The sequence below is a fragment of the Podarcis erhardii genome, assembly GCF_964252035.2.
Source record: "Podarcis erhardii genome assembly, chromosome: 3".
Classification (NCBI taxonomy): Eukaryota; Metazoa; Chordata; class Lepidosauria; order Squamata; family Lacertidae; genus Podarcis; species Podarcis erhardii.
The window spans coordinates 14,291,843-14,350,821 of record NC_138507.1 but is presented as its reverse complement, the minus strand read 5'-3'; the positions used below and the strand labels follow the sequence as shown (position 1 = coordinate 14,350,821).

At 44.4% G+C, this 58,979-nt stretch overlaps 1 protein-coding gene and 1 long non-coding RNA gene across 6 annotated transcripts; one reads left to right on the top strand and one right to left on the bottom strand.

The window, feature by feature from the left end:
- Positions 1-13,264: 13,264 nt before the first annotated feature.
- On the top strand, positions 13,265-46,622 carry LOC309339329 (uncharacterized protein). Of its 5 annotated transcripts, none has more exons than XM_081857549.1 (4): positions 13,265-13,927; positions 14,056-14,183; positions 19,838-19,904; positions 46,487-46,622. In XM_081857549.1, the coding sequence occupies exons 2-4, from the start codon at positions 14,115-14,117 to the stop codon at positions 46,573-46,575; spliced, it is 225 nt and encodes a 74-aa protein (XP_081713675.1). In that variant the 5' UTR covers positions 13,265-13,927; positions 14,056-14,114; the 3' UTR covers positions 46,576-46,622. The 5 variants fall into 5 exon arrangements, 3 of the variants coding, with proteins under 3 accessions (XP_081713675.1, XP_081713674.1, XP_081713673.1); XM_081857548.1 differs by lacking the exon at positions 46,487-46,622 and adding an exon at positions 25,703-26,380 and having other exon boundaries at positions 13,265-13,806; XM_081857547.1 differs by lacking the exon at positions 46,487-46,622 and adding an exon at positions 25,703-26,380.
- On the bottom strand, positions 29,784-41,312 carry LOC309338593. The gene is made up of 3 exons (XR_014154989.1): positions 41,119-41,312; positions 32,453-32,530; positions 29,784-29,980 (listed from the first exon to the last, which is right to left on the bottom strand). It is a non-coding gene; the product is annotated as an uncharacterized lncRNA (long non-coding RNA).
- Positions 46,623-58,979: the final 12,357 nt, after the last annotated feature.

Sequence of the window (58,979 nt, the reverse complement as noted above, 5' to 3'; positions counted from 1 at the left end):
GCTTCGAGAACACTGTCCAACCATCTCGTCCTCTGTTGTCCCCTTCTCCTTGTGCCTTCAATCTTTCCCAACATCAGGGTCTTTTCCAGGGAGTCTTCTCTTCTCATGAGGTGGCCAAAGTATTGGAGCCTCAGCTTCAGGATCTGTCCTTCCAGTGAGCACTCAGGGCTGATTTCCTTCAGAATGGATAGGTTTCATCTTCTTGCAGTCCATGGGACTCTCAAGAGTCTCTTCCGGCACCATAATTCAAAAGCATCAATTCTTCGGTGATCAGCCTTCTTTATGGTCCAGCTCTACCAATCCCAATAGGCACCAGACACCGCTGATGAAAACATCTGCCAAGGGTTTTTAAATGATAACAACACAGGAGGGGGGAGAACACACAATGTAAGGTGCTAGTCGTGGGGGGTCCTCAGCTTGCAAAAACAATTTGGCACTAGCCAGGCTCTTTGGATGTCCAACCTAAATTAAAACAGAGACTTTGCAAGGCTCTAGCTGGCAGAAAGTCTCAAAGGCAGTGGCGTAGCGTGGGTTGTCAGTGCCCGGGGCCATGTGGAAGGGGTGAGTGGGTGTGAGGGAAATGGCCTCAGTGTGCCTAATGGCGCCTGCATCACTCACCCAGGAGATATCAGACGCAGAGATAACAAAAGAAGAGTCATTCCGTTGTCTGGAGAGGTCACTTCCTGGTTTGCACAGAGAAACCGTTTTCAACGGAGCCCAGCGATTGAAGGGTGCAGCAGTTTTGAGGCAGCCCCAGGTGTTGAAATTTTTAACCCCTAAAATTTTGCGCCTGGGGCAACCGCCCCAGTGCCCCCCCTGCACACACTATGCCACTGTGTAAAGGAGGCATTAATGGAGGTCTCTGATCACAATGCTGATGAAATAGTGTAGCAAGTCAGCCATGGGCGGAGTTTACATTTGCCTATAGGCATATTGTCACAAAGTAATCATTGAGAACAGTCCTCTGACATTTACCATTGCACTTGCTATCTAAAAGCCCCATAGCACTTGTAAAAGTTAACTTTGGGCTGTCAATTCAGCTCAGAAGGATCAATAAAATATGATTGCCAATATTTATATATATGGCAAGGAAGAGACATATCAGAACATTGTCTATGTACTGATAGATATCATTGTGGGGATCAAATGTCTCTTTCAATTAAAACACAATGATAAGGGAAAAATGAGAAATGGGAGACCAAATATATTTTCCAATATTAGCTCTTGCAGCTGAAATAGAATCCAACCTGTTGGCTAAAATTTGGCTCTATCCCAGTTAAAATACCTCCCGCTAATCAGTTCAGCATGTTAGATGTAGCAGCACTAATGCATATGTCTATGGGGCAAGCAAAAGTCCTTATGAGTGTGCTGTGTGGTATAATGTCTCGCATATTTCATGTGGAAAGCTCAGTAGTAATGCCAGAGAGGCCTGCCCTTTCAGCCTTTTTAAAGCTAAAAATCAATGCTCAAAGTTTGATTTGAACAAACATCTCAAATTCACAAATGATATTTGCTCTGAACGCTGGTGCAGTCTTTGAAATGAGCATCTGGAGATTGCGAAGATGTTTGCCATTCTGTTTCAGAACCCAGAGTTTGGCAACATGTAACTCAACGTGCACTTTGGAATGTGTGAACTTGGGGTTATGCATCTGGTTCATTTTATGGCAGGATATTTCATGAAGATGGAGACAATAAGATGGTCAGTTATCAAGTCTGAAACCCAGTAGAAGAGCCTTGAGTTCATGGCCGACAATCACTTTCCTTGCTATCTTTTACCAGCTTTCTCTTATCTATAGGTAGAAAATCCCATGTGACCTGGCTGAATGCCAAATTTCGAACTGGTGCTTTGTTTTGTTTTTAACATATTTTTATTAAAGATTTCTTGGTTTACAAAAGTACAGTCATACCTCGGGTTAGAGACCCTTCAGGTTGAGCATTTTCGGGTTACGGACGTGCCGAAACCTGGAAGTACCGGAACGGGTTACTTCTGGGTTTCGGTGCTCGCGCATGCGCATTGCACAGAATCACTAAATCGCACTTTCTGCATGCGCAGAAGCGCCGAATCGCAACCCGCATGTGTGCGGACGCAGCGTTGCAGGTTGCGAATGCTGCAGGATGCGAACGTGCCTCCTGCACGGATCATGTTCGCAACCCGAACGTCCACTGTATGTGCAATATTTTTTTTAAAGTTACATTTTCTACAGATCAGTTTCATTTGTTGAGACATTAGTGATACATTAGAAAGAAAAGGGGGAAAGAGATGGAGGGGGCATGGTAAGTGGGGCTGAGGTCGAGTGGCAATACAAATCAACAGAGATGGAACAGTACCAACTTCACTCTCTCGGACAAAATAAAGGTAAAGGGCAAAGGGACCCTTGACCATTAGGTCCAGTCATGACCGACTCTGGGGTTGCGGCGCTCATCTCGCTTTATTGGCTGAGGGAGCCGGCGTACAGCTTCCGGGTCATGTGGCCAGCATGACTAAGCCGCTTCTGGCGAACCAGAGCAGCGCACGGAAACGCTGTTTACCTTCCCACCGGAGTGGTACCTATTTATCTACTTGCACTTTGATGTGCTTTCGAACTGCTAGGTAGCAGGGACAGAGCAACAGGAGCTCACCCCGTCATGGGGATTTGAACCACCAACCTTCCGATGATCAAAATGATCACCCTCTCAAAACTAACCTACCTATTCCAAACCCTCCCAATCTGGATTCCCCCCAGCCCAACTTTGCAAATGGCAGAAAAAACCCACACTCATTTATCTTCTCACACGAAAAGCCAAGAAGAAGCCCCAGATACCTGCATCTCCCTTCCTCAGAGGGAGGATGGGGAATCCCCAACTCAGAAACATGCTACATCACCAACATAAAGCATATACACCACATAATCCCATATATACTACAAGAAGATGAGACCAAACAATGGCTACACCTGGGGAGGGACACAACTGACAGCTGTATTGTTTAAAGTTCCTCAAATCCACAACCACCCCCTTGTTGAAAGAGGGAGCCAGCATGTTTAGGGTTGTCCAGGCAGTGGGGCCATTGGGGCAGGATGGGGGTGACAATTTTCTGTTGGAGATCCCTTCTTCCCCCCTCCTAGCACAAAAATACAGTTCCCAAGTTTCCCTGAAGAAAGAGAATGACAGTTAAACCAGTTCAGGTATGTCATACACTTTAGAGGGGATTCAAACACACATTTAAGTGGATGTATCTGGCGCTGTGGGTTAAACCACAGAGCCTAGGGCTTGCCAATCAGAAGGTCGGCGGTTCGAATCTCCACTGCTCGGTCCCTGCTCCTGCCAACCTAGCAGTTCGAAAGCACGTCAAAGTGCAAGTAGATAAATAGGTACCGCTCCAGCGGGAAGTTAAACAGCGTTTCCGTGCGCTGCTCTGGTTCGCCAGAAGCGGCTTAGTCATGCTGGCCACATGACCCGGAAGCTGTATGCCGGCTCCCTTGGCCAATAAAGCAAGATGAGCGCCGCAACCCCAGAGTCAGCCACGACTGGACCTAATGGTCAGGGGTCCCTTTACCTTTACCTTTATCTGCCTAAACAAACAACTGCACAGATTTTCTCAGCACTCTTTATCTCAAATTTACTGCATGTTGAGGATTAATTTCTCTGAATCCCCTCACTAGAAATGAATGTTTCTGCCACCCCAAAGAAGTTTAGATTTTCAAGGAGTGGGGAAATGCTATTTGTATTCCACCCAGTAATGGAGAAATACCAAGTTTTTTGGCAGTACTTTCAGCCCAGGATTTCATATAGGGGCAGAAATAGCCTTAAATGCACGCCAGCTAAGTATGGTTTTGTATTTCTTCGCACATTAGTGTGCATTCCACAGTTCTGGATGCAAAGCTGCACAGCAGGGTATGTAAACAAATGTCTCCCTGGGGAGAATTCACTGGGGCCAGAGTTTTTCTTCTCCAAGCCCAGAATCAAGATGTTTCTCCAAGGACATGTGAACTACGTCGCCGAAAGAAATTAAAGCATACTTCTCCGACTGCCAGTGAATGAAAGCAGCAAGCAACATTATTCCTCCACTGAGCATATTTAAAAATCTAATATCCATTTGTTGTGGTTGTTTTAAACATGCTTTAACAATGCTTATTGAGACCTCTCCTGCTATCATAGGCACCATCTCCAGGGGGCTCTGGGGCCTGGGCATCCATAAAATGTTCATTGTGGGTGCCTGGTTGGGCAACTCAACATGTTGCATGCTGAGGCGGGGGCTCCTGTATTTGGAGGTTCTTAACGTTTAGTGTTATATTATGCTTTTACACATGTTGAAAGCTGCCCAGAATGGTTGGGGCAACCCAGTCAGATGGGCAGGGTGTAAATAAGAAAATTATTTATTTATTCTTATTAGAAAGAGTATTTTTCTCTCTTGTTCTGCTAGCAGCTGAAGTGCTGAGGATTTCTGTGTGTGCTCAGCCATATCAAGTTGGGATTTGCTTTTAACAGCAAGCCAGTCTGTTCCACTTCACGGAGCAGTATTTCTTTGCTGAGAAAAGGTCTGTGTTCTTTGTCATCAGTCACCTGTCTCTGGGAGCTGTCACCTCCATCTCCCAACTTAGCAACCGTCCCGAGATAACAACCCGACTTTCTCTTTTCCCTTTCTTCTTAATCACAACACTTGCTCAAGTAGAAGATTCTCTCCTCCCACCCTCCTTCCTATGCAAGGAAATTGTTCCAAACTTCGCTGGCTGGGGATGCTTGAGGGATTTAATTGTTGTAAATTCCAGGACTAATGCGTGGCTGATAACTTAGCAATCTACTTGCTTTTCACAATTCTTGGACTTTTTAGCTTAAAAAAACACCCTTATCATAATTAGGTCTCGACCATGTTTAGATTAAGTTTCTAAAGTTGATACAGATAACAAACGAATAGTTAAATAACAATATTAAAGATGAGAGTTACAAATTGCAATATAAATAGGAATATAAGAAATACAGGAAATGATGAACACTGGTGGAGGGAAGCCACATAGGTGTAATATTTATGTTTGTATTTGTGTAGTGTATTTGTATTGTCGGTATTTGAATGGTTGTATCTGTAAAGTTGTGTGAGCATAGTAAATAATAATAATAATAATAATATATTTTTTAAAAAACAAAACAAAACACAAAATTAGGTGTTGGCCTAAACAGCTGCCCCCACCCCCATTCACCACCCCATTCACCGTTGATGAAATGCCAGGGGGGAATGTTTCCGTTATGTTTTTGGTCTTTGTGGAAAGCTTCTACCTCTACCCCACAATGCCAGGGGTCCCAGGTTCTTCAGCCTCACTTGTCTACCCTACAAGTACCATGATTGCCTATTTTTAATTCGCTGCTACCAATTCCTTCAGCTTCACAGCCACCTAGTAAAGTGGTTAGGCTTGGACGTGAGATGGGATCCAGAAAAAGGCTTAATTTAAACTGGCCTGTTAAGGGGGACTCTATATCAGGGGCGCCGACTTATAAAAAATATTGGGGGGGGGGGCGGGGGCCCATACCGACTTATAAAAAATATTGGGGGGGCCCAAGACCTCCAAACCGCTGCTGCTGGGGGAACGAAAGGGGTGAGCCCCGGGCTGCCCCGACCTTAAGTGAACCTGTGAGGGCCCGCCCTTTGCGGCAGCCGATTGGCTGCCGCCGTGGGTGGTGAATATTAATGAGCTAGGGGAATCCCCGCTTCTCGCGGGGCTGACGCCAGCCCCACGAGATTGTTGATGGGTCGAGAGCCCGCAACCCCACCCCCTCTCTAGATCGGGAGTGGCTTTGTTTTAACTCATTACTGAATGTATTTTAAAAGGTAACTATCGTCAAACAAGGAAAATAAAAAAATACCAACATAATTTTGTGATTTTACAAAGCATAATATAACTAATAATTTTCTTAAATTATTGGGGGGGCAGAGCCCCCCCAAACGAATTTTTGAGGGGGCTCGGGCCCCCTCAGGCCCCATGGCGTCGGCGCCTATGCTCTATATACAAACAAAAATCTGATACCTATATTGGGGACTTCCACTGGTGTATCCACATTGCACCGATTTCATTGCAACTCAGCTGCCGGGGGGTCAGGGCAGCACCTCTACCCCAACCCATCATGCCATCTGCTGCTGTTAGGACCCTGGAGGGCTGCTGGCAGTCAGGCTAAATGGTGAACTAGATGGACAAATTCTCTATGGCAGCTTGTCATCTTCTTCTTCTTTGGTGATCACTCATGGCTGGGTAAGATTGTCTTCCATGAACATGGTTTTAACAGTGAATCCGTAAGTGTGGAGGCCAATTCTGCATTCACACGTCCTTCCAGTGGGGACATAAGTTTCCTGGTGGAAACTTCCTCTTAGCACATTTCTCCCTTTCATCCTGAGTTCAAGCGTCTTCAAAAGTCCATGACACCTTTGGTAAAGGCTGTTCTCCAGTTGGAGCGCTCGCTGGCCAGTGTTTCCCAGTTGTCGGTGTTTATACTACATTTTTTAGATTTGCCTGGAGAACATTTTTAAACCTCTTTTGTTGACCACCAGCATTACGCTTTCCATTTTTAAGTTCGGAATAGAGTAGTTGCTTTGGAAGACGGTAATCAGGCATCCGAACAACATGACCAGTCCAACAAAGTTGTTGTTGAAGAATCATAGCAGCAAATGCCACATGGAAAAGCCAAAACTTCACAGCAAGCCCCTTCTCTGCTCATTTTTTTTAAAAAGCATACGTACGTGTCAGGGGCTCAGGAGCTGAGGCACAGGGAAGATGGGAGATGGAGAGCGAGGGGGAGGAATCCGAAGGGAGCGTAGGAGGGGACAGTGGTCTGAGGGATTCCATGAGCCTCTCCAGTGAATCGGAAGATTCACAGAGGGGAGCGCCAGTGGCCAGGGGCAGGGGGGTCCCAAGGGGAACGCCCCAGGAGCAAGGGGGCAGCAGGGACTCCCAGAGCAGTAGTTGGAAATCAGGACCAGCTTCCTCACCAGAGCAGAGTGGGGGGAAGAGTCCCAGGCATCGGGGCCAGTGCTTTCCCCACCAGGGAGAGGAGACAAGGCAGAGCCTACCACGCCTTCCTCGGAGAGTCGGACAACGGAAGGGAGGTCAGATCCGGTCAGTGTCACGGAAGAGGGAAGCAGTGATAGAAGTAGTGTAACGGTTAGGAGAAAGGTCACTGGGTTGGCACGAGAAGCAAGTTCAAATGTACAGGAGCGCGGGACAGCAGAGAGTGAGGATTGGGAACCGGGTCCTAAAGCACACCGGAGGCAGGGGGAGGAGCTAAGCGACTCAGCGTCGGAAGAGTCCAGAAAGAGCAATGCCCCAGAGGGCAGGAGGACCCAGAGGAGAAGAGAGCAGCGCAGGAGGTGGAGCAGGGCTAGTATCTTAAACTGGTGTGGAAGGGGCGGAGACTCAGACGGGACTTCGCCGATCTAGAGTTTAGACGTAGGGCTGCACGCTCTGGCTTTGAAATGGAAATTAAACTTCAATAAAGACTTTTGTACATAACATCAGCCTGGCGTTGGTCCTCTGTGAGCTGGGACCTAGAGGCAGCTCTGACAGTACGTCTCAACCAAATGGGCTTAGAAACCCCTTTCAGACCTTCTTCTCATTTCAAAAGGCTGCAGGTGGAATGGGCAAGGAAAGGAGTGCTGGAGATAGAACTGGCACACACAGATACACCCTCCCGATTCGCACTGCATTTCAGCTCCATTCAGGTTTGAGTGTTCTTCAATTCACATCACAGCATTGATCCCTAACTGAGTGGGGTCCCTTGCATGGTTAATTCGGGAAGAAAAATAAAGAATATGCCACTGGTGGGTAGTTGTGTAGAAAAATAAGAATTTAATATATTTTTAGCAATGGGATCTTTTTCAGAAGAAATGTATGGATGCACTGAAAATGCCATATTTGACACACACCCCAGAGGCAAACAAAATGCATCCCTAAGATCTGCATCCATCAAAATTTATTTACACTGATGAATTTATCTTAATGCTGCCAGCATTTTCAGCTGTACACAGTTATTTTCCATAAATTCAATAAACGTTTTCCAATCTTCTCGAAACATATGTTCTTCTTGTTCTCTTATTCTATACAGTCGTACCTCGAGTTACAAATGCCTCAGGTCACAAATGCTTCAGGTTACAAACTACTCTAACCAGGAAGAGGTACCTTGAGTTGAGAACTTTGCCCCAGGATGAGAATGGAAATTGTGTGCCGGCGGTGCAGCAGCAGCAAGAGGCCCCATTAGCAAAAGCACGCCTCTAGTTAAGAACAGTTTCAGGTTAAGAACGGACCTCTGGAACAAATTAAGTTCGTAACTAGAGGTACCACTGTATGTTAAGCCTGCAAGTTGTGCATATTCTGTCAACTTAAGTTGTCATTCTTCTTTGGTTGAGACCTCACTCATTTTCCATTTTGGGGCAGATATGCCTTGAAAGAGGAACCTGTAGCATCTTGTTTTCTGTTCAGTAGCTGCTGACCACTTTCTGTATCTGTGGATATGTGATTCCTATTCTATGGTCCCGTTCAGGAACCATAATGAAGTCAGGGCTAGGCTTCACAGCTTTTATTCACTCCATTCAATGAGACTATATAGCTTCCCTAATTACTAGCTTGTAAATTGCTCCATATCTGTGTGGCTTTTCCCAGGCTTTAGATATCCTATTTAAGGCTGATTCCCTCCCTAGAAGAACCTCTACTGGGAAATGAAGGGGAATGACTGCAGCTGTGAGGTGCCTCCCCATGTCTGACCCTGGGTCAACAGTGGTCTGCTCAGGCAGCAAGAATGACCCAAGGGGTTCTGGAATCCCCCCTCCCTCCCTTGCCTTCTGTAGGATTTTCACAGTTCCACATTTCTATACTGGCACCGTTCTATATCCACCCCCTCAGTGTATCTTGAGAACAATGTACAAATGTGATTCCAATTAGGTCAATAACAAATTCATGAAGTTTCAGCCCTTTGCCATCTGTCGAGAGAGAGAGAGAGAGTTGTTCTGTGGATGGTTGAAGGGGGTGTTGGGTTTTTTGGGAGGGGTGGCCATTATTATGAAGATTCCGCTTGACGAATCATCTGCATAAATAACAGCGATTAAAGGGGCTTTATTGGAATGAAGCAAAAGGCCAAATTAATAGTGGGACTGACTTAATTCCAAATGCATGACAGCCTCACATAATCAATCCATTGTCACCTGCATATTTTAACACAGTTCAACAATTTCCACCCCCCTAGCAAAGATGATATTGGGAAAGATTGAGGGCACAAGGAGAAGGGGACGACAGAGGACGAGGTGGTTGGACAGTGTTCTTGAAGCTACGAACATGAGTTTGACCAAACTGTGGAAAGCAGTGGAAGACAGGAGGGCTTGGAGTGCCCTGGTTCATGGGGTCACGAAGAGTCAGACACAACTAAACGACTAAACAACAACAACAAGCAAAGACTGGGGAAATGCTTCCATGCACAGAAATCCCACAAAAATTCCTAAGCATGTATAAGCATCAGTAAGTCCAGCTGAGTTCAGAAGGACTTACTCCCAAATACAGGGAAGCCAGATATTGTTGGACTACATCTCCCTGCAACATCAGCCATCATGGTTAGTAGTCAGGGATGATGGGAATTGTAGACCAGAAACATCAAGCGAGCACTACATTGGCTACCCCTGCCCTGGTAAATATGCTTTGGATTTAAAGCGCAGTATATAATTTAATAGACTTATGAGAATGTGTTTGGGGAAATGAGATCCTTCTGCCCTTAACAGTGTTGAATAATACGCACAGGTTCAAAAACAAGTAATTAGCACCCAAATCTCACTATACACACTACAGATTCAAATAGTCAAACAGCCAGAACTGTGAGTAGTACTGTAAACAAATAAGCAGCCTTAAGTAAGCCTTACTTTTTGTGTTTTTCCAGTCCACAGCAGCCGTTTCACCATAAAACATGGTGCTAGGTAGTGGTAGAGACCAGATAAATAGGAGAACACTTTTTCATTCCTTGTTTGCCTTTACAAGATTTCATAGGGTTATTTTCTGGGGGTGTTTTGGGGGAGGAGGGTCAAAATCCCACTGGCAGGAACACATTAGAAATTTCCTCATAGATCATTGACTCATTATGTGAACACTCATCTAACAAACAATTTCCTGAAAACACACTGTGTTCCGATAGCAAGACTTGCCTATATAAGTATATTATTATTATTATTATTATTATTATTATTATTATTATTATTATTATTACCTTGGTTTCCCCAGCCACTCTGGGCAGCTCCCAACAGAATATTAAAAACACGATAAAACATCAAACACTAAAAACTTCCCTGAACAGGGCTGCCTTCAGATGTCTTCTAAAAGTCAGGTTGTTTTTTATTTCCTTGACATCTGAAGGGAGGGAACCACCAGAAGGCTCTCGGTGCTGGACCTCAGTGTCTGGGCTGAACAATGGGGGTGGAGATGCTTGCTCTTTGTACATGCTCTTGAAGAGTAGCTCTGTTGATTAGTTTGCTGGGTACACTGTGCTACAATACCTTAGAGCAAATGTCGGCTTCCAGATGTTACTCCCATGAGCCTTAGTGAGAATGATAAGTAGATGGGGATGCTGAGATTTGTGGTCCAACAACATCTGGTGAGGCCACACTGGCTTCCCTTGCCTAACAGACGTACTGGGTCTAAGACAATAGTTTAGCCCTGAGAAAATACACAGAGAAGATGAAGAACACTGGAGGACAGGAAAACCAAAAGTAACTAAATACACCCTGAATAGTACAACTAACTTGATTTCGATTGTGAATGGAATGTCCAGCTATTTACTCTAAAGACAGGAAAATCCTAGTTAGGTTTTCTTTGTCAGGGTTTCCCAAACTTTCATCTCCAGCTGTTTTGGACTACAATTCTCAGCATCCCTAGCTAGAAGGACCAATGGTCAGGGATGATGGGAACTGTAGTTGAAAAACAGCTGGAGGCCCAAGATTGGGAAACACTGTTCTAAATGTTTCATATGATGAGGGACAGCATGGGTAAGCATGCTAGCTTCATTGCCCTCCACAATTTGGAAGGATAACTAAATCTCATGGGAACTGCAGGGTTAGAAAAGGATACACATTACAGATGTTTTCCCTCCAACTCACAGAGACCCATGGAGATAGCCAAGGGGAGACAAAACTAGTACAGTGATATCTCGGTTTACAGTCATACCTCTGGTTAAAGACACTTCAAGTTGAGCATTTTGAGGTTGCTTCCTGCGGTGACCCGGAAGTAACAGAATGGGTTACTTCCGGGTTTCGCCACTCGCACATGCACAGACACTCAAAATGACATCACGTGCATGTGCAGAAGTGGCGAATTATGACCCGCACACGCGCAGACACAGGTTGCATTCTGCTCAGGTTGCGAATGGGGCTCCGGAATGTATCCTGTTCGCAACCAGAGGTACCACTGTACAAACTTAATCCGTTCCGGAAGTCCGTTCTTAAACCAAAACTTTTCTTAAACCAAGGCATGCTTTCCCTAATGAGGCCTCCCACCGCAGGTGCCCTTCCACCATTCGGCTTCCATTCTTAGACCAAGGTAAAGTTCGCAAACCGGGACACTACTTTTGGTTTTGCGGAGTTCGTAAACTGAATAGTTCGTAAACAGGGCTGTTCTTAAACCGAGGTAGCAGTGTATGCTCTCCATCCCTCAGATTTGTTGTTGCTGTTTAGATGTTTAGTCATGTCTGACTCTTTGTGACCCCGTGGACCAGAGCATGCCAGGCACTCCTGTCTTCCACTGCCTCTCACAATTTGGTCAAACTCATGCTGGTAGCTTCAAGAACACTGAAGAAGAGAAGAAGAGTTTGGATTTGATATCCCGCTTTATCACTACCCGAAGGAGTCTCAAAGCGGCTAACATTCTCCTTTCCCTTCCTCCCCCACAACAAACACTCTGTGAGGTGAGTGAGGCTGAGAGACTTCAGAGAAGTGTGACTGGCCCAAGGTCACCCAGCAGCTGCATGTGGAGGAGCGGGGAATCGAACCCAGTTCACCAGATTACGAGTCCACCACTCTTAACCACTACACCACACTGGCTCTCAAGCATCTCATCCTCTGTCATCCCCTTCTCCTTGTGCCCTCCATCTTTCCCAACATCAGAGTCTTTTCCAGGGAGACTTCTCTTCTCATGAGGTGGCCAAAGTATTGGAGCCTCAGCTTCAGGATCTGTCCTTCCAGTGAGCATTCAGGGCTGATTTCCTTCAGAATGGATAGGTTTGATCTTCTTTCAGTCCATGAGACTCTCAAGAGTCTCCTCCAGCACCATAATTCAAAGGCATCAATTCTTCGGCGATCAGCCTTCTTTATGGTCCAGCTCTCACTTTCATACATCACTACTGGGAAAACCATAGCTTGAACTATACGGACCTTTGTTGGCAAGGTGATGTCTCTGCTTTTTAAGATGCTGTCTACAACACCTGAATAGAGCTACAGACATGCTAAAATGTTGTTTACAGTGTTCTCTTAAATACATTATAAATTTTTCCCATTCCTTCTCGAATTTCTTCTCTTCCTGGTCTCTGATTTTCCCAGTCAATTTTGCCATTTCAGCATAGTCCATCATCTTCATCAGCTACTCCTCTCTGGTTGGAACTTTGTCTTCTTTCCATCTCTGGGCCAGTAGTATCCTCGCTGCTGTCGTCGCATACATGAAAAGTCTTTTCTGCTCTCTCGGAATCTCTGTACCTAAAATGACTAATAGAAATGTCTCTGGATTTTTCACAAATGTTATTTTAAACATTTTCTTCAAGCAGTGGCTGCTTTTCTGTCCAGTGAATGGAACTCGGCTTGTTGAGAGAGCATTGAACCAGAAAAAGTGAGCAGTGAGTGATCAGAAATGAAGAGTCGGCAAAAGCTTGATGAAATAAATTTCTTTTCAGCAAGTATTTAAAGCCCACCACAGTTGGCAGTTCCCAAATTGCACAGGTGGTGTAGAGGATGGAGGCAATTCAAGGGAATGATGGGGTTTGGGGTTTGGCATGTTCCCCCAATGCATCTGAACAATTGGATATTTTTAATTATTATTTTAATTATTATTTATACTTTTCAGATTTATACAGGTCACTGGTTTTACAATCATTTTGACATTTCAAAACTTGACTTTCTTTCCCCCTCTTTCTGCGGTTCCTTAAATTTATTTTTAATATCTTCTGCATATCCAAATTAACCTATTTGCTCATTTATTCTTCTGCTTTAAACATATACTCTTATGAAACTGCAGGGTATTACAATAATCCTGCCAATGTTATTATCTGTTTACAATTTACCTGTTAATATCCAATATACCATTTCCATTCTTTTATAAAAAGTTTGTCATCTTTATTTCTTATTCTTCCGGTAAGTTTCGCCATTTCTGCATATTCCATAAGTTTTTTTATCCATCCTTCCTTTCCTGGGACTTTCACTTCTTTCCATTTTGGGGCAAGCAACATTCTTGCTGCCGTAGTCACATACATGAATAAATTTCTATACAGCTTGGGTAGTTCTGTCCCTATAATTCCCAAATAATGCCCCTATAATGCCCTGTATTATTATTCATCATTCACATTGTTATCAGCACCAGAATGAGATCATAATGGCCAATCTCTCTCCTTCAGGTGGACAACATCAGCACGAGGACATAATGACCAGTCTCTCTCCTTCATTGGCCACTATCAACATGAGGTCACAATGGCCAGTCTCTCTCTCTCTCCTTCAGGGAGGCAGCATCCTTATGAGGTCACAATGGCCAGGAGAGGGTCAGAAAAAACCAGATCACAGCAGGCTGTGTGTGCAGATGGTAGAGGCAAGTGTTGCCTGGCACCCCAGATTCAATGGTGAGCCTTCAAAGTGCAATAACCATCTCTCTCCTTCATTGGCCACTATCAACATGAGGTCACAAAGGCAAGTCTCTCTCTCTCTCTTTCAGAGAGGCAGCACAATTTCTACACAGTTTAGGTACTTCTGTCCCTATAATTCCCCTTTTGGAGAGCTTCTGGGGTTTTTGTGTGTGTGTTTTTACCAACGTTATTTTAAACATCCTTTTTCATTTCATTATATATCATTTCCCATCTGAACAATCATAGCCTTGGAGTTGGCATAGTAAATCTCTTCACTTTGCGGCCAGTGTCCCGGTTGCAGCAAAATGGCAACGACACAGGATGCAGGAATTGCTTCACCACCCAATTCTCCCCACTGCGACTACCCTGATAAGGTAGGATTTCTCTGTAAGTCATTTTTTTATTTTTTAATAGATTTTATTAAAGTTTTATAGGTTACAGAAAGAAAAATAGAAAAAGTTAAACAAACAAAGCACACAAAAAAACCCCAAATCCAACCTTTACATAACTTTCTTTCCTTTGCTTATTTCCTTGACCTTCTCACACCTCCCTTTTTTGTATTCTAGTTCAATTAAATATTTCAGCAAATCCTTTCCATCTTTGTTTTTATTCTAAAAATTTATCTTGATATACTATAATTTTACATTCTCCTCTTTCACTAATTACCAATCCATTTTTACTTAATCCTTTATAACATTTCTGCTAAAACCACACAGCTTCATTCCAACATCCTTCTAACATTCCTTAATTTTACAATGTTTCTGTAGATAAACTTTAATTTTTTTCCAATCTTCTTCCACCGACTCTTCTCCCTGGTCTCGGATTCTGCCGGTCATTTCCGCCAGTTCCATGTAGTCCATCACCTTCATCTGCCATTCTTCCCGGGGGGGTAAATCTTGTATCTTCCAATACTTTGCAATAAGTATTCTTGCTGCTGTTGTGTGTAAGTCATTTTTTAATTCATTACTTATTTTGCATGCGAGGGCCTAATGTGGCAGAGCTCACTTTTCCCCTTCTTAATTGGCTCTTCAGAATCAGTCCCCCAGGGCTGAGGGAACTTTTCCACCTTCTCTTCTGAGACCAAATGCAGGTGATGGGCAGGATCAGAGACAAATGTGGGCAGAGCAATAAATGTGAAATTTACCCTAGCGTAGTAGGCTACTTGTTAGGCATCTCCTCAAACACACCCTCTATCTCCAATACAGGCAAGTGAGAAGCATTGTTAGAGGTCAACGACACATTGGAGCTAGGCCTATTCTGGGATCAAATCAGAAGCGGGATGGCTTTCATAATTCCAGGACCGTCCCTGGAATATTGGGTTTGCATTTGGATCCTGCGTGTGAAACTCCCATCCCTGCTATAATTCATCATCCTTAATTTCTGACTGTTTGGCTTACATGTCGACCGTCCTGGAGCCATGCAAACAAATTATCTGCTCCATCTTTAGTCAAAGTGGCCAAATTCAATTTAGCAAAGATGAAGGGGTCACTCTCAGTGGACAACAATTCATATTTTTGAGAGTTAGCCAAAGGAAATAAATAAAGTTCAACTTTAGCTATCTGAAAGGCCTCGGAGACATGCAAAGCATTTGACTAATCAGAAGCTAGGAATGCTGTTTATGGAGGGATGCAGTGACACGAAGCTACCGTGGTAATATGACAGAGTCTCTCTCTTCCTCTGTCCACAGCAAAGGGTGTTGTCCTCTATTCCTCCGGTGAATTCCCCATGTCCACCTCGATCGGGGTGGGGCAGACATCCAGTTGCCTGACATTTTTATGTGACCTTACTTGATTCCCACTTCCTGAAACAATATTTGAATCGAAATGTAGCAGTGCTACAAAATTCGCTCTTCTCTGATTTTTACAATGCCCTTCTCTCTCTCTCTCTCTCTCTCTCTCTCTCTCTCTCTCTCTCTCTCTTAATAATCTTTATTAATTTAAATTACACACGTATACAAAGAATTTACAACCTCATACTACAAAAAGAAAATTAAAGAAAAAAGAATTAAGAAAAAAGAAAAGAAGAAAATACAGAAAAAAGAAAGAAGAAAAAGTAGATTTACGTGCATAAAAAAACTTAATCTTCCTAATTAATACTTAAATAAACACTCAAATAAAACAGACTTCTGACAAAATGAGTCTTCCCTTTTGCGGGCGCGGGTGCTGAAGCGCAAACACAATCCGGCCCACAGAGCGATCTCCGCAGGAGTAAACCGGCACAGGAGAGTTAAACCTTGCCAACCCCTGATATTGAGAGATACTGCTTGCAAAAATGTGTATATCAGAAGAAATGAAAATGCATAATAAAATGCTGGCAAATTGTTGTATTGGCATTATTATTATTATTATTATTATTATTATTATTATTAAAAAAGAAAAGCAATACAGAAATGCCGAGAACTTAAGACTGGAAAAAAATGAGAAATTGAGAGAAATCAGACTGGATAGTTGTTGTTGTTGTTGTTGTTGTTGTTGTTGTTGTTGTTGTTGTTGTTAGAATTTATATACCGCCCTAAACCCGGAGGTCTCAGCGCAGTTCACAGAACAAAATCAAAATATAAAACCCAAATATATATAATCGAAATAGAAACAACAACCCAATAACCTGCCCACCCCCGCAAAAACCCCACATTTTAAAAGGGCATAGGATGTTTAATCAATCCCTACAACCAGGCAGTGGAGCCAAATATGTGACAATTGCTGTGAGGGAGGGAAAAACTGAGGTGTACGTGGGTTCCCATGAGGCAAGACACAGTGATTACAGCAAGAACCTTTATGGAACTAACAGAACTGGACAACAGAGGCAAAGCAACTGCTTATATACATTTCTGAAGGCCTGGGCCACTCCCACTCCCTACGTGATTGGCTGTCTAAACTTCCAAGCTGCGAGTCATTACTCAGATTTTAAGAGCCAATGGCAGAGGCCCAAATCCTGAAATTGGATATCGGAACACAGGAGCTCAGAATCCTTGGTCTAGACTCAAGCTCAGGCAAACACAGACCACTGAATACTAACAAAAACCTTGAGACCAGCCAATTGATTTGGAGATGAAGTTCCTTCCTGGACTCAAATATGGCGACCAAAAAGATTGCATAGCAAGGTCATTAGCAAAACAATAAACCACACACACACAAAAAATAAACCACAGAAGTGAGGATGGGAGGGTGGGAGACCAAAAAGCTGACTGCAGTGTCAGGTGAGGAACTGAGGCCTCCTATGATTGACCAATTATTGTGGGTGGGTAAACCTGAATTTCCCCATGGCCAAAGGGAGGGAACATCTACCATTGGCCGTTGGGAGGGATCAAAATGGTCTGACACTGATAGTGAGTTGTGTGGTGCCACAACTGCCACCCACAACTCTTCACACAATGAGTGTAACACAAAGCCAGATTCTCATGGTCCATTGTACAAGCAAGCTTCGTTCCAGTTTGTCCCACTGTTTCAGCCTTTCAGGGTTTCGGTCAATGTTGCGTCTGGAGAACGAATGTCACCCCCGTGCATTGCGCAATCTTTAAGCGCTGATGTATACATAATTTTTTTTATTTTATGTATGCGACAACAGCCACATGGATGTTGCTAGCCCAGAGATGGAAAGAAGAGTCCCTACCAGAGAGGAATGGCAAACTAAGCTGATGGACTACGCCTGGTGTAGGCAAACTAAGGCCGGGGGCTGGATGCGGCCGAATTGCCTTCACAATCCGGCCCGCAGACGGTCCGGGAATCAGTGTGTTTTTACATGAGTAGAATGTGCCTTTTATTTAAAATGCATCTCTGGGTTATTTGTGGGGCCTGCCTGGTGTTTTTACATGAGTAAAATGTGTGCTTTTATTTAAAATGCATCTCTGGATTATTTGTGGGGCATAGGAATTCGTTCATTTCCCCCCCAAAAATATAGTCCGGCCCACCACATGGTCTGAGGGACGGTGGACCGGACCACAGCTGGAAAAGGTTGCTAACCCCTGGACTACGCCGAAATAGCAAAACTGACCGGAAAGCTCAGGAACCAAGAAGACTAAAACTTTAAGAAAGAATGGGGGGGAAATATGATTTATTTAGGAGACCACTGTAAGCAGATGAAAACATTAACAGGATTCTAATAACACTTGTAATGTAACATACACTATAGACAATATAGAAAGATATAAAATATAAATTATGAAATAATATGCAGTTGAAAATGTTGACAATAGGACCCAGGGAGGGGGTGGTGGGAAGTCTCGAGATTCAGAGAATCTCTATATATGGATATGTATTTGGTATTGTTACAACTTTACATTTGGAAAATCAAATAAAAACGATTTCAAAAAACAAACCAACGCTGATGCAGCTGCTTAGCAGAGGGAAAACGACACGCAAGCAAAGCGGTACTCATAAATAACCTGCCATCTTTGAAAAATTAAACGGAAGCCTCCCAGTTGACCTTTGGCCTCTGGTCTTTCGTAAAGGTGGCTGGGCAGGATGGCCAATGGAGACAAATCCACAAGCGCAAAAATCAATGCCGCTACTTAAAAATCCTTATGAAATACATCGGGACAGAGATGCAATATATAATTAATTGATTAGCCCCAAGAGATCGTTCAACAGAGCCCAGCACACATGAGCAACATCAAATTTAAGTGATGAAAGATGTAGCATACAGTAGTGTGGGAGGGACTTTTTACTGGGTGGGTTGGACACCCAGTAACACTCTGCCTTCTTGTTGATAACCATCCTACAAGCCAACTGTTAGATTTTCATTTTTAAAAAAAATGAAATAAAAAAATGCTACTTATGTAGGCCAGCAATTTCCACTTTAGACCAGGCCAATGAGCAGCCAAAGAACAGAAATAAGAAGACTCCTATGGGATCCACTATTCCACAGCTGGAGCCAAGTGTGGAGAATGATTCATGGTTTTGAGCCTTGACTTCTCACTGGATTGGCTACGGAACAATTAACCATAAAACGAAATCGTGCTTTTTCTTCCAGAACACTTTGAGGCAAAAGAACATCTTCAACAGCTTGCCCTCAGAGCGTACCACACAACTTGTGCAATAAACAGCAACGTTGGTTTAAAAGGGGTGGCGCTGTGGGTAAAACCTCAGCACCTAGGACTTGCTGATCACATAGTTGCCTGTTCGAATCCCCGCGGCGGGGTGAGCTCCCGTCGTTCGGTCCCAGCTCCTGCCCACCTATCAGTTCGAAAGCACCCTTAAGTGCAAGTAGATAAATATGTACCGCTTTATAGCGGGAAGGTAAACGGCATTTCCGTGTGCTGCTCTGGTGCCAGTTCGCCAGAGCAGCTTTGTCACGCTGGCCACGTGACCCGGAAGTGTCTGCGGACAGCGCTGGCTCCCGGCCTCTAGAGTGAGATGAGCGCACAGCCCTAGAGTCTGTCAAGACTGGCCCGTACAGGCAGGGGTACCTTTACCTTTACCTTTGCCGCACTGAGACAGGTTTATTTTTTATATAAATTTATTTATTTGGTTTTTCAAATTAAAGATTTATAATCACATATCCAACATACATCATAAAAACAAGAGTCCAAAGAATCTTCTGGACTTCCCCCCTCCCCTTTGTGGGTCCTATTGTTAGTCATTCCCTCCTGCATCTTTCATAATAATCCAAATCTTTTACATCTCCATAATGTCCAAAATTCAACATTAAACTACAAGTGTTATTCCAATCCTACTAACGATTTTAGCTATTTGCAATGGTTTTTAAGATAGATTATAACTTTTCCCCATTCCTTTTTAAATGCTGGTCTTCCTGATTTCTGATTCTTCCAGTCATTTTTGGATTGCAGCATAATCCATCAATTTAATCTGCCATTCTTCTCTGGAAGGGACTTTATCTTCTTTCCATCTCTGGGCCAATAATATCTGCACACCCATGGTCGCATACATACGGTAAATAGCATTTTCTGCTTCCTTGGGATTTTGGCACCTAGAATTCCTAAAAGAAAGGCTTTGGGGTTTTTTATAAGAAAAGGTTATTTTAAACATTTTTTTCACTTCATTATATATCATTTCCCAAAATTCTTTTACAGTTGTACCTTGGAAGCCGAATGCCTTGGTGCCCGAAAAAATCGGCTCCCAAACCATCGAAACCCAGAAGTGAGTGTTCCAGTTTTCAAACGATTTTTGGAAGCCAGATGTCTAGCTCGGAAGCCTCGCTTTGGTTTTTGAACGGTTCCGGGAGTTGAACAGACTCCCAGAACGCATTCTATTCAAAAACCAAGGTACCACTGTACTACCTTGCATGTCCACCACATATGATAAAAGGTGTCTTCTTTTTCCTTACATTTCCAACATATTTGTGTACCTGTTTTATACATTTTTGCTAATTTAAAGGTAAAGGTACCCCTGACAGTTAAATCCAGTCATGGACGACTCTGGGGTTGCGGCACTCATCTCGCTTTACAGGCCGAGGGAGCCAGCATTTGTTCGCTTCCACAGACAGTTTTTCCAGGTCATGTGACCAGCATGACTAAGCCGCTTCTGGCGAACCAGAGAAATGCATGAAAACGCTGTTTACCTTCCAGCTGGAGCGGTACCTATTTATCTACTTGCACTCTGTGCTTTCGAACTGCTAGGTTGGCAGGAGCTGGGACCGAACAACAGGAGCTCACCCTGTCGTGTGGCCTCGAACCACCGACCTTCCAATCAGCAAGTCCAAGTGGCGCAGTACTTTAAACCACAGCGCCACCCATGTCCCTTATTTTTGCTAATTTACTGGGAGTTAAATATCAACAGTACATCATTTTCATATAGTTGCACTGAGACAGGTTTAGAACTGCAAGATGAAAGGGTTTTTCTGTTTTTGTTTTTGTTTTGGGTGGTGGTGGGGGATATCATCAGAAGAAATAGTTACAAGGTTTGATGCATGAAATGATGTTTGTGAAAATATGCTTCATTAAATGTTCTGAATGCATAGCCCTTCGAAATGTCATAGTTGGGTAGCTGAAAAAAGGAGGGCATGTCGAGGTCACCCCCAAATAAATCCCAATTAAGACAGAATTTTTGTTTAGGTTTTTGGCATAATTTTGGCCACAACTTTATTAAAATACATAAATGTGATAAGGAATTGGTTCCGACTATCTGTCCCCGCCTCAGGACAGAAGTGACTTCCGGATTCCTTTAACGGAATTCCCTTGCAGCAGCAGCATTGGAGGGGCAGGCACCACCAATTCTCACCCCTCCACCAACCAATTTTTTAACCAATGCCTAACCGCAACCTTACAAGTTGTGACGATTTGCTACGCAGTAGGCAAAAAACAAATGGCACCAGCCAATCATCCAAATGGACAAAATTCCAACCAGGCCCCTGCAGACGACCCCATGACAGGCATAGCAAGGTCAACGCAATAGCCCCAAATTAGGGAGGGTGGGTGGGTGATCCGATGCACGCAGCAAAAGAACAGAGTCAGTGCTGCGTGGCCTGATTTTATAACCTTTGGTCCGTCCCACTAATTGGCAACATCAAGATTTTCCCAGTAACCCAACAGCCCAATCACTGCAGATGGTCATCCAAACTATCCCACCCAGCAACAGAGGGGTGGCCTGTCAGACCCCACCGCAACACGTGCTCTCCATGAAGGAGAACACGCTTTGTATTTTTTTTTTCCAATAGATTCTTATTGAGATTTTAAAGGTTACAAAAAGGAAAAATAAAGAACATATTTAAACAGAGGAAAAAATAAAAATACAGAACAATACAAAAACAAAGGAAAAAAACTGAAAAAAGATGCAGATAATTAAAGAAAAAAACAACACAAATCAATCCTTTACATAACTTTCTTTCCTTTGCTTATTTCCTTGACCTCCTCACACCTCCCTTTTCTGTATTCTAATTCAATTAGATATTTCAGCAAATCCTTTCCATCTTTATTTCTATCCTGATGATTTATCTTAATATACTATAATTTTACATTCAGTTCTTTCACCAGTTAACAATCCATTTTTACTTAATCCTTTATATCATTTCTGCTAAAACCACATTACTTCATTCCAACATCCTTCTAACATTCCTTAATTTTACAGTGTTTCTGCAGATAAACTTTAAATTTCTTCCAGTCTTCTTCCACCAACTCTTCTCCTTGGTGAGAACACGCTTTGTAATATATAGAATAATAATGAACATCTCAGGACTCCGACCCCCTTCCCTTACTCTTGAAAGGCTTTCCAAGAATATCCATACGGTCAAGGTTTATGCTCTGTTTCCAAAATAAGGGATCATGTGCCTTTGTCTCAACATTCTAAAACAAATGTTTAAATCTAAATGGATTCTATTTGGGCACAGCTGGAGTTTATATGGATCAGCTTACGGAATCAGGTCCTGCGTTTCTTGACACACTGCTACATTTCAGTCAATATTTAGTCAAACCTGATCCCAATTTACTACAAGAAAAAAATAAATCAGCCAGGAAGTTTTAAGGAGAACATACTTGTGTCTGAAACGTCTACCCATGCCTTCGCTCTCATAGGGTCAATGCAGGACTTTCCCATTATTATCATTATTAGCCTTTGAATGGTGAATTTGTAGTGCTTATGTGGCTTCCTTGGTTCACTGGGCAGTTAAAGCTAGAGGTGAGTCATTTAAGGCACATTTGATGCATTGCCAAAAGGACGTTGGAGGAGATTTGATGCTCTCAGGGCTGGCCCAAGACATTTTGGTACCTGAGGCTGCTGCCTGAGGCAGTTGCCTCACCTTGCCTTATGGGTGAGCTGGACTTGGATGCTATCCATTTTATTACATATTGTTCTGACGTATGTTCATATAGCTGTGGCCTATCGAACCAAATCAGCTGGGGGAAAAGTTACACAATGTCAATATGAGGTGTCAGATGGATTATTGCCATTCCTATCCTACGATCCAGTATGACAGCAGCCGTGCTCTGGAACAATTAAGATCAATCAGGCACCTTTGCTGAACTGTTTTCGATGCCTCATGAAAACCTCTTTTGCTCCAGCAAGCCTACCCAAACATGTAATTTTATTATACTTGTTTTTAAGTTCTGTTGATTTTATCTACAGTCGTGATCATTCTGTTATGTCTACTGGTTTTTTACAAAGAGTTTGCTCATTTTGTTGGTATGTTTTCGATAAACATTTTACACCGTTAACTTCGTAGGGTTTTTAAATTTATTTATTTTACTAAGGAGTTTATACGTTTTGCTAAATAAATAAACCTTCATAATATGCATGCTCCAGAGGCTTCAGCTCGTGTCGGTCCTACTCTGTCTCTCTCGCCACACAGTGAACAAGGGCACTGCTAGGACCGGCAACAAACAGGACACAGACTCCACTAGAAATTGGTTCTAAACAGTGTTTTCTGTGTTTGGCATCCTGTTAAAGTGCTGAGTTGTGAGAGAAGTTGTCATATACTCTTATGCTAGCTGGTGATGGGTAAAGGTAAAGGATTTCTGGACAGCTAAGTCCAGTCAAAGGTGACTATGAGGTTGCGGCGCTCATCTCGCTTTCATGCCAAGGGAGCCAGCATTTGTCCACAGACAGCTTTCCAGGACATGGGGCCAGCATGACTAAACCGCTTCTGGTGCAACTGGACACTGTCACGGAAGCCAGAGCGCACAGAAATGTCGTTTACCTTCCCACCACAGCGGTACCTATTTCTCTACTTGCACTGACGTGCTTTTGAACTGCTAGGTTGGCAGGTGCAGGGACAGAGCAACAGGAGCTCACCCTGTCATGGGGATTCCAACCGCCAACCTTCTGATCAGCAAGCCCAAGTGGCTCAGAGGTCTAGACCACAGTGCTACCCAAGTCCCTACTGGTGATGGGTAGGGATGCAAGAAAGCACCAATATTTTTCTTAGAATCATAGAATTGGTTGGAAGGAACCGCGATGATCATATAGTTTAAGCTCCCCACAATGCAGGAATCTCAACTCGAGCTTCCATGACAATGGCCATCCAACCTCTGCTTTGTCGTATGCAGTGCTGTTTCCCTTCCACTGCAGCTCACTTTCCAACAAAGACTACAATATTCGTCTTGCTATCTGCAGAGGCGGAATTTTAATGTAAGTTGATTACTTTATCATTACGTGATTCCATACCATTCATTTCAATGCAAAGGAAACAAGATGCAGATAGGGAGGGGAGCCATCATTTATGTATCGTTGGTGGACTGGAAACAATAGGGAACAACTACAGCAGGAGTCTAGGCTCAGCTAATATTTATTTTATTTGATGCTTCACCTTTGTATCCCACCTTTCGTCCAAGGAGCTCAAGATGGTTTACATGGTTCTTCCCATTTTTACTTCTTCACGTCTACCCTGTGAGGTAGGTGTGATGGTTCTAGGGGTTGCTCGTGCGTAAGCCAGTGCAAACACCTGGCTGTATTGCCTGAGTGAACCTTTTCTGTCTGGACAGCCACTCACCCGTGGCTGTCTCAATCGCTGGCAGAATCCGTCAGTGGGCGTTTCTTAAATTTCTTCCAGCAAAGAAGCTCTTTGACGCCTAGTCTCCTCCTACTCTCTCTGCGCGAAAACCTGCGCAAGGAGGGCGTGGGCAGCGGAGGACCTCTACTCTCCCCGCTGGTCCCCGGCAAGGAGTCATGGGACCGCCTCGCCGCTTCCCCCATCTGCCCCCCTTCTCCACTGGTGCTACGCTGATTCTCTTCCCCAGAAGAGGGGCTGCCTCTCCCAATCATGGGACGCTCTCTGGAATCCCTCTGGATTTTGCTCTCTCCCTCCGGCACTGATGGCAGTTCCCTGACAGTAGGTTAGCCTGAGAACAAGGGACTGGCCCAAGATCATACAGTGAGCTTTACAGATGAGTGAGGATTGATCTCTAACCTCCAACAACAGGACTGTACAAGGGTCCCCAATTATAAAATCATAGAAAACGGGACATACGTAGCCGCTCCAGCAGCATATCTCTATTTCCTCACATCCAGAAATGAAAGAAGGGCTTTTACTCTTGCTAGAAGCTCAGCCTTGCCCTCACCAGTTCTGGAAGGCTCCTATAGAAGGGTCCCGTATGCACAGAGACTTTGCGCCTGCCCATTAGGGGAAATAGGAAGCCTTGAACATATATTTTTTAGATGTCCTTATTATGTTGAGATTCGTAGGGACACCATCGATCCTTTGCTGAAGAGGCTCGCCAATCTTTCAGACAAGTCTAAATTTGCCAGTGTGGTGTAGTGGTTAAGAGCAATAGACTCGTAATCTGGGGAACCGGGTTCGCGTCTCCGCTCCTCCACATGCAGCTGCTGGGTGACCTTGGGCCAGTCACACTTCTTGAAGTCTCTCAGCCCCACTCACCTCACAGAGCGTTTGTTGTGGGGGAGGAAGGGAAAGGAGAATGTTAGCCGCTTTGAGACTCCTTCGGGTATTGATAATGCGGGATATCAAATCCAAACTCTTCTTCTTCTTCTTAATTCTTTTCTCTTAGGCAACGATCATAAGACGACCTGTGCCCAGATTTGTAGGCACAGATCATCCTCTAGAATAAAACAGCTTACTAGGGAAATGCTAAAGTTGCCCTTTGGGGCACCTCAGGTTCAATCTCAGCTGTACGGGTGTATGTATATATCTCAATTTTAACGCATGAGCTATTGCTGCAATCTGCTCCGATTGTATATTTTATCTTTATGAATGCTGTTTTTATTGTGTTATGTTATATGAGCTGGTCTTTGACCATAATAAATTATCTGTCTATCTAAATTATCTATCTCTAGCCTCCAAGGTCCTAATCCTGCACTCAAGCCCCATTGGGGTCAGCCCTTGATTTTGCTACCCAACCTCCTTCAATTTCTAGCCTTGCCACCATTCCTATCTTCGCCAAGAAATAGTATGATAGAAGATGCACTTAAGGGTGGTTGTGGCTGGTGCTGTCTCAAAGTTCCTTGAAGCTTTGGTAATGTTTGCTTCATGCTACACTCCTTCATTGCAGGACAAACGAAAATGGAAAGCCCCATTTTAGTTCTAGATAAATTATGTCAAATGTTTGCACTTTGGCAAGGAATGTGCAGGCACCTCTTCGCATCATGCTTCGCTGTGTCGGGCTATCAGGAGCTGGCAAGCACAGCCTCTGCTCCTCAGCTATGTAGGAATGCAGGATTGTCAGATTTCAATCAAGAGCGAAAGCCAGCCAGGACCTTCAGCTAAAGTAAACCTTGAGCACTTAATATTTAATACAAAAACATCCTGTCCTCTTAGACTGATTCACCTTCAACAAAGTACAACTTTGTCTTCGGAACAAGGAGATTACAAGAAAGAGGGCTTAAACTTTAATGGAATATATAAAACAGTAAATGATTAAGTTCCAGGTGGTGAGCGCATTCTGATACCATGTGAGAATCTCACCCTGGCCATTGGATTGACACTGACTGACGTCACGTGTCACGTTTGCATGCTTTCAAGCTGACAGTGCTTCTCAGAACTGGAACAGAACCAAAGTAGATGCTATCCTACGTATGCAGGGACTGGATGGGCCAAACTATGTAGAAGCCATTTTGTCAAGCAAGCCGTGTATTTATTGTTGTTGTGTTGTTTTGAAAAATCAGCAGGATACTTACTGCTGCAGTCCCACCTAGGGGTAAGTCCCACTGAATGCAGAGGGGCTTTCTTCTAAGTACAGTGGTACCTCAGGTTAAGAACTTAATTCGTTCCGGAGGTCCGTTCTTAACCTGAAACTGTTCTTAACCTGAAGCACCACTTTAGCTAATGGGGCCTCTTGCTGCCACCATGCCACTGCTGCACAATTTATGTTCTCATCCTGAAGCAAAGTTCTTAACCCAAGGTACTATTTCTGGGTTAGCAGAGTCTGTAACCTGAAGCGTCTGTAACCTGAAGCGTCTGTAACCCAAGGTATCACTGTAGATGTTTATGGGACATAGGGGAAAGCTTCGGAGAAAACTTGCAGTGAGTCTTGGCCCAATACATCTTGAAAATTACCGTAGAAGACGCTAAATGTCCAGTGAGCCAGCTTCTGAGCAGATGTCTAGATTTGAATCACCAAACCTAAATCTACTTTTCAGCATTGAACATGGCAGTTAGGAAGCACCTTAAAAAATTTTATTTGCTGCAGACATACGATTAGAAATGTGTTTTAAACAAAGATGCATTTTTGAGTGTAGCTACCTTTGGCAATTTGTTGGGTGGGTGGGGACAAAATGAAGCCCCACCCACCCTAAAGATCAGAGGGGTGGATGTTTGGAGGGGTACTGTACCTTAGCTTTCCTAAATTTACAGGTGGCTGAAGGTTTTTGGGAGTTTCCTCTGGCTTTTAATAATCATTAAAAATGAAAATGAAAAAGCACCGCAACACCCACAGGCTCCCTCCATTCCTGGCTGGCCACATTTTGCATCCCATCACATTGCTCTGAAAGCATTCCAGGAAGTAGAGCTGTCAGAAAGTTGCAGAGGGACAACTTGCAGTGAGTGGTACAGAGTTTCCTTTTCAAGTTTTCTTTATTTTCTTTTTTTAAAGTAAGAAATCATGAGACAAACCATCAGCCACCTGGTAAGATTAACCCATCAGCCATGGCACGTAGAACTCACAAAGTGCTGCCTACACACACATACATGCATGAATATATACAGTGCTTTTTCTGGGGGTACGCAGGGGTATGCATACCCCAAAACATTTTGTGAATCTTTCTACTTTTGTCTATTTACTGCATTTATTTTTCCATTTGAACTATAAAATGGTGGTTTTCTTGAGTCAAAATGAGAGTACCCCTCAACATTTTTAAGAAAAAATAAAAAGCACTGCATATATGTGAAATTCCTCCCTCTGTCCCCAAGAAAACAGACAATTGGTGCCTGTTTTCATGGTGGGGGCAGTGGGTGTTTAGGAAACTGGGAGCAGCGGCGTCACAAGGGGGCAGGGGGCAGTGCACCCCAGGTGCCATGTCTGGGGGGTGAGAAGAAGACACCCCGTGGGGTGCTCGCCCCGCTGCCCCGGGCGTGGTGGCGTGAGCAGCCATTGTGCCGCCATAGCCGCATGTGGAGGAACCTCCATTCACGGCTGCAGCCGCGAGCAGAGGATCCCGCCACCATCTGTATGGCGTTTGGGCAGCGGTGCCGCCAAACCGCTATGTACAATGCATGCACGGTGTTGCATGCATGTGCTGTATGTAGCAACGCCACACATACGCTGTACGTAGCAGTTTGCCACCGGCTCTGCCCAAGCACCGTAAAGACGGCGGTGGGATCCCTCCATCGCTGCTACAGCTGCAAGCAGAGGAGACCACTACCGCGAGCAGAGGACCCCACCACCATCTGTACGACGCACCATCTGTAGTGGCACAACATGTGCGCAGCCGGCGGTTTCCCCCGCCCCGGGTGTCAGTTAGCCTTCATTCGCCCCTGACTGGGAGTGAGATTCCAGTCCGGTTTGGCCTAAAATCATAGAATCTTAGAACTGTAGAGTTGGAAGGAAGCCCGATGGTTGTTTAGCCCAACCCACTGCAATGCGGGATTTGGGGGGGGGGGACATGGGACTCGAACCCTGAGATTAAGAGTCTCATGCTCTGCCGACTAACCTGCCTACTGAGGACTTGCACCCCTCACCATGAGTAAGGATATGGCTGCTTAGCTGTAGATACTACTTCTGAAAACACCTCAGTGCTAGGTTTACTTAAAGTTCGTTGCACAAATACATTCATGTAGGTAACACCTTGCAGGCATTTATGTTTTCAGAGAAACCTACACTGATCATGGGGGGTGGGGCAGCCATATCAAATTCTGGCACTGGTCTGTAATAACTTTGGTGAATATACCTGAGGCTGTTTGTCTCAGTCAAAAACAATACGACTTGGAAATTGCTGCTTCAACCCCTTTGATGCAAGCATTCCTGTTCCTGTTGCAATTACTTAATTGTTTAAAGCCTCTGTAAAGATTACATGGGGGCGCGGTGTCTTTGCAGATAATGCCAGGGGCTTGTCTTTCAAGCTCTGCTAGAAGCATGGAGATTGTAAGAAAAAGTACTGGTTACTGTTTTGTATCATTTTTCTTCGTGGTGTTCCATTGCATGTGTCTCTTTGCAAGTGAAAGGTACTTTAAGGATATGCTTAAGGATATACGCCTTGTGGAGAGCTGCGCGAAGTCTGGGCGCACTGAGCAAAGTGCGCCCAGGCTTCAGCATGCAGGCAACTCTCCACAAGCCGTGGGAGCCCAGTGCGGGCTCCCACGGCTTGCGGAGATCTGCGTGAAGCCTGGAGAGTGAGAGGGGTCGGTGCGCACCGACCCCGCTCACTCTCCAGGCTTCAGCAAAAGCCTGCATTCGCCCCATAGGACGCACACACATTTCCCCTTCATTTTTGGAGCGGAAAAAGTGCGTCCTATGGGGCGAAAAATACGGTAATAAAGTGATGATGATGTTGTTGATGATGATGTAGTAGGTGCAGCGGCAGAACCAATCCAATACTCCCACCAGCCCCTGCCACATGCAACATATATTGACCAAGACCTCTGCTCCATATAGACCAGTGTTGTTCAAGCTTGAACAATAGATTTGCCTTCTCTCTGAGATGTTTCTCATCACCTTATATAGACGGCTTTTTAAACTGAAGATATCTTTTGACATGCTCAGCATGTGCCCGACTGCATGTGCCACAGCCTCACACAGCATTGCATGCCTTCAGCACTGGACTCTTCCCTTTGCCTAGGCCAGTGTTCCTCAACCTTGGGCTTCCTGACTTTGTACTATAACTCCCATCATTCCTGACCATTATCTAAACCAAACAGAGATTATGGAAATTCAAGTTAGCCACATCTGGGAACTCAAGGTTGAGCAATATTGGCCTACGGGCACCCTATATAGTCTTATAAATTTAGCCTCAGCATATTCCAGTACTTAATATTTCTATAGGCTAAGTGAATAGGATGAGGAGATCATGCCCCCCCAACGAGGCCTTCTGCTGTGAATGTTTACAGCCTGTAATGAAAACCACAAGTTTCTCTTTTTACCCAAATCAGCACACATTCCTGTGACCCATAGGCAAATACAGGAGACGAAACAGGGAGTATATGATTAATCATCGCATATTTCTGGAAGTTTAACAAGCTTCCAAAAGTACCATATTAGCCAGCCAAGTTTTCCTTTTCTTTTAAAAATCAACCTTCTTTTCTGCTTCTCCTTCTCCTTTTCACGATATCGGATGACAAGATTACATTGGTTTTCCCTGCATCTCTGCCGGTTTTTAGGCTCGCTGCAACTTCTGATCTTTTAAGGAAAGAGCCATACAGAAATATTGTCTCTGAATTAATAATCTGCCCATTATTTATGTTGCACACTTCAGGACAGGAGGAAGGCTTATTTTCTTTTAATGTTCAAATAATCCTCTCGGAGAACCCAGCGCAGAGGTGATGAGAAGGAGGAGGAATAAAGACTCAGCAGACTCCGGAGCCAAGAGTTTGCTTGCTTACAGACAGATGGCAAATATAGCCAACATTGTGAAACTGCAGCTGTGTGCCTCCAAACCCTCAGATCTATGTGTGTGATCATTGCAGATTTTCTAATCATCTAATGGAGCACAGTCTCCTGGAGATTTTGGGCAACTTTGCTTTGCCAAACTCTTTTTGTTTTCCTTTCGAGGAACCGCATTCGTCTTACCCAGAATACAGTTCAAGGAAAAGAGCTTTCTTTCGAAAGCTACCATATGAAGCTTGTACAAAAAGACCAAGGAGGCTTTACTCTTTTTATTATGATTATGAGATCCAATTAAAGAATGATCTGTTGATCAGAAATACTGAATGACAAACACACATGCAGCCAGTTCACCAACAGAACTGCAAACTGTAAGATCCTGGAATCGAAGGACTGGTTGGAGCCATTGTGTATATTCCTAATTCACCCATAGGTTGTGTTTTGAGTGATGCAGACAGGAATAGCTCATGGAAGTTATCCTGTCTTTTCCAAGGATCTGGTCTTACATCAGCAATAGAGAACCTCCTATTTCAGAAGTTGCTGGGCTCCAGCTCCTAACAGCCCCAGCCCGGTATTCGAAACTCACATTGTTCTAGGTGCATTTTGTGACAGCGAATTTCATTGGTGCAAGCAGCTTCTGAGCTCTGGGCGCAGTACTGCACCTAAGATTTCAGATTAAATCTGCAGTGCGGAAGGAAAGGAGGGCCTTTTTCTGCCTCCCACTTCTAGTTACTCTCTGAAGATTGGAGAAGAGACCCTCTTAAGAATATTAGGGGGGCGGGCAGGGGAAGGACTAGACCACGTGAAAAATGACCACAATATTTTAGCTGCAGTTCATGCATTTTCAGCTTTGTATTCTTGTTGTGTGTGTAGGTCCCCAGGCCACCCCTCAAATGACTTCACACATAACACGTAATTTAGTTTTGGTTTTTGGGCACTATTTTGGCCACAACTTTATTAAAATACAAAATCGGTGAGTGGTTGTTTAGACATTGGTTATGACTATCTGTCCCCCCGCCTGGGACAGAACTGACATCCCGAGGTCCGATCGGTAGCCAGTAGAAGGGAAAGTCTAACTTGGGGATCATTTGAGCTAAGCGTCGGACCCACGCCGCTCACCCCAGCAGCTCCCCGGAAGCTTGCCGGCCCGGTCCTATGACAAGGATTCCCATGACAGGGATTGGGCGGCCCTGGTCCCATGACAGGGATTGGATGAAATCATGGCAAGCCCCAGGATTCCTTTAACAGAATTCCCTTCAGCACAACGGAAGGGGCAGGCACGGCCTAACCTGACCCCTCCACCACCAGCATATTATAACCAATGCCTAACCACAACCTTACAAGTTGTGACGAATTGCTGAGTAGTAGGCAAAAACCAAATGGCACAGCCAATCACCAAATGGCAAAATTCCTACTAGGCCCCTGCTCCAAGACAGACGACCCCATGACAGGCAAAGCAAGGTCAACCGGAAAAGAGGGTGGGCAGGCGGGCGGGTTATCCGATGCACTCTGCAAAGAGAAAGAGAAACCAGAGTGCACTGATATTTAAAGACTATGGTCCCACCAAATTTGCAACATACAATTTGCCCCAGCAACCCGGTTATCCAATCGCAATGCCAGGCAACAACTATTAACCTGCCTGGCAACCAGAGGCCTGGCCCGGCGGCCCACACCGCAACACGTGCTCTCATTTATTGGAGAACACGCTTTATGAAAAAAGCATGCCTAGACATTCTGTTGTTGCACCCATAACTTAGGTTTAAGGTACCATTTAGCTCCTAGCTTTCATATCTCAGTTTCTAACACTGCCCCAGCCAGCAAACCAGTGATTGCTGTGGAACATCTGGGAGGGACCGAACCAGGTTACTGACCCCTGTCTTAACATGGTTCTCTTCTGCCTGCTTTTTAAAGACCTGATGAAAGAGATCGCCTTGTGTTCACATCCTCTTGGTCCAGCAGAGAAGCAACACATTGACAATCACCACATATACTGAACCTAGTGTGGAAGCCCTGTGGCAACATCCATCAGAATGACATTGTGCATCCGTCAGATACTGGTACAAGGGAACAAAATTAACAATGCTCATCTCTATCTGCTGAAAGAAATATTCATTAAATCTGCATTCTTGTAGTTCTACGTGGTGGATGCCAATTAATGCTGCCCTCCTGAGCACAAAATCAGCTGCAAGGAAACATGAGGACCAGAAACCTAATTCACTTTGAAATAGAAGTTGAGGTTCTCAGGATAGCAAATGCTGTGCAAAATACCCGCTTGGGAGCTTGCCCAGGGAGCCATGACCTCGCTGAATGGAGGTGATGGACATAACACAAAAATACAGTGGGATCCTGCAAAACAAATGCATGCAAACAAAGTATTTCTTGTGTCAAATGCACTTGCCTGCATAGAAAACTGGGCTTGGGGAAGAAATGTAATGCTTCTTTAACATGCCGTTTTGCTTCCCAAAGTCTGTTGGCATCTCGAATTGCAGGCAAATCCTTCCTTCTTGGATCTGTTGTTTATGCAAATAAGAATACCAAAACAATCTGATTCTTTTTGCTTGTCTCCCCCCCCCCCTCCAGATTATGCTCATGTACAAACAAACACAGTATTGCTTACACCAAGGAAACACAGAGCAATTCTGATCTCACAAAGGACTGACCAACTTCAGCAAATTAAATGCCCAGGGCCTCTGAAGCTTCATCTGGTCCTAATTTTCCATCGACTGTAAAATGACACGCCGATGTAGGGTCCCCCCCCCCCCTTTCAATTTCATTGTAACTTGTTTTCATCTAGTTTATATTTCAGGACGCCCTGCTTTTCCAGCCTGATTTGTCTCTAAAAATAAAAATAAATGACATGATTCTCCCTCCCGCCTTTTCCTCCACCCCTCACAGTAGCCGACCGAATGGCACCACCACAGCTCTGGAGCTCATGCGCTGCAGACTGGCAGGGACACCTCTGGCTTACAAGCCAGAAGTGCGTCCACACACCTTTTAAAGGCAGCTTCATATTCTTCCACACAGCTTAAGAAGATGAGTTACGCTAAGAGACTGGGTGGCTTAAGCTTATTTGCTGTACCATGAGAAGGAATCAAGTTCTATCAAGTGAGGTGGGGAGTATTCCCTTCTGCTCCGCAACTGAAATTACGGTGGTTAGCACTGCCTTTGTTTTGAAGAGGGGCAAATTGGCCTGTGTCAACTTGGCTGCATTCAGACAAGCACCTAGATGCAGCTTGGAGCTATGTGTATACATGCATAGGTTTGTTCCTAGGCCAGCGTTCCTCAACCTTGGGCCTCCAGACTTTGCACTGTAATTCCCATCGTTCCTGAACATTATCTAAACCAACCAGAGATTATGGAAATGCAAGTTGAGCCACATCTGGGCACTCAAGGTTGAGCATTATTGACTTAGGTCCTAGGCAACCCCATATGGCTTGGTCTTATAAATTTAGCCTCAGCATATTCCAGTACTTAATATTTCTATAGGCTAAGTGAATTGGGAGGGGACGTGGCTGGCGCTGTGGGTTAAGCCACAGAGCCTAGGACTTGCCGATCAGAAGGCTGGCGGTTCGAATCCCCATGACGGGGTGAGCTCCCATTGCTTGGTCCCTGCTCCTGCCAACCTAGCAGTTCGAAAGCACGTCAAAGTGCAAGTAGATAAATAGGTACCGCTCCGGCTGGAAGGTAAATGGTGTTTCCGTGTGCTGCTCTGGTTCGCCAGAAGCAGCTTAGTCATGCTGGTCACATGACCTGGAAGCTGTCTGCGGACAAACACCAGCTCCCTCGGCCAATAAAGCGAGATGAGCACCGCAACCCTAGAGTCGGTCACGACTCGACCTAATGGTCAGGGGTCCCTTTCCCTTTACGTTTAAGTGAATAGGAGGAGGAGATCATCCCCCAACAAGGCCTTCTGCTGTGAATGTTTACAGCCTATAATGAAAACCACAAGTTTCTCTTTTTACCCAAATCAGCCCACATGTATTCCTAGGCAGATGAGGAACAAATTAACAACCAGCCCGCCTCCTAGAAGTATTTCCACAGGGGGTCACCCTGAGGTGAGGAGCACCTATGGCATCTTCTTCTTTGGTGATTACTCGTAGCCAAGTAAGATTGTCTTCCATAAACACAGTTTTAACAGTGAGTCCGTAAGTTACTGCGGAAGCCAATTCTGGATCCTCACATCCTTCTACAGTGGGGACATAGGTTTCCGGGCAGGAGTTGATCACGGTGAAGCTTTGCCAAGCGTGCCTTCCTCTTAGCATGTTTCTCCCTTTCGTCCTGAGTTTGAGCTTCTTCAAAGCCCAGGACACCTTTGGTAAAGGCTGTTCTCCAATTGGAGCACTCGCAAGCCAGTGTTTCCCATATGACACACCTATGACATACCTCAAATAGGATCACCCCCACAGGAGTGCCACCTTGAGGAGTACTATGGCCCTAGGCAAAAAACCCAGACAAAGCCAATTGGTCGTCCCCGGCCCTGAATATGGGGACCAACATAGTGCATAGCAACATCACAAGCATAAGAGAAGCATGTTTTTAAGGCCCTCAGATTATTTTCTGGTTCTCCCTGAAACAGCTTCATAAAGCCTACCCAACAATCTCACATCCAAAGCACAATTCTCCTGTGTATCTGACTTTGCAGAAGAGCATCTGCTCTTTGAAGGACAGTCCAGTTCAAGTTCAGTTTGAAGATAAAAGAAGGGGGAGCAGGAGGAGCCTTGAAGTTGTTCATGAACAAGCATCTGGCTTGCAGACTTGATAGTCTCATAGACCACCTGGTCTTCCTTGCTATGGTGAGAAATATCGCATTGCTATTTATATGAAAGTGATTGCATCAAATTTTGCATCAATACATACATACGTTGCTACTGGGGACCCCATGGTGAAGAGTGGGCATGAAATCTAAGAAATCGTAATAGTAATAAAAATGATAATATTAACAATGTTGTTTGTTAGCATCCGTCTCAGGAGACGAGGGAGGACTGCATCTTTGGGGGTGAAGCCAAACCATTGGGGAGTTGCAATGGCTGCTGGGGCTGTAGAGGTCAATATGGGATAGACATGTTTTGTTGCAGATTGGGCAGATGAAGTTGTCCCAATATGTTACAGCAGACCCACGACAGTTTTTCTTCTCTCTGCGCTCATCCCAGCGATCATTCCTCCTCTGGTCACTGCTGGGATACATGACCTGACTGCCTTTTTCAAAGCACTGTAGTCACAAGAGGCAGTCCCCTCCCATGGGCACCGTGCCTGCCCCACCAACTTCCTCAACCAGAGGAGCCAGTGTGGTGCAGTGGTTAAGAGCCAGTGTGGTGCAGTGCCAGTGTGGTGCAGTGGTTAAGAGCGGTAGTCTTGTAATCTGGTGAACCGGGTTCGCGTCTCCGCTCCTCCACATGCAGCTGCTGGGTGACCTTGGGCCAGTCACACTTCTTTGAAGTCTCTCAGCCCCACTCACCTCACAGAGTGTTTGTTGTGGGGGAGGAAGGGAAAGGAGAATGTTAGCCGCTTTGAGACTCCTTAAAGGGAGTGAAAGGCGGGATATCAAATCCAAACTTCTTCTTCTTCTTCTTCTCAACCACTGGGGAAGCAGCCAAAGAGACAGAGAGAGACCAGCATCAAAGCTCTGTAGAACACCTTCCTCTCACCAAGTTTGATGAGAGGAAGGTATTCTGGAAGCCCTGGCAGAGTTGCCCCACCTTCTGGGGTGAGGCTTTGCAAAGGCTTTTCCCTGATCCCTTGCAGAGCCTCTCACACACAACCATCGCAGGCAGGGGGTCAGCAGGACATTTTGTCTCAGGCACAGAACATCTCAAGCTGCCCCTGTCCACTTATGGCCCCTCAAGTCTGGAAGGATTCCTCAGAAAAGAATTCTGCTTCTCTTGCCTGTCATATTTGCCTGCTTGCCATCCACTTCCCTGCCGCTTCCAAGAACATCCTTCCAAAACATGTTCTGTATTCTGAGGGGTAAAGAACATCAGTCAGGGAAAATTAAGGGAATTGTGGAGAGCCCAGCAAAGCTTCCAAGTAATTGTCACTGTTTATTAGCAGTAACAGTTGTATTAATAGCAGTAGCAAAGTAGAAGTATTTCCAGCCTTTTCCTTCTTCTTTTTTTTTAAAAAAAATATATTTTAAGTAATTTCTATATGTTAACAAAATAATAGGAAGCTATAATCTTTCTAATAAAATTAATGTAATGAAATGGGAGGCACTCCAAGCTCATTCTGACGTTCCGCTCTACGGGACAGTAGTTCGTAGAGGCTGGTTGTAATCCTGAAGCAGGGCAATTTTGGCAGGCACTTGAACAGTAAACCAGGGACGCGGGTGACGCTGTTGGTTAAACCACTGTGTCGCTTGGGCTTGCCAATCGAATGGTTGGTGGTTCAAATCCCCTTGATGGGGTGAGCTCCTGTTGTTCGGTCCCAGCTCCTGCCAACCTAGCAGTTTGAAAGCACATCAAAGTGCAAGTAGATGAATAGGCACCACTCTGGCGGGAAGGTAAATGGTGTTTCCGTGCACTGCTCTGGTTTCATCATGCTGGCCACATGAACCGGAAAAACTCTACGGAAGTGGACAAATGCCGGCTCCCTCAGCCTTTAAAGCAACCCCAGAGTCGTTCGTGACTGGACTTAATTGTCAGGGGTCCCTTTACCTTTACCTTGAACAATAAACCAGAGGTTGAATGCTTCTATGGATACCAACCAAAGAGTTGCAGGCCATCGAAACAAGAGAGCCATGTAAAAGTCATCATACAGCCAGCCCTGTTATTAGGCAGTATGAAGCCACCATCTTGTCCGGTAGATGCTGGGGTTTCGGGTGCTATGGTGTTGGGTGGACAGACGGTTTGTGCTAAGCAGCTTTGCAGAAACCCAAACTATCCTGCTCATTTTTAGTAAGACAAACGACACAGTCCCATTTCCAGTGTTGAAGCAAGACTCCACTGCAGGTAAAAAGAAAAAGGTAAAGGACCCCTAGATGGTTAAGTTCAGTCAAAGCTGACTGTGGTGTTGAAGCGCTCATCGTGCTTTCAGGCAGAGGGAGCCGACATTTGTCCACAGACAGCTTTTCCGCGTCACATGGCCAGCAGGACTAAACCGCTCCTGGTGCAATGGGACACCGTGACAGAAACTAAGCACATGGAAATTACCTTCCCACCACAGCGGTACCTATTTATCTACTTGCAATGGTGTGCTTTCGATCTGCTAGGTTGGCAGGAGCTGCAACAGAGCAACGGGAGAAGAAGAAGAAGAAGAAGAAGAAGAAGAAGAAGAAGAAGAAGAGGAGGAGGAGGAGGAGTTTGGATTTGATATCCCGCCTTTCACTGCCTTTAAGGAGTCTCAAAGCGGCTAACATTCTCCTTTCCCTTCCTCCCCCACAACAAACACTCTGTGAGGTGAGTGGGGCTGAGAGACTTCAGAAAAGTGTGACTGGCCCAAGGTCACCCAGCAGCTGCATGTGGAGGAGCGGGGACGCGAACCCGGTTCCCCAGATTACGAGACGACCGCTCTTAACCACTACACCACACCACACCAATGGGGAGCTCACCCCATTGTGGGGATTCGAACCACCAACCTTCTGATCAGCAAGCCCAAGAGGCTCAGTGGTTTAGACCACAACACCACCCACATCCCTACTGCAAGACCACTCAAGCCCTACATATGTGGGATGCGGGGAAGGGGGCATCTTGTCCTTTGCCTCAAGCCAGTAAATCTTTTGTTGTTCATGCAGCCAAAGGCCAATAATTAATATTCTTAACTCTGTTGTAGACTTGTCCATGGAGACTGATAGCACTTTCAGATTATCACAAATGGCCTTACAACATCTTTGCCAAATCGCCAGCTGCATGGCTATCTGAATGTCAGCTCATTCGCTTGGGCTGATGTCCTTGGTGGATAAAAAGCTTTCTGGGTTGGGTTCAAGGGAATACAACCACCTCTCCTTGCTGAGCTGGAAAAGGAGAGATGTGTTGCAAAATGTTAGCAGTGCAAACAGAAAGATGCAAAGCGAGGAACCGAAATTCTCAAAAGAGGAGAGCGAAAATTATTAATCAAAAGATAAAACATGTAATTGCTAAGAAAATATATTTGGGGTCTTTCCATACAATCTCAACCAGTCCCAGCCAGAATAGCCACCAGCCAAAGAGAATGGGAATCATAATCTAAAAAAATTAGCAGGGCATTTTGTTGGAGAAGGCTGTGACACTCTTGGGGGGGGGGGGCAGTGAGAGGGATGAAAATGTAATAAAGTTTGCTCCACCCCGATGTTGTCCAGTTCCATTTCCCCAGCCAAAATCAACGGAAGGAGTGGAAAGTGTTTGGCTCTGTGTATTAAGTAACCACGCAGCAAGGATATGGCAAAACAGCGATTATGGGATTATACTTTGTGAGGTTTGCTGGAGATCGGTCCTGTCAGCAGCACTGACCACATGGCCACAAATCTTGCCTTCCTTTCTGTCAAAATCTATGGGATGATATTCTATGTTAGTGTGCCCTAGATAGAGCTTGGTAGTACTGGGCCAAATTTTCTTTTTTAAAAAAAGTGCATTGACATTTTCATTGAGCAAACCCTGCCTTGGCTTCTGGCAAGTCACATCCACTTAATGTGTCCGCGTTTGTCTGTGTACAACAGAAAGAGGCATTTTGCTTTTGTTGTATACTTCATCACTAACATGAATCCATCAAACTGGTAAAGACGAAGGGGGGGGGGGAGAAGCAGATTCCATAACATGCTTCTTTGGCAGCCTGCGTTGTTTTCTTTCAAAAGGCATTAACAATACGCTTCTCTCACTTGGAGTACTTCAAGAGAAGATAATTATTCTTGTCTGCCTTGTAATATATATTAAAAAATGTTCAAATGTGGCTTTCCAGGGAATCCTGCCAAATATTTTTAAGGCACCAGCTCCAGCTTTAGTTAATTTTATATTGCCTTCTCAGTCTATTATAAAATATTCTTCCATCCAGTTTGAATTTGGTAAAAACCGGGGGGGGGGGGGGGGAGAGGCTGAAATGTACCACTTTATATAAGGAACATTTGAAAAGGCGAGGTGTTCTTTCCTTGAAATTAAGATCTTTAACTCCTAATGTGACAGCAGTTTAAATGCATAGCAATTAAAATGTCTCCAGTAAAGTTATATGCTTATCACTGAAATTTTATTGCACCCATGGGACAGGGTGGGGGGAGGAACGACCATGTATTTGAAGATGTTTTCCAGAAAAGCCGAGCAAAGATGAGTGGACAGCGGACCTCATGTAAAATAATGGCATATGCCTCATCTACAGAGGAAGCAGAATAGAGTTGCAGACTGTGTAGCTTCAGGCTGCAGGGGAGGGTCATATTTTTAAATGTTCCCATGTGTGGCTTTTAAAAAATATAATAAAATAATAAAAAAAGCACAAAAAGGAATAGGATAGAACCTTTCTCCCCAATGTGCTGGGTTTTTTGTGGGGGCAGGGAGACTTTTTATTTTTTTTATTAAAAAAAAGCAGTGGGGAGTATTCCAAAGCCACCACCCCAAGCACCTTGAATTAGCATACTCCATTCTTAAGAACTGAGGGCTCTAATACAGGAATAGGGAACCAGATGCCTTCCAGGTACTGTCACCAGCTCCAGACAGCATGGCTAATGGTCAAGGATGATGGGAGCGATGATCCAAGAGGTTCTTGCATCCCTTTTCTAATCCCTCATTCTGTATCGGACCAGTGTGGTGTAGTGGTTAAGAGCGGTGGACTTGTAATCTGGTGAACTGGGTTTGATTCCCCGCTTCTCCACATGCAGCTGCTGGGTGGCCTTGGGCTAGTCACACTTCTCTGAAGTCTCTCAGCCCCGCTCACCTCACAGAGTGTTTGTTGTGGGGGAGGAAGGGAAAGGAGAATGTTAGCTGCTTTGAGACTCCTTTGGGTAGTGATAAAGCAGGATATCAAATCCAAACTCTTCCTCTTCTTCTAGTTCTTCTATATTCAGGCTGGGAAGTAGCTTAAAAAGGCAATAAATCCTTTGCACAGCTAGGAATCAGAATCAGAATCAGAATCAGAATCAGAATCAGAATCAGAATCAGAATCAGAATCAGAATCAGAATCAGAATGGTTTGAGGACCCCTGGACAGTTAAGTCCAGTCAAAGGCGACTACGGGGTTGCGGCACTCATCTTGCTTTCAGGCCGAGGGAGCCAGTGTTTGTCCACAGACAGCTTTCCAGGTCATGTGGCCAGCATGACTAAACCACTTCTGGTGCAGAAGGACACTGTGACGGAAGCCAGAGTGTATGGAAACACAATTTACCTTCCCACTACAGTGGTACCCAGTGCTTTTTTTCTGAGGGTACGCAGGGGTACGCATACCCCTAAACATTTTGTGAATCTAAGTTTGGCCTGATTGAGAGGCAGTATTTCAATATGAGTAGGAAAATGAGAGTACCCCTAAACGTTTTTTTAGGGAAAAAAAGCATGGCCAGCATGACTAAACTTCTTCTGGCGCAACGGAACACTATGACGGAAACCAGAGCACGCAGAAATGCCGTTTCCCTTCCCGCCGCAGTGGTACCTATTTATCTACTTGTACTGGCGTGCTTTTGAGCTGCTAGGTTGGCAGGAGCTGGGACAGAGCAGGAGCTGAGACAGAGCAACAGGAGCTCAACCTGTTGTGGGGATTCGAACCGCCAACCTTCCAATCGGCAAGCCCAAGAGGCTCAGTGGTTTAGACCACAGTGCCACGCAAATAATAATAATAATAATAATAAAGCTAAGTAGTTTGAGCAAGATGAGTCTCAGGGTCCCTTCCAATTCTATGATTCTACAATATGTGTCTGGTATGATGCTAAAGCACATTGACAGCCAAGCTTGATCTTTTTGGGTTCACATTGTAAAAATAAATTAAATAAATAAAACTCCCCCTTCTCTTTGTACTCAGGATTCAATATTCTGACCCATCTGAGTGACCCACTTCATACAGCTGGCCAAGTAGACTTTGGTGCGTGAAAGCTGACGTCACAATAACCTTTTCAGTCTCTGTGACATCACAATCCTCTTTGCCGTTTTCCACTGAGGTGGCAGCCCTGCAGTCTGGCTTGGACTCCTTCAGACGGTGGTGGTAAATCTAACATGACCAAATGCTTCCTGGAGAAAAGAAGAAGACACCATGGAGAACTAAGATGCCACAGAGAAGGCTAGAAAATGCATTATGATTATCTCTCTTTTGCTTGAAGTGCTACAGCCACCTCAGTGTGGAAAACTAGGCCACTGTGGACCAGGTCACAGCACCTTAACAGGGTATGTCATTATCCAAGTGCAGCAGCCAATTACAGGATCAGGCCCTTAGGATGGGCTTCATCCAATGTTAGTCATATTAGAACTTTTGGAATGAATGCCCATGACTATCTTGTGTCCATTCATTTCAAGGGGCTCGCTGTGAGTAAAATTGCAAAATGCAATCCCATACAGAGGTACCTCAGGTTACAGGAGCTTCAGGTTACAGACACTTTAGATTACAGTCACAGCTAACCCAGAAATAGTACCTTGGGTTAAGAACTTTGCTTCAGGATGAGAACAGAAATTGTGCAGAGTGGTACCTCAGGTTAAGAACAGTTTCAGGTTAAGAACGGACCTCCAGAACGAATTAAGTTCTTAACCCGAGGTACCACTGTATTATTTTAATTTGAAACACATTATTTTAAAAACAAAACAAGAGGGGAAATGATATATAATGAATGGAAAAGGTGTGATCTGGTTTTTTCTGACCCTCACCTGGCCATTGTGACCTCATGAGGATGCTGTCTCCCTGAAGGAGAGAGAGAGACTGGCCATTGTGACCTCATGTTGATAGTGGCCAATGAAGGAGAGAGACTGGTCATTGTGTCCTCATGCTGGTGTTGTCCACTTGAAGGAGAGAGATTGGCCTTTATGATCTCATTCTGGTGCTGATAACAATGTGAATGATGAATAATAATACAGGGCATTATAGGGGCATTATTTGGGAATTATAGGGACAGAACTACCCAAACTGTAAGGAAATTTATTCATGTATGTGACTACGGTAGCAAGAATGTTGCTTGCCCAAAAATGGAAAGAAGCAGAAGTCCCAGAAAAGGAAGAATGGATACAAAAACTTATGGAATATGCAGAAATGGTGAAACTTACCGGGAGACTAAGAAACCAAGATCACAAACTTTTTATAAAAGAATGGAAATGGTTTATTAGATATTAACAGGTAAATTGTAAACAGATAAGAACATTGTCAGGGTTATTGTAATAACCTGCAGTTTTATAAGAGTATGTACTTAAAGTAGATGAATCTATGGGCAAATTAAGTTAATTTGGATCTGCAGAAGATATTAAAAATAAATTTAAGAAACCGCAGAATGAGGGGGGGGGGGAGGAAGTCAAGTTTTGAAATGTTAAAATGATTGTGAAATCAGTGGAATGTATAAACCTGAAAATCCTAAATAAAATTTTAAAAAGAAAAGAAAAGAGGGGGAAACCAAAGGACCAGGGGATATATATGGACTGAGATCCTGGGTTTGCTCAGCCAACCACAAGAGGCAGGAAGTAGGAGGAACCCACTCATTGCATTGTTTCCAACAGAGACAGATTGCCTCACTTCCTCTCGATTGTACAGAATAGCTAAGGAAAAAAGCAAGGCAACAGTGCCTGCTGTGAAGCCGGGGTCCTGCTAAAAACATTCTACCCCAAAGATCGGCTGTGCTGATGTATTTGTTGACAGTAAGGCAGTAGCCCGAACACAGCTGCAGCATGTACCCTGGTTATATGTGGCTTTAAAAGTTTGTTCTGTGTAGCAGAACAAATTTAACCAAGGTGGGGCCTGAGCACAAGATTTGGACACCAGCCTGTTAGGGGAAGCCAAAACAAACACTTAAAACAAATGTAACACTTTGCATAGCCCTTTGTGCTAATTATCTGCAGGTTCCCACATTAACCCACAATAACCAAAATACACACATGGCAAAAGGACACTGTGGTATTTTATTCTGGGCTCACTTGTACAGGTGAAAGTCATTTATATCATTTAGGAGGGAGGGAAAGTGAAGGGGTCTAATGCTCCTAATGCTATGCTCTGAATCCTAAATGTTGCATTGTTTCCTTAGCTTCCCTATGATTATTCTGTAGGGCTTTCGGCAGATCGTGGCAGATTCTCCCTCTGTTTCTCAGCACACGGTGCCTGCAGATATAACCTAAGCAACAGGAAGACATTTGCATTACATTGAGCTCTGAATCTTTAGCAGGTTCTAATAATGTGTGTACAGTAACAGGTGGCGTCATGTGAAAGTTCTTCTGCACATGTACCTAGCTGAGCATCAGCTGGGGACGTGGGTGGTGCTGTGGGTTAAACCTCAAGAGCCTAGGACTTGCCGATCAGAAGGTCAGCAGTTCGAATCCCCGCAACGGGGTGAGTTCCCGTTGCTCGGTCCCTGCTTCTGCCAACCTAGCAGTTCGAAAGCACGTCAAAGTGCAGGTAGATAAATAGGTACCACTCCGGCGGGAAGGTAAATGGCGTTTTCGAGTACTGCTCTGCTTTCGCCAGAAGCAGCTTAGTAATGCTGGCCACATGACCTGGAAGCTGTATACCAGCTCCCTCAGCCAATAAAGCGAGATGAGCGCCGCAACCCCAGAGTCGGCCACGACTGAACCTAATGGTCAGGGGTCCCCTTACCCTTTACCTTTACTATGTTGTCAGCTGCTTCCAGCTGGTTGCCCAGGACAGTATAGAGACATGGAAAAGTTTCTTACCGTTCTTTTTTATTTTAATCTTTACAGAGAGAGGCTATAGAACCCAGCTTTTTGGATAATGGCGTCCTGAGTGACTCTCCATCCCACATCTCTCCCACTTCCTCATTCATCACCTCTACAGGTGCTGCTAGGTGCCCTCTGTCTTTGAGCTCTTTGCTCTCCTACTTTTAAGGCTCGCCAGGCTCTGGGAGATGGAGAGTCTGGAATCGTTTCTAATGACAACGTGTCAGCCGGGTGTTGTCCCGGCTCACCCATGATTTCCCAGATTTTCCCCTCATCTGCCTCTGAGCTGCTACCTCCCTCAAACCCCTGTTGTAAATCTATACTGTCTCCCTCTTCCTCCTCCCTGGAAGGGTCAGGATGCTGTCCAGGTTTTGACTGCTGATGGACAACTTCAGACCCACCTTGCCCTGCTGTTCTCTTCCTACATCTGGTTATGTATCTTTCAACTGGACTTGGACTCCTCAAATCGGAGACTCCTTCTGTCCTCAGTTGTTGGCATCTATCTGTCTAGGGGGGAGACAATGGAGGAGTGCACCTTTTGGGGGTGAAGTCAAAACTGTTGGAAGGTTGCCTGTCATGGCTGTAGAGACCGATACAGGAGAGACATGTTTTGTTGCAGCTGGGACAGATGAAGGCATGCGGTTTTGCTGCCACAAATGGCATTTCTTCTCAGTTGTAAAGTAGGTTATGAGGCCAGCCTATTCTCAATGGTACCTTGAGGTGTTCGAAATGGAACCTATGACCTTCTGAAAGCCACCTCTTTCTATGCCATAACTGCTAAGTTTTATATATGCTCCTCGTGCTAAGATTTTCTTTCTGCGATTACACCAAACTAGCATGTTCAGTGTGATTGAGAGGATCTTCATTATATTGGGAATACTCTGAGTTTTGCATTTGTTTTCAACATCAGTGCAATTTTTTTTGTTTGTTTGTTTATCCTTTGTTGCATATTGCCCTGGGCTCTGTGGAAGGCTGTTTTATAAATACAGTGAAATAATAATAACAATGATAATAATAATGTTAATATTAAGTATAGAGTTCAGGAAATGAGGAGGAGGTTGTGGTTTCTCTCTGTGCCCACTCCAAAAGCTCTGCTTAAATTAAATGAATATTTCATTCGCATGGGGAACCTCTTTTCCTCATTTCAATAACAAATTGTGGGTGGAGCAGGGAGGGGAGAACAAAACAGGGGAAACAAAACTCACATTTTTTCGATGTTTGATTTGTGCACAGAGCAGGGATTCTGATTCTGCCAGAGAAAACTGGAAGATGTAAAATGCATTTCAGGGGTTTATTGGACTAACCAGCCAAGCACATGTGAGGAGAGACAAATAAAGCAAAACCTAGGTTGGATAACTCCAGGTTAGGGCCGAGCCAAATGTTCTCCATGTTCTATATTTGACAAAAGTACCAATTTCTTTTAAATCTGTTTCCACGTCCCTTGGTCTTTTCGCTCTTCCATCTTAACATTTTGGAAGCATAAGTTAACTGCATATGCAGCCACACTTTCACCAATCTCATCTACCCCCTACTAATACATTATAGCACCATTTTTTCCTCCTTGTGTGATTGCAGCTAGCAGTTCAAAAGTACATCAAATGCGAGTAGATAAATAGGTACCACTCCAGTGGGAAGGTAAACGGCGTTTCTGTGTGCTGGTTTACCAGAAGCGGCTTAGTCATGCTGGCCACATGACCCGGAAGCTGTCTGTGGACAAACACTGGCCCCCTCAGCCAATAAAGCAAGACGAGCGCCGCAACCCCAGAGTCGTCCATGACTGGACCTAACGGTCAGGGGTACCTTTACCTTTTTAGGGGTCAATGTTATGTTTTGTGCAGCAAAGATATATTTTTTAAAAAATAAAGATTTGATTGGGTTACAAAAGTACATGCATTGCCTCTTTTTTTCAGGTCGTAGAGTCTTTTCAGAAAACTATGGATCCCTATGAAGACTCTCTTTTTACATACCCATGGAAAAGAGGACGAGTCCTGGAAAAAGAGGATATATGGCAACCTAACGTTTTCTACGGATCACTTGCATTCAGTGTGAGACATTAAGTTCTTTCCCTAATTTTGAACCGGCAGATAAGCTATGGATTTGCCTTAGGAGGACAGTGCCCTTTCAGGATTAAGAAAGTTCATTGTATGGAGGAGGAGGAGGAGGAGGAGAAAATACACGGCCTGAAAGAAAGGCACTTGTTCCTCAAGCCTCGAAATATGGTGCATCTGTGGGCATGTGGGCACAGGTGAGAGAAAAGGGGGATGCATTCCCACCACGCTGTCGGATCCTGTTAGGGGAAGGCATTATTGGGAGACGGAACGGAACAGCTGCAGAGCTTGTGAGGGCTCTGAAGGACCCTGAAGGGAAGGAGCCAGAAAGCACATGAGCCAAGGCAAAAAAAAAGGGAGCACTGCCAGGCTATTCAGCCCTAGGGCAATGGAAGGAGCCAAGGGAGTGAAGGCGGGAAATTATATTCTGTTCCTTGTTTATACCACAAGATGCAAGCAAGATCTACTTAGCCTGGAAAACATATTCTTATTTAATCCTGTATATTTTTGTTCTAGAAATGAGGAAGGAACCGTGTGGTGGTGCTGGCGGCGGTTGTTTTACTTCAGTCAAAAATTCTCTCGTGTTTTCCTGCGTTAACATCTAGAGGCTTCTTCAGACACCTTCATGGCGAACTTTCTTCATGGGGCTGTCAAGAAGGTATCCATTTATTCCTGTACCCTCCAACATTTCTCTGATGAAAATAGGGACGTCCTATTCCATTATTATTATTATTATTATTATTATTATTATTATTATTACTCTTCTCATCTGACTGGGCAGCTTCCAACAGATATAAAAACATAGTAAAACTATACAGGACTTTATAGTCTTCTATAGTTTAGAAGATTTTAGATGTCTTCTAAAGTCTATATAGTTAGTTATCTCCTTGGCTTGGGGGCTGCATAACTCCACTGCCTCCAACATTTCTCCAATGAAAATAGGGACATCCTAAGGAAAAACAGGACATTCCGGAATCAGATCAGAAACTGGGATGGCTTCTGTAAATCTGGGACTTTCCCCGGAAAATAAAGGCACTTGGAGGTTCTGGTATGACAGTTGATGAGACTTGTCAATGGCTTTATGATGGAAAATCATTTCATTAGTCTCTAGGTTGAGTGTAAAAGAGTGTGAAACCTCAGCAGTGAATTGTGTGTCCCCCAGAACACTCTCTCTGGCCCTCTGGTCTCTCCTCAAGCCCACTTCCTTTTCAGCCACACCACATCTCCACAGATAACACTGGCAACACCTTTTCCGTGAGCATTTCGGCTGGCCTGAAATGCATCCTTGAACTCTGATCGTGCCTCTTGTTTCCCTGGATAGAAATGTGTGTTTGCGTGTGTAGAAACAACCTACTGTACAAAAGTAACATTTGCATTAGTTTCTCTGCCCACTGTTGCCTCTGGTCTCTCTCAACACGCAGGCATGTCCATTTTGAAAAAGTTGAAAATAAATTTTAAAAAACAATAACTTGCTTTACATGATTAAATATTTTCCCATACTGGGCTTTGTGAAGGAAAGTGGGTTATACTGGGAAAGTCCTTTTCAAGTAGTGCTTCCCTTTGCTATGCAAACAACTTGCCCATCCACATCCCAGTGGCTCTAATAAAGCCATCACTAAGAGGGCTTGCCAATCAGAAGGTCGGCGGTTCGATTCCCCGCGATGGGGTGATCTCCCGTTGCTCCATCCCTGCTCCTGCCAACCTAGCAGTTCGAAAGCATGTCAAAGTGCAAGTAGATAAATAGGTACTACTCCGGCGGGAAGGTAAACGGCGTTTCCGTGCGATGCTCTGGTTCACCAGAAGCGGCTTAGTCATGCTGGCCACATGACCTGGAAGCTGTCTGCGGACAAACACCAGCTCCCTCGGCCAATAAAGCGAGATGAGCACCGCAACCCCAGAGTCGCCCGCGACTGGACCTAACAGTCAGGGTCCCTTTACCTTTACCTTTAGGAGGGGGCCACAAAACTCATCAAAACATTTAACATTTCAATGGAAGTATATATAAGCATTGCACGCATAACTCAGATCCCCTGAGTGCAGAGCAGGAAATGGATGCCGAAGAACTGTGTGACAAGAGAGACATGGGAATGCAGAGCTAAGGAAGAAGAAGTACAGTGGTACCTCAGGTTACAGACGTTTCATATTACAGACGCTTCAGGTTACAGACCCTGCTAACCCAGAAATAGTACCTTGGGTTAAGAACTTTGCTTCAAGATGAGAACAGAAATCGTGCCGCCGCAGCATGGTGGCAGCAGGAGGCCCCATTAGCTAAAGTGGTACCTCAGGTTAAGAACAGACCTCTGGAACGAATTAAGTTCTTAACCTGAGGTATCACTGTAGTGCTGTGTATGTACCATATGTTTAAAGGTAAAGGGACCCCTGACCATTAGGTCCAGTTGTGGCCGACTCTGGGGTTGCGGTGCTCATCTCAATTTATTGGCCGAGGGAGCCGATGTACAGCTTCCGGATCATGTGGCCAGCATGACTAAGCCGCTTCTGGCGAACCAGAGCAGCACACGGAAACACCGTTTACCTTCCCGCCGGAGTGGTACCTATTTATCTACTTGCACTTTGATGTGCTTTCGAACTGCTAGGTTGGCAGGAGCAGGGACTGAGCAATGGGAGCTCACCCCGTCGCGAGGATTCGAACCGCCGACCTTCTAATCGGCAAGTCCTAGGCTCTGTGGTTTAACTGACAGCACCACCCGCGTCGCACACCATATGTTTAATGCACATTTAAAACACATAAAGCATACCCCTCAGGTGTCCCAGTTTCATCGGGACATCACAAAGTGACAGAAGCCACCCTGGCTTCTGTTCCCAATCCCAAAAGCCCCGATTTTGCTCACCTGCTCTGGTCACGCCAGAGTGAGGGACCAAGAGATGGGCATCGGGAGATTTGGCACAGGCTGAGGCAACCTTCCACTAAGCTGCACCAGGCCGTGCCTCTTCTCCTGGTGCTCACGGGAGGCTAAGCTGAAACCCATTCTCATTCCAGAAGCTTTTAATGTTTGAAGTTTTACTGTTTGCCCCTTTTTTTTATCCTATAATTCCTCATCTTTTCGAGGGGAAGATTTTTCCGCTTCACATTTCTTACGTTGTGAAGTTGCTCGCAGAGCCCTGAGGACAGACCGTAAATGATTTGTCTCCCCCGACTGTGTAAAAACCCTGTCATGAAAAACAGGGAATAAGTAAATAAAGGCATGGTTTTGTTCTTCAAAGGGAAGCAACAAGCAAAAAACGTTCCTTTGGAGTTTCCTCTTTGCTGCGCAAGGAATTAAAAGAGCACAAAATAGCATCGAAGGAGAAGTGGAGGAACCGATCTGCCAGCTACACTTCCTGCCTCCTTCCCTTTATAAGGTGCCAGCTCCTTCTGTTGAGTTGCATAATTCTAGCCTGCAATTCTTGCAGACCAGGCCGTGTGTGTGTTTGAATAACAGTCTTAAGCATACAGACTTGGAAATAAGTCTCATAGAACTCAACAGGGCTACCCTCCAGCAAGCAGGACTGGCAGGGAAAAAAGGATGTCTGCCTCTTTGATCTTTTCATTGAATTAAAGCAACCTAGTAATTTATTCATTTTATTTAAATGTTTATAAACCACACTTTCATTTTAAAAAGGTGGTGTGCAACATAAAAACAATATATATATATGAAAATCAATAAAGTTGGGTTTTTTTGGGGGGGGGGAATCTGGTTACAGTACAGTTTTCAAATACTTCTAAAACAGTGGTGCCCAAACTTGGCCCTCCAGCTGTTTTGGGACTACAATTCCCATCATCCCTGGCCACTGGTCCTGTTAGCTAGGGATGATGGGAGTTGTAGTCCAAAAACAGCTGGAGGGCCAAGTTTGGCCACCACTGGTCTAAAAGAAAGCAAGGATGATTCCTGCTGGACATCTATTGGCAAGGAGTTCCGAAGGCCAGGACCTACCACACTGAAGTCTCGAACCCTGGTAAAGGTTGACCAGATCTCAGAGGTGTGGGGGACCACCAAAACGTGCTCCATCCAAAATCTCTGTGATCAAAGGTGAAGCATAAGGAAATACTTACGCAATGCACAACATAACTACTTATGAAAATGTTCCCTGCTGGTTTAGGCTGGTTAGTTCAAATGAGTCTGTGACTAGCAAGGTATCTTCACAAAGACTTTCCAGGACCCGATTCTGAGGGCCTCCATCACACCTGAAAGTGAGGAAAATTTCACCCAGCTGTCATTTTCAAAGGAATCCACGGTGGCTCAAAGTTTGTGTCCCCATGTTGACAAGGGTGAGCTTGGATTTCCCATGCAGGGAGGCAGAGAGAGCATGGCTTCCTGAAAGCACATAGATACATGGACCTTGCAGAGGAGGAATGACTGCTGGGAGGAGCGCAGAGGGAAATGGCATGGGGCACCTGTAGCATCACAGCCGCTTTCATCTGCCCCAGCTGCAACAAAACTTGTGTAATGATCTCATGAGGGCAATCAAGCCCTGGTAAGAAGTAATAACTCTCCTGCAATTTTATGATGTTTATTTACAAAAGACACATCCAGAGCCCAGCTTCTCGCCTGCTTGCATTTACTTTTGTTGGTCAGTCTGAAGTTTCGCCCCTCCCGCAGCAGGGACGCCAGACTTCTGCCTTTCCCCTCTTGCCCCTCCGTCGCCTTCTGATTTTATCCGAACGCCTAGAACGGGAAGAAAGAGGTTGACCTCCTTCCTGCTCCCCACTCTGACTCAACCCAGACTCAGACATCTCCTTATCTGCTGGTTGCCTAGCAATGTTCTGGCTGCCTTCCAACTCTCCCTCTGCTTGAGAGCTAATAGAGTCTTCTCCAGAAAGGTGGGGGAGGGTCTGGCTGCTCTCTCTTGATTCTGTCAGCCAGTTCTCATCTGCAGAGTCAGACCCTCATTCACTTAGTTCATTCTCTGAGTCTAGTTCATCCCCTGTGCTCTGGGGGGCAATGTTCCTGACAACATGTCTCTTCTGTATTACACAAACCATCCAACAGTTTGACTTCACCCCCAAAGGCACATTCTTCCGTTGTCTCCTGAGACAGATGGATGCCAACCAACAGCACGTCCCTTTCCGCCGGGGTAGAGAACCTGTGGCCCTCCAGATGTTTCTGGACTACAATTTCCATCACCCCTGACCTCTGGAATCCAACAACATCTGGATGGCACTACATTTCCCATCTCTACCCTACGGAAAGCCCAGATTTCCTAATACTTTTTATAATGCATGAATATAGGTAAAAGGAAGAAGTGGGATTCATGTTCCAAAGCTTGCGCATAGCCAAGAAAACATCAATATATTTTATCTTTTCCGCCAAAAAACCAGCTATAATGTTTGTCCATGAAGTTTCTTCAGAAGCCAGCTGAGTAATAAAGGAAGAATTTGATTGCAGTAGGATGAGGCCATATAGAATTGCTGCCAGGACTCTTGGCTCCTGCTTGACTTAATTGTCCTACACATCACAACATGCCTTGGCCACGGTGCAAATTATTTTCCCCATGCCATGAAAGTCTGCCTGTCATCGCTGGATCCTGTGACTGACATCAGCGGGAGCTCTTCTGGAAGCAAGGATTATGCATGGAAATGAAATTGCTCGGATTAAGGCTTTGCCACAGAACCCCTCTGATAGATGCTTGATAGAAATGACAGTTCAAATGACTCCCTACTGGCGTCCATGGGCAGCGGCAAGAGACTTGGCATCACAGCAAGGACCACCGCTGACGCCTGCTCTAAGCCTCCTCGGGAGTAAAGTCCAGGCCCCATACTTCTAACAGCACTGGGTAACTGGGTCTGCCTACTCTTTGAATTTCCCATAATGCCCCAAAACAACACAGCATTGGGGCATTGGGGGAAATTAAGTGGCACCTCTATTTTCTTCTTCTTCTTTTTAATTAGTTATACTTTTCAGGTTTATACATTTCACAAATTTTACAGTCATTTTAAAATTTCAAAGCTTGACTTCCTTCCCCCCCTTTCTGAGGTTCCTTACATTTATTTTTAATATCTTCTGCATATCCAAATTAACTTAATTTGCTCATTTATTCATCTTCTTTAAATATATACTCTTATGAAACGGCAGGTTATTACAATAATCCTGCCAAGGTTCTTATCTGTTTGCAATTTATCTGTAAATATTCCATAAACCGTTTCCATCATATATATATATATATATATATATATATATATATATATATATATATGCTATTTTGATTTCTTATTCGTCTGGTAAGTTTTGCCATTTCTGCATATTCCATAAGTTTTTGTATCCATCTTCCTTCGCTGGTACTTCTGCTTCTTTCCATTTTGTGGCAAGTAGCATTTTTGCTGCTGTAGTAGCATGCATAAATAAATCTCTATACAATTTAGGTGGTTCTGTCCCTATAATTCGTGAAAGAGAAGCTTCTGGGTTGTTGTTTTTACAAATATTATTTTATGCAACCTTTTCCATTCATTATATATCATTTCCCCTCTTGTTTTGTTTTTAAAATAAAATATTTCAAATAAAAATAAATAAATATGGGATTGCATTTCGCAATTTTACTCACAGCAAATTATAAGTGGCATCTCTATCAAGCCACTCAGCAGTGCTACTGTGTTTGCCCACCACCACCAATAGATAGACCTAGCATGAAATGAAAGATGGTCCATCAGAGGGCATTGTGCCAAGCCCTGCCCCCCAAAAACCCTTAAAGGTGTTGTAAGATTGGCAGGTGAGGCCATGTTGCTGGTCGCCAATGCAGGACGAAGTATGTTGCGTGGGGGCCTGGGGAAGGGGCTTTTCAGTGGTGGCTCCTCATATGTGCAACTCTCTCCCCATCACCTTATAGCATAAGTTGGGTGACTACAACACACCTTCTTCAACAGGTGTTTGAAGGAGGGTGGGCCTGCTAAGACAAATGGATGTTTCTATTGCTATTGGTTCCTGCCAACCTAGCAGTTCAAAAGCACGTCAAAGTACAAGTAGATAAAGAGGTACCACTCCAGCGGAAAGGTAAACGGTGTTTCCGTGCGCTGCTCTGGTTCGCCAGAAGCGGCTTAGTCATGCTGGCCACATGACCCGGAAGCTGTACGCTGGCTCCCTTGGCCAATAAAGCGAGATGAGTGCCGCAACCCCAGAGTCGGCCACGACTGGACCTAATGGTCAGGGGTGCCTTTACCTTTACTGCTATTGCTAATCACTGTCTAGTCTTTTGCTATGAGTTGTTGTCTTGCTATTTTTAAGAGTTGTGTCTTTGTGGGCCTTATCGTATCTTTTTATCGTATCTGCTTTTGTTGTAAACTGCTCTGTGACTTATGCCCAAGGCTGTATATAAGCTATCTAAATCAGGGATGTCGAACAGGTCGATCGGGATCAACTGGTCGATTCCCTGGAGTTTTGGGTAGATTGCGGTAGATCGCTGGCTAATCCATCCGGCCCCGGCCCCGGCCCCTCCCCCTGTCCAAATAAGATTGCTATAACGTAAGACACATTTTTTCTGTGAGTCTGATTGTTTCCTTAGCAATGTATTGCTTCATTTTGTAGACCTGAACCTCCCCAAATGCGGGACGTTAATCCCCTCAAAAAGCTCAACCACTTTGTCCTGAACCCCCCAAAAGTCTATTGGAAATTGGACGTCTCTTATCCAAATAAACTAAACCAAGTAAGTAAATAATCCAGATCTGGCCCTGTTCTTCAAGATTTATGCAAGGCTTTGCCTCTGCATACTATCCTGGCCATTTGCATACCCTCACCAGTCAGGGCTGACCAAGTGAAAAGAATTATATTTTCCTTTCTGACTTGTTGCACAGCTTAAGAGAACAGCTCTACTTAGCTGTTTTAATCTTTTTACGCAGACAGGGTGATAAAATGGAAGAAGACCAATGACGGTGAATCATAAGAGCATAAAATGAGCTGGCCGGATTATATTGCAAATTACAAATCAATTTGTATGTAACTTGCAAGGACTTAACAATTTGAGCATAGGGTTTACTCTGCCAGCATAAAAAGTGGCATGTCAACAGTTACATGAGAACATCATGTTACGCTGCTGCACATGTATGAATGACATTGTGCTGACCTCCCAACAGACATGAAATTGAACATGTTTGAAACTGGAGAGGATGACAATGATTTGCATTCCAATGGAGATCAGTCAGGATCAGGGACGGGGAAGGAATCAGACACACACACCTAACTTAGTAATTCATAAATCATATCATGTACATGACAGCTCTCCTACAGTTTTTACTTTTATATTATGCGGTAATCAGGAAATTAAATCCAGGGAGAAGTTAGATTTCCAAGGTGGGGAAGGGAGAGGGAGGGAGACAAATCACAGCTTTTCCAAAGTGATTACTGTATTCAAATTTCAAAGACAGATATATTACCTAAGGAATATTTCTGGCAATACAAAAACGGGCCTTTTCTGTGGTGGCTCCCCATTTGTGGACTGCTCTCCCTAGGGAGGCTCAGCTGGTGTCTTCTTTACGGACATTTAGGTGCCAAATGAAAACTTTTCTCCCAGGCCTTCGGCTATTTAAACAACCTACAACCATTTAAACTGTGGAAGTGGTGGCATTGTTTGGTTTGTCATTATGTAACATATTTTTTTATACTGTAAACCACTTGTGATTCTTGGATGAACAGTGAAAAACTAAAAAGAAATCAAAGTAAATATTTATATGCTTGCAAGGTAACAGCCGCCCACTTCAGAGTAAAAGCACAATTCTTTTTCTTCTTTTTTTACCACTTACAAGGGAATGGTGGTGTGTTTTTGTTTGTTTGTTTGTTTTTTGCCAGAGCTATATTGCCTTCCATTATTATCAATTATGCCTGTATTAACAACGCCAGGCATTTAGGAGCCATACACCACTGTAATGTCAAGAGACTACAGCCACAATACATTAACAATGCATGGTTTATAGCTGCGACATTTAAATTACATGTCGCAGTGAGGTCAGAAGAATATATATGAGCATGGCTCTTTGAACAATCACATAATTTCTTGAATTGGAGCTGAGCAGAAAATGATGTTAGCCCCAAAATGGAAAACGAGTGAGGTCCCAACTGAAGAAGAATGGCAACTTAAGCTGATGGAATATGCGCAACTTGCAGGCCTAACATATAGAATAAGAAAAGAACATATGTTTAAAGATGATTGGAAAATGTTTATTGAATATATGGGGGGAATTGTGCACACTTGAAAACATGGGAAGCATTAAGATAAATTCAACAGTGTAAATAAGTTTTGATGGATGCAATAATGGATTACTGAATGGTTTAGTTTATGTAAAATATGCAAGGATTTATGCTATGCAAAATGAACCATGGAAAGAGAAGAAAGGAAGTCATTGATATTTTAAGGATGTTTAAATGAGTATTCTAAATTATAAAACAGAAAATTTAATTTTAAAAATTATGTAAAAAAAAGAAAGAAAATGATGTTTCTATTGTCTCCCAAGGCAGGAGATTGGTGTGGAACTTTATGGCCTAGATTTTCAAAGACTGGAGGTTTCAAAGCCTGACATCCCCTTGGTGCCAATATAATCTCACTGTTTGTGACATCTCATTTGCAGACAGTGCACATTTTGAATCCACAAAGCCATCCTGCTTAGAAGGATGCCCCGACCATCATTCAGATTTAACGTCAAATGTTGTCAGTGATGCTCAGTTTTCAAATCATAAATCTGTGTCCCATGCCACTGGTTTAAGGCCTGCGGATACACCTTCTAGATTGGAGCAGCTTATGCTTTTACCAGCTAAGCTAATTTCCTAACCTCTTTCCTGACCCATACATGCATCATGCATGAGGTTCATGATTTATTAAGCTGCCCTGTCAGACCTGTTTCCTTGAATTAATAAAGTATGCTGACCAAAAAGTGACTGACCTGACCCTTTAAGAAGATATCTGAGAGGCTTTGATGTGTGTATCTGTGTCAACAATACACTTCCACAAAACCCACACGTATGTGTCCATGTGTACATATGGTTTGTAGCAGGCAGCATGTATCTCTCCGTGAGTTGTGGCGCGTCAAGGAACTACCCAACTAAACAGAATCAATAGAAATTTAGGTATCCTTCAAATGACACATTTACCCATTTATAGGCGGCTGGCTCAACATTTGCCTTAGGTAGCCAGGTAGCTAGGAGAGGAGACTTCCCCCCGAGGCAGAATATGACCCAGCCACCTATTAAACAAGACGTGCTACTCATTTCCTGTTCATAGGTAGCTATTATTTTAGTGGTGATTTACTGCTATGTGTCTTGCACACTAGGCATGCCCTTAAGTCTCTGTGCTGTCTGAAGGGGGGTCTCTAAATTTCTACAGTTTCTACAACCAACAAATACTCTGCATTCCTCAGCTAGCATAACATAGGCAGCTTGCGCCCAATGGAATAAATGAGCTGATACGTTGTGGTGGTTAAGAATGTGAGTGGCTAGTGGGAAAATCAGCCTTGATAGCTCAATTGGTTAGAGCATGGTGCTGATAAAGCCAAGGTTGTAGGTTCGATTCCCATATAGGACAGCTGCAGGGGGTTGAACTGGATGACACAATAAGTTGCTCTGGTCCTGTGTGGTTGTCCAGGGTGTGCAGAACATAGTGGGCGGGGATAGGAACATTGCACCGCCACTGGCACCAGTCCTGATGTGTAATCAGGATCCTGCAAAAAAAAATGTAGGATACGAATTGCAAGGCATGAGGAACAGCTAAAGAACCCCATGTGTAAATGGTCTCAGCTGGTTGACCTTGGTCCAATTCTGCAAGTTGCTGAACAATCACGGTGGCATCTGATCTGAGACACCAAGGAGGACCTTCGCAACCCGCGTCTGCACACACGCGGGTTGCGATTCGGTGCTTCTGCGCATGCACAAAGCACAATTTAGCACTTCTGCACATCCGCGACCGACAAACCCGGAAGTAACCTGTTCCGGTACTTCCAGGTTTCGGCAGTCCATAACCTGAAAAAACGCAACCTGAAGTGGCTGTAACCCAAGGTATGACTGTATTATATTACAGGTATGTGTGTGTATGCACACACACACACACACACACACGCAGAGAGAGAGAGAAAAAACATAAGCGGTTGATCCTTATGTCATAGCTTTCGCAGCCAAGCCTATAAACTCACAGACTTCTGAGTCAGGTGTATGCAATGATGAGGATGTCTTTACCGGAAAGTGAGAGCTGATGTTCCTAGATAGTGATACAGACATATGACAGGGATGATGTATAGGAATCATGACAGGAGATGGTGAAAGATACGTTACTCATCACCGTGAGGGAGTTATGTAAGGCAGGCCAAATGAGCAGCAGCGGAAAGCATGTTCAGTGAGTGTAAAATGACACTGCCCCACACGGTTCTCCAAAACTATTAAAGAATTGCCTGGATTTTTTTTTTATTGATGTGCTTTTTCCGGTCACACAGAAAGCTGCCTTGCCCTGAGTCAGGCCATTGGTCCATCTACACCAGCATTGTCCACACGGACGGGCAGCATCTGTCCAGGAGTTCAGACAGAGGCCAATCCCAGCCATTCCTGGCGATGCCAGAGAATGAAATTGGCGCCTTCTGCATGCAATATTGATGATCTACCACTGAAATGCATCCCCTTTCCCCACACTAAGAAGGACACAATTTTAAGACAGATAAATAAATCTTAGCTATGTTTTGGGGTAGTTGAATCAGTAGCCTGGTGCTTCGACAGCGTCAAAGCAATGATTCTTCAACATCAGCTTTGTTGGACTGGTCATGTTGTGTGGATGCCTGATTATCGTCTTCCAAAGCAACTACTCTATTCCAAGCTTAAAAATGGAAAGCGTGATGCTGGTGGTCAACAAAAGAGGTTTAAAGACGCTCTCCAGGAAAATCTTAAAAATTATAGTACAGTGCTCCCTCGGGTTAGAGACACTTCAGGTTACAGACTCCGCTAAGCCAGAAATAGTTCCTCGGGTTAAGAACTTTGCTTCAGGATAAGAACAGAAATCGTGCAGCGGCAGTGCGGCGGCAGCAGGAGGCCCCATTAACTAAAGTGGTACCTCAGGTTAAGAACAGTTTCAGGTTAAGAACGGATCTCCAGAATGAATTAAGTTCTTAACCCGAGGTACCACTGTATAAACACCGACAACTGGGAAACATTGGTCTCCGAGTGCTCCAACTGGAGAACAGCCTTTACCAAAGGTGTCCTGGGCTTTGAAAATCCTTGAACTCAGGACAAAAGGGAGAAACATGCTAAGAGGAAAGCACACTTGGCAAACCCTTGTCATGATCAACTCCTGCCCAGAAACCTATGCCCCCACTGTGGAAGGACGTGTGGATCCAGAATTGGCCTCCACAGTCACTTACGAACTCACTGTTAGAACCGTGTTTATGGAAGGCAATCTTACTTGGCTACGAGTGATCGCCAAAGACAAAGAAAACCAGTAGCCTCATCATGAGCAACTTGGGGTGTGTGTGCCTGAGCCCCACCCCTGAACTCCTGTCCCTTTCGTTTCCACAGCTCTTTCCCCCATAAGCCTATGACCCCCACCCCAGGCAGCCCTCCGTCCATGAAGCTTATGAGGCCAGAACTGCTTCACTTCTGAGTCATATATCGCATCTATATACAGGTATATTTCGCTTTGCATAAATGAAAATATGCAGCTGTTTAATGCCTCTAGCCCTTGGAGGGAAATAAACATTTGGCATGGTGCTTTTTTAAAGCCCACAAAAAGACCCCCAATATCTTCAAGAGTCATTCTTGCTGTTTTCTATTGTTTAGAGAGGCAGGAATTGTAAAAGATATATCCTCCTTCCTTGCTTGCTTTTTTGTAATTAAAAAAGAGAGAAAGACTATTGTATTGATCCCTCCAACACATAAACATTTTATTTAATTTAGATTATTTCCATTTCACCTTCCCGCTGTGCATTCTGCAAGGTGGTTAACATAAAAATATAGGGTTGTGTTCAACTGCTTGCGGAAGGCTACTTAATCCAGAGAAGGCTTCTGTTCACAAAAAAGGAGAGGAGGTGATTTTTGCTGATTCTCCCTTCCTTCTAAAC

Bases quoted from the DNA above. Each gene is read 5' to 3' on its own strand.
- LOC309339329 (XM_081857548.1), top strand. From the start codon at position 14,115: ATGGCAACGACACAGGATGCAGGAATTGCTTCACCACCCAATTCTCCC. The intron at 14,184-19,837 runs GTAGGATTTCTC...ATTCTTTTACAG, and splicing joins ACTGCGACTACCCTGATAAG to TTGTACCTTGGAAGCCGAAT. The intron at 19,905-25,702 runs GTGAGTGTTCCA...CCTTCATTGCAG, and splicing joins CAAACCATCGAAACCCAGAA to GACAAACGAAAATGGAAAGC.